General features: G+C 43.8%; 2 protein-coding genes across 5 annotated transcripts; both read left to right on the top strand.

Annotated features, from left to right (window-relative positions):
* The first annotated feature begins 31,391 nt into the window (after nucleotides 1–31,391).
* On the top strand, nucleotides 31,392–39,126 carry LOC127349348 (mitogen-activated protein kinase kinase 3). 4 transcript variants are annotated; one of them, XM_051375082.2, is made up of 10 exons: nucleotides 31,397–31,897; nucleotides 32,289–32,505; nucleotides 34,517–34,735; nucleotides 34,837–34,974; nucleotides 35,124–35,291; nucleotides 35,714–35,827; nucleotides 36,846–36,953; nucleotides 37,371–37,462; nucleotides 37,934–38,318; nucleotides 38,710–39,126. In XM_051375082.2, exons 2-9 carry the CDS (start codon nucleotides 32,395–32,397, stop codon nucleotides 38,295–38,297), a joined length of 1,314 nt encoding a protein of 437 aa, XP_051231042.1. In that variant the 5' UTR covers nucleotides 31,397–31,897; nucleotides 32,289–32,394; the 3' UTR covers nucleotides 38,298–38,318; nucleotides 38,710–39,126. The 4 variants fall into 4 exon arrangements, with proteins under 4 accessions (XP_051231043.1, XP_051231041.1, XP_051231042.1 ...); XM_051375080.2 differs by having other exon boundaries at nucleotides 31,407–31,897; nucleotides 32,254–32,505; XM_051375083.2 differs by lacking the exon at nucleotides 38,710–39,126 and having other exon boundaries at nucleotides 31,392–31,897; nucleotides 32,254–32,505; nucleotides 37,411–37,462; nucleotides 37,934–38,069.
* A 541-nt stretch (nucleotides 39,127–39,667) lies between these two features.
* Nucleotides 39,668–41,555, top strand: LOC127349347 (serine/threonine-protein phosphatase PP1 isozyme 2). The gene is made up of 3 exons (XM_051375079.2): nucleotides 39,668–39,786; nucleotides 40,083–40,307; nucleotides 40,381–41,555. The coding sequence occupies exons 2-3, from the start codon at nucleotides 40,121–40,123 to the stop codon at nucleotides 41,181–41,183; spliced, it is 990 nt and encodes a 329-aa protein (XP_051231039.1). The 5' UTR covers nucleotides 39,668–39,786; nucleotides 40,083–40,120; the 3' UTR covers nucleotides 41,184–41,555.
* Nucleotides 41,556–72,089: the final 30,534 nt, after the last annotated feature.

Raw genomic sequence — 72,089 nt, 5'->3', positions numbered from 1 at the left:
GAGGGAAAGGATCTTTTGGGCAAGCTTTGTTTAGGTTGGTGTAGTCGATGCACATGCGCCACACCTTTGGAGCTTTTGCTTCCAAGTTCTCCTCTTTTTTCTTCTCGACCATCACCGGATTAGCCAGCCACTCAGTATGCGTTACTTCCACGATGAAACCGGCAACCAACAGCTTTGTTACTTCTTCTCCAATCATCTTTCTCCTATCTTCAGCGAACCGGCGCAAAGGTTGTCGCACCGGCTTAGCATCCTTCCGGACATTCAGAGAGTGCTCAGCCAGCTCCCTCGAAACACCCACCAAGTCATCAGTAGACCAGGCAAAGATATTCCGATTCTCACAGAGGAAGCTGACGAGCGCGCTTTCCTATGCCTGATTCAGGCCGGCACCGATACGAACGGTGCGCTCTGGGTAAGCCGGATCCAGCACGATGTCCTTTGTTTCATTTGTCGGCTTGAATGCCGGTGCGCCCAAGTTTCCACTCATTGCCGCTAAGCTCAACTGTGAGGACTGAGCCAGCGCAACCGCAGTTTGCATCCTTCTTTTTTCCTCTGCAATTACCAGCGATTCTGCCAGGTTGGATCTGGCGGAAGCAGTTTCCAGTGAGACCTTGTAGTTGCCCACCACAGTTATGGGTCCACGAGGTGCCGGCATCTTCATCTTGAGGTAAGCCGTATGAGTTGAGGCCATGAAAGCTGCTAATTCCGGTCTCCCTAGCAGTGCATGGTAAGGACTGTCTAAGTCCACAACTTCAAACATAATGTTTTCAACTCGGCAGTTGTCACGTCCTCCGAATGACACATCCACCCGGACCTTTCCTACCGGTGCACAAGACAAGCCCGGAACGATCCCATGGAATGTTGTGTGAGTTGGCTGTAGCATGTTTTCTGTTATCCCCATCGTGTGCATTGTATGCTTGTACATGATATTTATGCTGCTTCCATTGTCTATCAGCACTTTGCTGAACTTGACTCGCGTCGTTGGCCCATGCATGATTGGGTCTACCACAAGAGCATACCCACCCGGATTAGGCATTATCTTGGGGTGATCCCGGAATGACCAGGAGATTTCTTGATCTGACCACAGCATGTATTTTGGTACTGCCGGCATCACAGCGTTCACTTCCATGGAACGGCGACGCAGGCTTTGCCTGTCGGTTGGCTCAGTGATGAACACAACGCAGCACATGTCCGGATCCTAGTAGACGTTCCGGCCTAAAGGTGCCGGTGGAGGTGGTTGGCCATTGCCTTCTCCCACCTGATGAACTTGCTGCTGCTACTGCAGGTTCGGCTGAGGCTGTACCGGTAGAGCGCTCGCTCCGGTAAGCGGTGGTGGTGGTGGTAGTGGGTGCTGATGCAACATGTCATGCGAGGGTGGCAGTATTGTGGAACATCCTTGTGCTTGCGCATCTTTCGCCGCACCTCTCAACATCAAGTGCTTGATCCAAGAACAATCTTTTGTCAAATCGTTTGCCGGCCTCGTCGGATTCGGAGTGTGAAACCGGCATGGTTGCTCCATTGATGCTTCCATGGTGTATCTCAAATGCTCTTGCCAATCTTTTTTCTGTCCCCACTTTTCTTTTTCAACCCATTTCTTCTTAGGACCCGCCCACGGCTGCGATCCGGTTTTTTGCCTTTGGCTCCCGCTAGGGCCGGAATTATCCTGCACCGCAGCTACTTGTTGTGGACCATACCTTCGATCCGGAAACTCTTCTCTTCTTTTGTTGTGCCGGTTATCCCGGTATTGATCTTGGCGCGGTTGGCTCGTTTGCGCCGGATCAGCTTGCACCGCCGGTTGCATTGGGTCTCCCAATGCGTAGCTATCTGCTACACGTATCATTTCCGCCAGAGTTACCGGCATGTTCCGCTGCAGCCTTTGCCACAACGGTGAACCTCTGCGACACCCATTGCAAAACCAAGTAATGGCTTGCGCCCCTATCACCCCTTCGCAGGAGTTTCTCGTGGAGTTCCATCGGGTCAGATAATCCCGGTCTGTTTCATTTGGGCGCTGCACGCACAAGGCGAGCTGCTGCGGCCTGTTGGGCCTCCGGTATGTGCTGCTGAAATTACTCGCAAAAGCTTCCTCAAAGTCCAACCAGCCATTTATGCTTCCTGCCGGCAAGTTGTTTAGCCAGATTCGTGCCGGTCCTACGAGGAAAGATGGTACAATTCTCACGGCCCAACGCCGGTTTCTTCCACCAGTTACGGTTCCTCCGCCGCCAGCGACGTACACCGCGGTCACATAATCCGCGAGCCAATCTTCCGGCTTAGTGGTGCCATCATATGTTTTTGTGTCACGAGGCAACTGGAAGTTGCGAACCGGTGGTTCCTCTTTCATGATCCTTGAACCAAAGCACTTTGGGCCCGGAGGACCTTCTGCCTCGATCATTTCAGATAAATACACTCTATCCAGACGGTGCCTCACATCCCGTTCTGGCAGGTGTCTTTCTCCCACGCGTTCCCCCAACGGGTTCCGGTATGCCGTGAGTCTTTCTGCTGTCGAATCAGCTTCATCGTAATGTTCCGGTACCGCGGCCCTTGCCTGCCGGTACCTTGGGTGAGGCATTTCCTCCTCTTCATACGCTGCCCTTGCAGCTCGATAATTTTGCCTGGTTTCATATCTACCGGCATGATTGTTTCCGGCATAGCCTCTTCTGGCGTAGCCTCGATCTGCCCCTTGGCTTTTTCTACCGGCATCGTGTTGCCCGGCTTGTTGTTTTCCGGCAAGGATCGGATCGTACACAGTCATCTGCTGCGCATTCATCTCTTTTTCATTTCTTATGTCCGGATGGGGGGACGATGCCTGCCCATGGGACTTGCTACCGGCATTCTTTGTCGAACGCACAGATTTTGATGCCGCAGCTTTGTTCGCTCTAGCAAGCTCAGCATTTTGTTCCTGAATCTCATCAAGCAGTTCTCTAACAAGATCTTGCTGTTTTGCTAAATCATCTCCGCTAAGAGATTCACACATCTCCATAGCAGCCCTAGCAGCTTTTATAGTTTTATCCGGGCTACTGTACTTAGGTTTCTCTACGATGCTCAAAGATACAGAGGCACTCTTGCCGGCTAGAACTTCCTTACGCAGATCCTGATCTAGATTGCGAGCCTTAAGCCGGTTTTCCGGCATCCTAGCAGCCTGAGCGCTAACTGAAGCAAAGCCATGGGCATCGTTATACTCACGTAGGGTTAGGTTCAGCTCGCGCTGCGCCCGGATGATGTCCTCGCCCCCGGAAAGCAGCTTCTTGCGCGTCGCCTCCAGCTCCGCTTGAGCCGCTGCCGGGTCGATGTTTTGCGCGATGGGCGTCGCCAGCACGTTCATCGCCGCTTGAAGTGGTGTCTCCGGTGGTGCGGAAGATGTTCCCGCAGCGCCTGCGTCGCGCTCCAGCGGAGGTTTGGCCGGACGGGTCGATGCGGCACGCCCTGCACCTTCTTCTATAGCTTCTTTGCCAGCACCAACCGCGCCAGCCATCATGACCTCCACGCTGCCGGTGGCGCGGCCAGCACATAGCCACCTTGGCGGGTCCGGTGACACCAGCACCGGCGAGAGGCGCTGGCGCACAGGGACGGTGCCGAAGTAGATGCGGTGGCTGCCGAACTCGATGATGCGGCCGTTCTTGGGGAAGATGCCGCCGTTGGCGAAGCAGCCCGCGTTGTCGTTGATGAAGTCCATGGAGTAGATGCGCTGCACGAGCGCAGACACCGTCCGCTCGCCGGCGATGTCGAGGAGACCCGCCCGAATATGAACTCCAGCAAGCGCCGCTTCATGCCCCATGGTGGGCGCCAACTGTCGTCGTGGTGAACAGACAGATGCCATAGGATGGCTTAAGTTGGGGCCGAATGGGCGCTAGAGGATTCGGGGGAGGGTTTTTGATTAGATTGGATGAACTTCCGGGTGCTTTCCTCAAGAAATTGGCCTAGGCCAGAGGTAGAAGAAGAGAGACACAAGGAAGAACTCTGCTCTAGATCTCTTTCTTCATTGATCTCAACAGGTTACAGGTTTGTGCATACAAGGTTCGTACATACACGCATATCTCATCATGCCCGCGATGGGGAGTGCCCCCTCTCCATATATAGGGGAGAGGGTGGCTTACAGGGGAAGAAACCCTAACGGCATCTTTGAACAGACAAACTACTTTACAAAGTTACTTTAATCATAGGTGACGCAGGTATCTTCTTTAATCAGGGAGGTTGACGTCCTCCGGTTGCTTTTGGCGTCACCTTCCTCTTTGGCGTCAGGGCTTTGTTTAAAGCTACTTTGCTTAGGTCATCCTTGTCCTCTAGCTCTTGAGAGAATCTTTGACCAGTCCTGCCGACGTGCTACAGTGCACTTCTTACCGGCAGTCCGGTGTCTTCTTAGCTCATACCGGTATGCCTCTCTTTGGGATACTGGTAAGATTTACTTAACCCAAAAGCTTATCCGGAATGAACTTCAAACTGGTATCTTGATGGCTCAAACCATCCGGTTTGGCATGCCTTTGGCATACCGTGGGTCATCCCCCCAACAGGTCCACAGTTCACTAGTGGTGTCTCTCCCATAAGATAAATAGCATGTTGGGTGAACAAATTACAGTTGGGCAATTGACAAATAAAGAAGGAATAACAATGCACATACATATATCATGATGAGTACTATGAGATTTAATCAGGGCATTACGACAAAGTACATAGACCGCTATCCAGCATGCATCTATGCCTAAAAAGTCCACCTTCAGGTTATCATCCGAACCCCTTCCAGTACTAAGTTGCAAACAACAGACAATTGTATTAAGTATGGTGCGTAATGTAATCAACACAAATATCCTTAGACAAAGCATTGATGTTTTATCCCTAGTGGCAACATCACATCCACAACCTTAGAACTTTCTGTCACTGTCCCAGATTCAATGGAGGCATGAACCCACTATCGAGCATAAATACTCCCTCTTGGAGTTACAAGTATCAACTTGGCCAGAGCCTCTACTAGCAACGGAGAGCATGCAAGAACATAAACAACATATATGATAGATTGATAATCAACTTGACATAGTATTCAATATTCATCGGATCCCAACAAACACAACATGTAGCATTACAAATAGATGATCTTGATCATGATAGACAGCTCACAAGATCTAACATGATAGCACAATGAGGAGAAGACAACCATCTAGCTACTGCTATGGACCCATAGTCCAGGGGTGAACTACTCACACATCGATCCGGAGGCGATCATGGCGATGAAGAGACCTCTGGGAGATGATTCCCCTCTCCGGCAGGGTGCCGGAGGCGATCTCCTGAATCCCCCGAGATGGGATTGGCGGCGGCGGTGTCTCTGGAAGGTTTTCCGTATCGTGGCTCTCGGTACTGGGGGTTTCGCGACGAAGGCTTTAAGTAAGCGGAAGGGTAGGTTTAGGGGCGACACGAGGGCCCCACACAACAGGGCGGCGCGGGCCCAGCCCTGGCGTGGCGGTGCCTCGTCGCCCCACTTCGTAATCCTTTCGGTCTTCTGGAAGCTTCGTGGAAAAATAAGACCCTGGGCGTTGATTTCGTCCAATTCCGAGAATATTTCCTTTGTAGGATTTCTGAAACCAAAAACAGCAGAAAACAAAGAATCGGCTCTTCGGCATCTCGTCAATAGGTTAGTGCCAGAAAATGCATAATAATGACATATAATGTGTATAAAACATGTGAGTATCATCATAAAAGTAGCATGGAACATAAGAAATTATAGATACGTTTGAGACGTATCAAGCATCCCCAAGCTTAGTTCCTACTCGCCCTCGAGTAGGTAAACGATAACAAAGATAATTTCTGAAGTGACATGCTATCATAATCTTGATCAATACTATTGTAAAGCATATGAGATGAATGCAGCGATTCGAAGCAATGGTGAAGACAATGAGTAAACACATGAATCATATAGCAAAGACTTCTCATGAATAATACTTTCAAGACAAGCATCAATAAGACTTGCATAAGAGTTACTCATAAAGCAATGAATTCTTAGTAGAAAGCTTTGAAACAACACAAAGGAAGATATAAGTTTCAGCAGTTGCTTTCAACTTCAACATATATATCTCATGGATAATTGTCAACATAAAGTAATATAACAAGTGCAATAGGTAAACATGTAAGAATCAATGCACACAGTTTACACATGTGTTTGCTTCTGAGATAGAAAGAATAGGCAAACTGACTCAACAATAAAGTAAAAGATAGGCCCTTCGCAGAGGGAAGCATGGATTACTATATTTGTGCTAGAGCTTTTCATTTTGAAAACATAGAAACAATTTTGTCAACAGTAGTAATAAATTTATCATAGATGTTTTGGGGCTTACATCGATGCTTTTCTGATATGTTTGCTTAGTTATGCCGCCCCTCAATATCTAGCTGCCTTTACACTTATCTTGGGTGTAAGGGTAGCATCTTGCTTCATCTTTATTTAGTAGATCTGATCTGTTATGGTTGTTCCTTGTTATTCAAGGTTTAGTTTGATATCTGCATAGTTAGGCCTTGCAAACGGGTTGAATGATCCAGTAGTGCGTAAGGTATGGTCTGCCGATCCAAGAGGGGATGTTCCGGGAATCGACTCTGTGTTGGTTTTTAGGCCTCTTCTAGGAACAGTTTTCTGTTATCTTTCGTATCTGCCAGGCTCAACTACATGTAGGACGTTCCGGTTATGCGGTGAAAGCCCTAAACTATCGTAGATCGATTTAACTTGGTTTTGATAAAGCAGGATCTCCATGTTATCATAGATCCAATATGAACCATGGGTTAATCGGCTCTTTGAGCCGATTCACAGGGTAACCTGAGAGCCGATCGAGGCTCATTTAATGTTTACGTGTCTGCCATGCAGGAAACTAATCGAAGCAATCCAACACCTTCCTGACCAGGTATAGGTCAGGTGGCACACCCTTGCATTTAGCCAGGACACGTGCCGGAGCATTGCGGGCCGTCGCCCGAGGGACCAGGGCCCACCAGCAGTCCTGGGAGCCTCCTGGCTCTCCGTGTTGCTCGTCGCTGCTCGCCGGTGGGTTTTGGCAGGCAACACATATATGTTGTTTATGTTCTTGCATGCTCTCCGTTGCTAGTAGAGGCTCTGGCCAAGTTGATACTTGTAACTCCAAGAGGGAGTATTTATGCTCGATAGTGGGTTCATGCCTACATTGAATCTGGGACAAAGGATGAAAGTTCTAAGGTTGTGGATGTGTTGTTGCCACTAGGGATAAAACATCAATGCTTTGTCTAAGGATATTTGTGTTGATTACATTACGCACCATACTTAATGCAATTGTCTGTTGTTTGCAACTTAATACCAGAAGGGGTTCGGATGATAACCTGAAAGTGGACTTTTTAGGCATAGATGCATGCTGGATAGTGGTCTATGTACTTTGTCGTAATGCCCTGATTAAATCTCATAGTACTCATCATGATATATGTATGTGCATTGTTATGCCTTCTTTATTTGTCAATTGCCCAACTGTAATTTGTTCACCCAACATGCTATTTATCTTATGGGAGAGACACCACTAGTGAACTGTGGACCCCGGTCCATTCTTTACATCTGAAATACAATCTACTGCAATTGTTCTTTACTGTTCTTTGCAAACAAACATCATCTTCCACACTATACGGTTAATCCTTTGTTTACAGCAAGCCGGTGAGATTGACAACCTCACTGTTACGTTGGGGCAAAGTACTTTGATTGTGTTGTGCAGGTTCCACGTTGGCGCCGGAATCCCTGGTGTTGCGCCGCACTACACTCCGTCACCAACGACCTTCACGTGATCCTTGACTCCTACTGGTTCGATAAACCTTGGTTTCTTACTGAGGGAAACTTGCTGCTACACGCATCACACCTTCCACTTGGGGTTCCCAACGGGCATGTGCTTTACGCGTATCAACCACCAGATCTGAATCGCCGTAACAAATGATCGGGTGGACGCCGATTTCTTTTGCGACCTTGAGCCCATGGACCAAAGCTTCATACTCAGCGACATTGTCGGATGCCCTGAAGTGTATCTGCAACATGTATCTCAAGTGATCTCCTTTTGGTGAGGTGAGAACCACTCCTGCATCGAGACCCTCTTTGAGTTTGGATCCGTCAAAGTGCATCTTCCAATAATCCACTTCCGGTTTAGGCGGCTTATATTGCATTTCCGCCCAATCAACCAGGAAATCCGCCAAAGCTTGTGATTTTATAGCGTCTCGTCTCTCGTACGCCGGTACGTACGTGATAACCCACAAGTATAGGGGATCGCAACAGTCTTCGAGGGAAGTAAAACCCAAATTTATTGATTCGACACAAGGGGAGGTAAAGAATACTTATAAGCCTTAACAACTGAGTTGTCAATTCAGCTGCACCTGGAAAAGCACTAGTAACAGGGGTGATGTGAAAGCAACAGTAATATGAGAGCAAAGAGTAACAAGAACAATAAAGCAGTAATATGAGAGCAATGGCACCAGAAAATAGTTGATACTACTTCCAATGTCATGTAGAATGAGTATATGATGATGAAAGATGGACCGGGGTTCCCAGCTATCTACACTAGTGGTAACTCTCCAATAACAAGTGTTGGGTGAACAAATTACAGTTGGGCAATTGATAGGATTGAAATAGCATTAAGACAGAACATCAAGATTATTAATCATGTAGGCATGTTTCCCATATATAGTCATACGTGCTCGCAATGAGAAACTTGTGCAACATCTTTTGTCCTACCAGCCGGTGGCAGCCGGGCCTCTAGGGAATCTACTGGAAATTAAGGCACTCCTTTTAATAGAGCACCGGAGCAAAGCATTAACACTCCGTGAAAACATGTGATCCTCATATCTAAGCCTTCCCCTCCAGTTGTCCCAATTTCTGTCACTTTGGGGCCTTTGGTTCCGGACATAGACATGTGCATACAACTTGTAGATACAATCTAAGCAATAAGTATAGAGCTTAAATCTAAGATCATGCCACTCGGGCCCTAGTGACAAGCATTAAACACAACAAGATTGCAGCAACAATAACTTCATAAACTTTGTAGATAGACAATCATAACGTAACAATCCATCGGATCCCAACAAACACAACACCGATTACATCAGATGAATCTCAATCATGTAAGGCAGCTCATGAGATCATTGTATTGAAGTACATGGGAGAGACGATACCAACTAGCTACAGCTAGAACCCGTAGTCCATGGGGGAACTACTCACGGAACATGATGGAGGCGGTGGCGTCGATGGAGATGGCTTCCGGGGGCACTTCCCCGTCCCGGCAGGGTGCCGGAACAGAGACTTCTGTCCCCCGAATTGGAGTTTCGCGATGGTGGTGGCGCCCCTGGAGTCTTTCTGGAGTTTCGTCAATTGGTATCGCGTTTTTAGGTCGAAAGGGCTTATATAGGCGAAGAGGCGGCGCAGGAGGGGCAACAGGGTGCCCTCCCCATAGGCCGGCGCGGCCAGGGGCTGGCCCGTGCGGCCTTATGGTGTGGGGGCCCCAGGCCTCCCCTCTGACTCCCCTTCGGTGTTCTGGAGCCTCCCGGGAAAAATAAGATCTTTGGCGTTGATTTCGTCCAATTCCAAGAATATTGCCCGAACAGCCTTTCTGGAACCAAAAACAGCAGAAAACAGGAACTGACACTGTGGCATCTTGTTAATAGGTTAGTTCCGGAAAACGCATAAAACATTATAAAGTGCGAGCAAAACATGTAAGTATTGTCATAAAACAAGCATGGAACATCAGAAATTATGGATACGTTGGAGACGTATCAGCATCCCCAAGCTTAGTTCCTACTCGTCCTCGAGTAGGTAAACGATAAAAAGAATAATTTCTGTAGTGACATGTTACTTACATAACCTTGACCATACTATTACAAAGCATATGAAATGAATTAAGTGACTCAAGGCAATGATTTATAGTTGCTAACAAATAGATAACATATAGCAAAACTTTTCATGAAGAGTACTTTCAAGACAAGTATCAAAAGTCTTGCATAAGAGTTAACTCATAAAGCAATAAATTCAAAGTAAAGGCATTGAAGCAACACAGAGGAAGATTTAAGTTTCAGCAGTTGCTTTCAACTTTCAACATGCATATCTCATGGATAATTGTCAACACAAAGTAATATGATGAATGCAAATATGCAAGTATGTAAGAATCAATGTACAGTTGACACAAGTGTTTGCTTCTAAGATGGAAGGAAGTAGGTAAACGGACTCAACATAAAGTAAAAGAATGGCCCTTCGCAGAGGGAAGCAGGGATTAAATCATGTGCTAGAGCTTTTTAAGTTTTGAAATCATATAGAGAGTATAAAAGTAAAATTTTGAGAGGTGTTTGTTGTTGTCAACGAATGATAGTGGGCACTCTAACTACCTCATCAACCAGACTTTCAAGAGCGGCTCCCATGAAGGACGTTATCTCTACCAGCAAGGTAGATCATCCCTCTTCTCTTTTGTTTACACATGTATTTTAGTTTTATTTATGGTTGACACTCCTCCCAACCTTTTGCTTTCACAAGCCATGGCTAACCGAATCCTCGGGTGCCTTCCAACATTCACATACCATGAAGGAGTGTCTACTTGCACAATTAAGTTGCTTACTGATGAATCAGAGCAAAACATGTGAAGAGAATTATTAATGAAAGTTGATTAATTGGGGGCTGGGAACCCCGCGCCAGCTCTTTTTGCAAAATTATTGGATAAGCGGATGAAGCCACTAGTCCATTGGTGAAAGTCTGTCAAAAGTAAATGACAAGATCGAAAGATAAAACACCACATACTTCCTCATGAGCTATAAAACATCAACACAAATTGAGAAGCATTTTGAAGGTTTAAAGGTAGCACATGAAGTATTTACTTGGAATGGCAGGAAATACCACATAGTAGGTAGATATGGTGGACACAAATGGCATAGGTTTTGGCTCAAGGTTTTGGATGCACGAGAAGCATTTCCTCTCAGTACAAGGCTTTGGCTAGCAAGGTTGTTTGAAGCAAACACAAGTATGAACCGGTACAGCAAAACTTACATAAGAACATATTGCAAGCATTATAAAACTCTACACTGTCTTCCTTGTTGCTCAAACACTTTTACCAGAAAATATCTAGACCTTAAGAGAGACCAATCATGCAAACCAATTTCAACAAGCTCTACAGTAGTTCTCCACTAATAGGTTTAAACTACATGATGCAAGAGCTTAATCATGATCTAATTGAGAGCTCAAAACAATTGCCAAGTATCAAATTATTCAAGACATTATGAAGCACTTTCTGTTTCCAACCAAATATCAATAAGTGCAGCGGTTTTCAACTCCGCCATGAACATTAAAATAAAGCTAAGAACACAGTGTTCATATGAAAAAGTGGAGCGTGTCTCTCTCCCAAACAAGGATTGCTAGGATCCGAATTTATTCAAACACAAACAAAAATAAAAACAAACAGACGCTCCAAGCAAAGCACATATGATGTGACCGAATAAAAATATAGTTTCAATAGAAGAAACCTGATAAGTTGATGAAGAAGGGGATGCCTTGGGCATCCCCAAGCTTAGACGCTTGAGTCTTCTTGAAATATGCAGGGATGAACCACGGGGGGCATCCCCAAGCTTAGACTTTTCACTCTTCTTGATCATATATCATCCTCCTCTCTTGACCCTTGAAAACTTCCTTCACACCAAACTTCTCATAAACTTCATTAGAGGGGTTAGTACTCAAAAAAAAACTTGAATCCACCTTGGTCCTGTAGTGACACATTGCAAGAACTCAATAAAACATTAGCTACAGCTCTCCACGTCTAGAAAGTCTTGCTTAAAGTCCACAAGAGACAATGCAAAAAAAACAGAGACAGAATCTGCCAAAACAGAACAGCCAGTAAAGACGAATTTTAAACAGGTACTTCCGTTGCTCAAATCAGAAAACTCAAAACTAACGAAAGTTGCGTACATATCTGAGAAACACGCACGTAAATTGGCATATTTTTCTGAGTTACCTACAGAGAAAACAGCCCAGATTCGTGACAGATATAAATCTGTTTCTGCGCAGAAATCCAAATCTAGCATCAACCTTCGATTAGAGGCGTCACTTGGCACAACATTACAATAAAATAAAGATAAGGAGAGGTTGCTACAGTAGTAACAATTTCCAAGACACAACAAAACAGTAGCAAAATAAACACATGGGTTATCTCCCAAGAAGTGCTTTCTTTATAGCCATTAAGATGGGCTCAGCAATTTTGATGATGCACTCGCAAGAAATAAGAGTTGAAGCAAAAGAGAGCATAAAGAAGCAAATTCAAAACACATTTAAGTCTAACCCACTTCCTATGCATAGGAATCTTATTCACAAATAAATTCATGAAGAACAAAGTGACAAGCATAAGAAGATAAAACAAGAGTAACTTCACGAGTTTCAGCATATAGAGAGGTGTTCTAGTACCATGCAAATTTCTACAACCATATTTTCCTCTCTCATAATAATTTTCAGTAGCTTCATGAACAAACTCAACAATATAACTATCACATGCAGCATAATTTTCATGATTCATAAACACATAATTTTTATCAAGTTCAAGAATAGTGGAATTAAAACTTTCAAACCCACTTTTATCAATAATATAACAAGATGATTGATCAATCTCAAAAGATATGGGACTCATAGATAAAGTCAAGAACTCTCCAATCCCATTTTCATTAGTAGTACAATTAATATTATCAAGTAACATAGGACCATCATCCAGAACTTTATCATAAACATTTGCTAAGCAAAACTCTTTAGTACCATGCATTTCGACATCAGGCACAAACAAAGCATTATCATAAGATTTATCAAAGTAGCATGGATTATCATAAATAACAGTAGCATAATTATTCTCACAAGTTTTACTCATAGGGAATATTTCAAGAGAATCCACAGGAACATAACATTCAACCTCTTTCGGTAAGCATGGAGGACAATCAAATAGTGTAAGAGATAAAGAGTTACTCTCATTAGAAGGTTGGCATGGGTAGCTAATCCATTCTTCCTCCTTTTGTTCATCACTCTCCTCTTCTTTTTCATTGTTGCGGTCAGAAACCCACCGGCGAGCAGCAACGGGCAACACAGTAGAGCCGGGAGGCTCCCAGGACTGCGGCTGGCCCTGGTCCCTCCGAGCGACGGCCCGCAAAGACTCGGCACGCACGTCCGATGCTGGTGCAAGGGCGTGCCACCTGACCTATACCTGGTCAGGAAGGTGATGGATGTGCCTCGCTTAGTTTCCTGCATGGCATACACGTAAACATTAAATACGAGCCTCGATCGGCTCTCAGGTTGTCCTGTGAATCGGCTCAAAGAGCCGATCCACCCATGATCCGTACGAGGTGCACGAATATATGGTGTGGTCCTGCTTGATCGATATAAAGCTAAAACGACCTACTACGATTTAGGATTTTCACCACATAATCGGAACATCCTACTCGTGATTGAGCCTGGCGGCCACGCACGGTGATCGTAAACCGACCCTAGACAAGGCCTAAAAACCAACACGAAGTTGATCCCCGGAACATCCTGTCTAGGGCTAGCAAACTACACCCTACGCGCCACTGGATCCTTCAACCCGTTTGTAAGGCCTAACTATGCAGATATTAAACTAATCCTTGAAGAACAAGGAGCAATCATAACGGATCGGATCTACTAAATAATGATCAAGCGGGGTGCCGCCCTTACACCTAAGATAGGTGTAAGGGCGGCTAGATGTCTAAGGGTTGCACGACGACAGCATATGATACGATGAACAATGCTAACCCTAACACATCTAAGATAACTACGTTGCTTGCCATCAAAAAGGCTTCAGTACGAGCAACGCATGAACAGCGAATAAACGTGTACTGCCTAGATCGCAAGATGCGATCTAGGCAGCATGATGCTTACCCGGAAGAAACCCTCGAGACAAGGGAGTTGGCGATGCGCCTAGATTGGTTTGTGGTGAACGTGATTGTTGTTTATTTCATAAACCCTAGATACATATTTATAGTCCGTAGACTTTCTAACGTGGGAATAATCCCAACCGGGCACGAGCCAAACTCTATCTAATCAACACGTATCCTACTATATTACAGATACACGGGCAAACTAGCCCAAACTTTGCATATAAGGCCGATTCATGTATTCCTTCCATGTATATTCTTCAAGCCCATCTTTAATCGCGGCCCACCTCTGATCCGGTCAAATTCTGGTGATAACACATGCCCCCCTGGTTTTGGAAATGACAATTCCAAAATCATTCTGCTTTTCCTTCGTCGGGTCATGTCGTGGCAGAGCAGAACCGTCGCAGTATCCTCCATCATGATGCCGTGCCTCCTCAACTTCTTTGCAAGATTTGATAGCTTTAACATCACTCCCTCGGAAACCGTAATGGCATTAAATCTCCACTATACCCCCTTTATTTAACTGTGCCGAACGGTTCGCCACTTCATCCCCTTGCTCTGTTCCGGCCATCGGCACCTAAAAAACCCTCTTTCCCTGTAGCAATGTCTTCCTCTTCCTCCATCTCCTCAGGCCTCTCTTTCCAATCTTCCTCCTCGAGCGAGCAGGAGTGGAACTTTGATCACTTGCCAGATGGCCCACCCGAAGCACTCGTCGGGTCAGATGGTGACTTACCCCTGACCGATGGGGAGGACGACCTCGAGTTCCTCATCGAAGGGGAGCTGAAGAGCGAGAGCGAAGACGACCTCCACTCCTGGGCGAACTCCACCTCCTCCGACGAGGAGGAGGAGGAAGAAGAAGAAGCAGAGGAAGAAGAAGAAGAGGAGGAGGTTGATTCCTCCTCCTCCGCTGGGTATCCGCCGGCGAAGCGCTTCCACGCTTGGGCGGACAGCGAGGACGATGATGATGACGAGGAAGAAGAGGCTCCGGCCGAGGGCTGGGGCAGCAGCGACGAGGAACTCTCTGGAAGCAGCGCCGACGGCAGTCACGATGCCGACGACGAGGCCAGCGAGGATTAGTAATGTAGGACTAGTAGTTCCTGAGCAATCGGCTCTTCTTTTGTTCTTCCTTTCTTGAGCAATCGGTTCTTCATTGTAAAAAAACCCCTCTTATTAATGAAGAAGAAATCTCTCAGCTGATTCTGTCCTTTTACCAAATTTGCCGATTGCTAAAATAAGTCAACAAATTAAGAGCCGATGGCAGCGCATCGGACCTTGCCATGAAACGCGAGCAAAGCCAACTCTATTGTCTATCCAAATGGTAATCTGTGACTTGTCCGTAAGAGCAAAACCCAAATCCCCAAAACACCGCCTGAACAGATCCAACCCACGGCCATATGAACCTCAGATGTCAATCGCGCAGGTTCGCAACTGCAATGGATCCATGGGCAACACCATCCAATGCCCACACTATGGTTTCCAGCCTGAAGGTGATCCTTAACTGCCCCTTGCTGTCCGAACATAGCGCCTTGCTCTATCTTTTCGCAGCAACAGAAACGGCCCTGACCCTGTAGATGATGACGGCTTCCCTTTCAGGCTCCTTTCCGCAGCTCTAGTAGTCTTCTTCTGCAACAACTCACCACTTTCGAAGAAGGTTATGATACAGGGTCAGCCGATGACACTCCAATCGGCTTCCAAAAACAGAGTGTCTACCAAATCAGCTGCCCCCCGAGCCTCAGTTAAGGCGAGAACAGTGGCGAGGACACACAGTTCAGTCCAAGGGCCTTGAACTCAGGCAATTGAGACAGCCACCATGCAGAGGTCCTAGCCATTCCTACGAGCGTAGCTGAGAAGGTGGCCAACTTAGCCAAGCCGACGGTAGATACACCGGAGCCGATCACCTTTTTTTTCATTGAAAGCCGATATCACAGACGAAACACCAATGGCCTAATGAGCAAAGGGTTGGAGGTTGGCCTTGAGGCTGAACTGAAGACCGACTTGGTCGAAATCCGTGTCTTGAACACGCAGCTGGTAGATCGTGAGAATTTTTTTTACTGGCCGATTTTTCTATCGGCCCCCAATATTTCACTGCACATGTCTCGCACATGTTCGTCTGATTAGGTGCCCCCCCAAGCCGAATCTGCCAGGTAACTACGGATATCGGCTCTGTAGTTAGCCTAGGCACTGTATTTGAACGTCGGCTCCGTTAGGACCAATGTTGACTTTTTTAGCTCATCAGCCGTCGTAAAACCGCTGCCCATTAGATCGACGTTGAACACAGGCAGAACGTATGGTGAGGATAATTTTGGCCGATTGCTAGAATCGGCCTCCATGTTGATTGAATCGCTCAATGAAGGTTTTGCAATGTTCCTCCATAGATCTTTGGGGCCGATCCCAAGGATCGGCCTCGCCACGTTTGTCCACAGATTTGTTCTTACTATACAGTCAGGCCGGTGGATAAGACCAGCCTAACCCCGTCCTTCGTCACGTCGATGCGCTCGCAGTCGTCCAAATTGATGCCTGAGAGTGGCTCTTGGCCTGTTGTTTCCCAAACGTTCATGCCAGCCGTTGAAATCTCGGCTGAGTCATCTGCATGAACGACCTCTACTTCATCTCCATCCCACTGTATTAAGCATTGGTGCATCGTGGATGGAATGCAAAAGTTGGCGTGGATCCAATCTCTTCCTAGCAGGACATCATAGGTGCTCTTGCTATCGACAATAAAGAACGTCGTAGGGATTGTTTTCCTTCCTACGGTCAGATCCACGTTCAGAACACCTTGTGCGTCAGACGCTTGGCCGTTGAAATCGCTCAGTGTCACGTTGGTCTTGATCAGATCCGAGCTAGAGCGTCCCAACTGACGTAGCATGGAGTATGGCATAATGTTGACTGCCGCTCCGGTGTCCACCAGCATCTTGTTGACAGGCTGCCCATTGATATAACCTCGCAAGTACAGGGCCTTCAGGTGTCTGTAGCTTCTTTCTCGTGGCTTCTCAAAGATAACTGGCCGTGGGCCGCAGTCAAGTTGTGCCACAGGTGCTTCGTCTAATCCTGGAGCACTAAACTCCGTCGGAAGGATGAACACCATGTTTGTACCAGCTGATGTTTCATCATCGGCTTTCTTTCGTCTGGGGCGCCACTCTTTCTTTTGTGGCCGACCTTCTTCGTCCAGGGTTCGCTGAATTTTAGCGGCCAGATCAGGCCGCGCCTTCCTCAACGTGTGCAGGTATAACCTTTCGGCTTCCTCCAAACCACGTAGTCGCTGAACCCTACGCTTTTGGGAACGGCTGAGTCCATTAGGGCACCACCTTGTCCGGTGGTACTTATCTTCTTCTTCTTCATCATCGTCTTCCAATTCCTCGAGATCTTCCACCCGAGAGGATTCAGCGTGCTTGTTCCGAGGCGGGAGAGGCCCTAGACGTTTGAACACGGACACGTTAGCTGCATCCTTCTTCTTCTGTCTACATTCTGGGCAGTTGCCGATTGTAGGCAATCGGCTCATTCCTGAATCCCAGCAGTGTCTGAAGAAGGGACAGTCCCAGTGCCTATCCTCGTCGTCTTGCTCTCTTGACTTTTCCTTGGCGTGGCGCTCATATCTCTCCTCGTCGCGATCATGCCGACGATGTCTCCTGGCGTCCCTACCCAGACGATCTCTTTCATCATCGTCGTTGGGTCGTCGGCGTTGGTCATATTGACTCACATACTTGTTGAGGAGGTGATCAGAGAGAGGTCGCTGATATCTCACATTCCTCACTTCTCCCTCTGTGATGTAGCGCTTGCCATCGTGACGGAGCCGATCGCGTGGAACGGCCTCCTCTGTGTCCTTGCTATGAGAGCAGCTGCCCTCGTCTCCGTCCTTACCAGAGTGGTGTCCAGGTCCTACCATGTTGATGTTGAACGAGAATCCTGGCTGGCACCCTCCAGGGTAAGTGCACTCCACCATGTTAACGGCGGGGAAGGGGTGTGTGTCGACTTTCATGGCGTACTGGCTGAAAATTAGACGCCCTTGTTCTATCGCCATTTGGACCTGCTGCCGCCACACCCTGCATTCGTTGGTGGCATGGGTGAACGTGTTATGCCACTTGCAGTATGGCTTTCCGTTCAGCTCCTGCGCCGTGGGGATCTTGTGTCCTTCGGGTACCTTTAGCTGCTTCTCCTTAAGTAAGAGGTCGAAAATCTGCTCAGCTTTGGTAACGTCGAAGTCAAACCCTCTTGGAGGACCTTGTGGCTTAACCCACTTGCAGGACATGGGGCTTGCCCCCCGAGTCCATTCAGCCACTGCTACCTCTTGATCTCCCGCAGAGCCTTCGTCTTCACCTGCCTCAACCAGGACCACCGCACGCTTGAATTTATCCTGGTATACATCTGGGTGGCGTTGTTCATATACTGACAGCTTCTGCACCATGTACGCCAGTGAAGGGTAGTCTGCTTGGGAGGCCACGTCCTTGATCGGTGATGCGAGACCCACCACCGCCAACTCGACTGCTTCTTTTTCAGTCACACGAGCCGAATAGCATCGGTTCCTAAAGGTCCTGAAGCGCTGGACGTATTCTGACACTGTTTCTCCGTGCTTCTGTCGTACTTGTGCTAAATCGGCAATGCCAGCCTCGGAAGCCTCTGAGTGATATTGCATGTGGAACTGCTCTTCCAACTGCTTCCAAGTCCGGATTGAGTCTGGTGGCAGCGATGTGTACCACCCGAAAGCCGATCCTGTGAGGGACTGTGCGAAGAACCTCACACGCAGCTCATCTGACACTGAGATTGTGCCCAGCTGTGCCAAATATCGGCTCACATGCTCGATGGAGCTGGAACCATCTGATCCATTAAACTTGGAGAAATCAGGGAGCCGATATTTGGGTGGTAGCGGGATCAACTCGTACTCGTTGGGGTACGGCTTGGAATAGCCGATTGTCCTCCTTTTCGGCACCATGCCGAACTGGTCTCTCAGTATTGTACTAATCTGATCCGCGGTGCTGGCTGCAGGAGTCGAACTCTGAAGATTCGCCGGAGTGGCAGACTTAGCCAGCCATGCTTGCATTTCCCGCTCGGAGCCAACTGCAGGAGCTGAGCTCTGGAGGTTTGTCGGAGTGGCATACTTAGCTAGCCACGTCTCGCTTCTCAAGATCTGTTCCCGAAGTTCCTCCCCGCTGTTCCAAGTCCCGCCTGTTGCGATGGGTTTGTGAGTGCCCGATTCTTTGCGATGCGGCATGTATGTGCACGTGTATCCATGAGGGATCTCCTTAGGCGCCTCATGCAAGAACTGGTAGTCACTAGGGTCACCACCGATCTTGTAGACGACGTATGCCGGTGAATTCGGCACTTCTGGTGCTGCCAACGTGAATGGCAGCGGTGGACGGGACTGGAGTGGCATCTCTCCTAGGTAAGTCCCTAGAGCTGGTCCTGACGGAGAGTACTGATGCCTCATGATTTCCTGGATCACCCGAAGAGCGACACGCTCCAAAGTGTTCACCAGGCTCTCAGAATGGCGGTGTAGCGAATGAGCTACCATGAAGTTAATCTCCTGACACAGAGACCTGGTGCGTTCTTCTGACGGGGCGGACAGGTCCACTCCATCGAGCGCGCCTTCAGGTGAGAACCCTTTCCACCTGATGCCATGTGAGCGGGTTCTGTGAAAAGAGCCGATGAGATCGGCTTCGAGGATTGCTTTGACCTCGTCATACTTCTTCTTGAGCTCCTTGGTCAGATCCTCGTACGTGGCTGGAGTGCCTTCTGCCATCTCAGATGTAGATGGCGATGCGGTTGATGTCGAAGACCGTCCCACCGGGCGTGCCAGAATGTGTTGCGGTCAGAAACCCACCGGCGAGCAGCGACGGGCAACACAGTAGAGCTGGGAGGCTCCCAGGACTGCGGCTGGCCCTGGTCCCTCCGAGCGACGGCCCGCAAAGACTCGGCACGCACGTCCGATGCTGGTGCAAGGGCGTGCCACCTGACCTATACCTGGTCAGGAAGGTGATGGATGTGCCTCGCTTAGTTTCCTGCATGGCATACACGTAAACATTAAATACGAGCCTCGATCGGCTCTCAGGTTGTCCTGTGAATCGGCTCAAAGAGCCGATCCACCCATGATCCGTACGAGGTGCACGAATATATGGTGGTCCTGCTTGATCGATATAAAGCTAAAACGACCTACTACGATTTAGGGTTTTCACCACATAATCGGAACATCCTACTCGTGATTGAGCCTGGTGGCCACGCACGGTGATCGTAAACCGACCCTAGACAAGGCCTAAAAACCAACACGAAGTTGATCCCCGGAACATCCTGTCTAGGGCTAGCAAACTACACCCTACGCGCCACTGGATCCTTCAACCCGTTTGTAAGGCCTAACTATGCAGATATTAAACTAATCCTTGAAGAACAAGGAGCAATCATAACGGATCGGATCTACTAAATAATGATCAAGCGGGGTGCCGCCCTTACACCTAAGATAGGTGTAAGGGTGGCTAGATGTCTAAGGGTTGCACGACGACAGCATATGATACGATGAACAATGCTAACCCTAACACATCTAAGATAACTACGTTGCTCGCCATCAAAAAGGCTTCAGTACGAGCAACGCATAAACAGCGAATAAACGTGTACTGCCTAGATCGCAAGATGCGATCTAGGCAGCATGATGCTTACCCGGAAGAAACCCTCGAGACAAGGGAGTTGGCGATGCGCCTAGATTGGTTTGTGGTGAACGTGATTGTTGTTTATTTCATAAACCCTAGATACATATTTATAGTCCGTAGACTTTCTAACGTGGGAATAATCCCAACCGGGCACGAGCCAAACTCTATCTAATCGACACGTATCCTACTATATTACAGATACACGGGCAAACTAGCCCAAACTTTGCATATAAGGCCGATTCATGTATTCCTTCCATGTATATTCTTCAAGCCCATCTTTAATCGCGGCCCACCTCTGATCCGGTCAAATTCTGGTGATAACATTCATCCAATGAGCTTTCAGGTTCATCAATTTCCTCCTCTTTCTCATCCAATGAGCTTTCAGGTTCATCAATTTCTTCTTCCACAGGTCCCTGCAAATTGTGAGTGCATTCTTGTGCATTAATGAGTCTCTCTTTATAATCAATGATATAAGGATTATCAGTGTAACTTTCATTGCAAAAATTAAGGATAGAAGAGACATAATCTTAAAGTCCTTACAAACAACACAAGTTTCATAATTTTTAACCATGAAGGATTCTATCTCAGAGGCTCCCATAAATATGACAAATTGTTCTACCTCTTCAAACCCAAAATGAATATAGCTATTCCGATTATAGTTCTTAATTAAAAATTCCTCACTAAAGCCACATTGAAATTTAAGATGTTTAGTGTCCTGTTGAGAGCAACAGTTTATATCATGGCGTTTAAGCAAGATTTTAGCAATTGTATTCAATTTTTCTATCACAACACTCATAACTTTACCCGTCCTTGATTCTCTATAATTATTATAATATTCTATAAGCTCCAAATAGGTTGTGGGTTCTCCCATAATAACAGTTTTTAATTTTTCGGTTTTTCAAATTTTTATGGATTTTCGGGTATATAGGGAAAATAAAACAAGACAAATATAAACTAGACAAAAGTAAACTAAGCAAAGTAATACTAGACAGAAATAAACTAAGCACAAATAAACTAGACAAAATTAAACTAAGCAAAACAAAATAAAACAAAATAAAAATAGAGAGAGAGGTAGAGTGTACTCCCCAGGTGAACTTATGAGTAGAGCTATGCCTCCCCGGCAACGGCGCCAGAAAATAGGCTTGATAACCCACAAGTATAGGGGATCGCAACAGTCTTCGAGGGAAGTAAAACCCAAATTTATTGATTCGACACAAGGGGAGGTAAAGAATACTTATAAGCCTTAACAACTGAGTTGTCAATTCAGCTGCACCTGGTAAAGCACTAGTAACAGGGGTGATGTGAAAGCAACAATAATATGAGAGCAGTAGTAACAGTAACACAGCAGCAGTAATATGAGAGCAATGGCACCAGAAAATAGTTGATACTACTTCCAATGTCATGTAGAACGAGTATATGATGATGAAAGATGGACCGGGGTTCCCAGCTATCTACACTAGTGGTAACTCTCCAATAACAAGTGTTGGGTGAACAAATTACAGTTGGGCAATTGATAGGATTGAAATAGCATTAAGACAGAACATCAAGATTATTAATCATGTAGGCATGTTTCCCATATATAGTCATACGTGCTTGCAATGAGAAACTTGTACAACATCTTTTGTCCTTCCAGCCGGTGGCAGCCGGGCCTCTAGGGAATCTACTGGAAATTAAGGCACTCCTTTTAATAGAGCACCGGAGCAAAGCATTAACACTCCGTGAAAACATGTGATCCTCATATCTAAGCCTTCCCCTCCAGTTGTCCCAATTTCTGTCACTTTGGGGCCTTTGGTTCCGGACATAGACATGTGCATACAACTTGTAGATACAATCTAAGCAATAAGTATAGAGCTTAAATCTAAGATCATGCCACTCGGGCCCTAGTGACAAGCATTAAACACAACAAGATTGCAGCAACAATAACTTCATAAACTTTGTAGATAGACAATCATAACGTAACAATCCATCGGATCCCAACAAACACAACACCGATTACATCAGATGAATCTCAATCATGTAAGGCAGCTCATGAGATCATTGTATTGAAGTACATGGGAGAGATGATACCAACTAGCTACAGCTAGAACCCGTAGTCCATGGGGGAACTCGGAACATGATGGAGGCGGTGGCATCGATGGAGATGGCTTCCGGGGGCACTTCCCCGTCCCGGCAGGGTGCCGGAACAGAGACTTCTGTCCCCCGAATTGGAGTTTCGCGATGGTGGCGGCGCCCCTGGAGTCTTTCTGGAGTTTCGTCAATTGGTATCGCGTTTTTAGGTCGAAATGGCTTATATAGGCGAAGAGGCGGCGCAGGAGGGGCAACAGGGTGCCCTCCCCATAGGCCGGCGCGGCCAGGGGCTGGCCCGCGCGGCCCTATGGTGTGGGGGCCCCAGGCCTCCCCTCTGACTCCCCTTCGGTGTTCTGGAGCCTCCCGGGAAAAATAAGATCTTTGGCGTTGATTTCGTCCAATTCCGAGAATATTGCCCGAACAGCCTTTCTGGAACCAAAAACAGCAGAAAACAGGAACTGGCACTGTGGCATCTTGTTAATAGGTTCGTTCCGGAAAACACATAAAAACATTATAAAGTGCGAGCAAAACATGTAAGTATTGTCATAAAACAAGCATGGAACATCAAAAATTATGGATACGTTGGAGATGTATCAGTACGGTGACAGCTGAATTGCCCATTTGGCAATCCGGCCGCTGGCATCTTTGTTGCCAATGATTACCAAGATAGGTGCCTCGCTTACCACCTTCATCAGATGCTCCTCGAAATAGTGTTTGAGCTTAGTGGTGGCCATAAACACGCCGTAGGTCATTTTTTGGAAGTGCGGGTAGTTTTGCTTTGAGAGGGAGAGCACCTCGCTCAGGTAGTATACCGACCCCTGCATGGTTTTTCCTTCCTCCTCTCTTTCTACCACAACCACAACACTCACAACCCGGTTTGTCGCTGCTATGTAAAGCAACATGGGCTCCCTTTCCAAAGGTGAAGACAATAATGGATCCGTGGCTAGCATTTTATTTAGCTCCTTGAACGATGTGTCTGCCTGCGGGGTCCAGACAAAAGTATCCAATTTTCTCATTAAGGCATACAACGGTAAATCTTTCTCCCCCAACCGGCTTATGAACCGGCTTAGCGATGCCAAGCTTCTGGTAAACTTTTGCACATCTTTACGGTCTTGAGGTATGCTCATTCTTTCAATGGCTCGAATTTTACCGGGTTAACCTCTATACCGCGGCCCGATACCAGGAAACCGAGTAGTTTTCCGGCAGGAACGCCGAAGGTACATTTCGCCGGATTAAGTTTCATCCGGAACCTTCGCAAGTTGTCAAATGTTTGCCTGAGATCATCGATTAAGGTGTCTTTTACCTTTGTTTTTATCATGATGTCGTCTACATAAAATTGCACGTTTTTACCGATTTGATCGAATAAGCATTTTTGCATACAGCGCTGGTATGTTGTGCCGGCATTTCTCAAACCAAAAGGCATAGTGACATAGCAATAAGCCCCGTGCGGGGTAATGAACGCAGTCTTTATTTGATCTTCCTTTTTCAGGGGAATCTGGTGGAAACCGGAATAAGCATCCAGAAAAGACAATAGTTCACAACCAGCAGTGGAATGGATCACCTGATCAATCCGGGGTAACAGGAATGGATCTTTTGGGCACGCCTTGTTCAGGTTGGTGTAGTCAATGCACATGCGCCACACCTTTGGAGCCTTGTGGTCTTCCTCTTTTTTCTTCTCGACCAGCACCGGATTGGCCAGCCACTCTGTGTGTAGTACTTCCATGATGAAACCGGAAACCAGCAACTTGGTCACTTCTTCTCCAATGATTTTCCTCCTATCTTCAGCAAACCGACGCAAAGGTTGTCTCACCGGCTTCGCGTCCTTCCGGACGTTCAGAGAGTGCTCAACCAACTCCCTCGGCACACCCACCAAGTCATCGGTAGACCAGGCGAAAATGTTCCGATTCTCACGGAGGAAGTTGACGAGTGCGCTTTCCTATGCCTCACTCAGGCCGGCACCGATGCGGACGGTGCGCTCTGGGTAAGCCGGATCAAGCATAATTTCTTTTGTTTCCTTAGTTGGCTTGAAAGCCGGTGTGCCCAGGTTGCCACTCATTACCGCTAAGTTTAGCTGGGAGCATTGAGCCAACGCGACTGCGGTTTGAATTCTTCTTTTTTCCTCTGCTATCACCAACGATTCAGCCATATTTGATTTGGCGGACGCGGTTTCCAGCGACACTTTGTAGTTTCCCACCACAGTTAAGGGTCCATTGGGTGCCGGCATCTTCATCTTGAGGTATGCGGTATGAGTTGAGGCCATGAACCTTTCCAATGCCAGCCTTCCCAGTAGTGCATGGTAAGGGTTGTCGAGATCAACCACTTCGAACAGAATGTTTTCAATGCCACAATTGTCACGCCCTCCGAACAGCACATCAACCCGGACTTTGCCCATTAGCGAACAGGACAATCCCGGAACGATGCCGTGGAAGGTCGTGTGAGTTGGCTCCAACATGTTTGGTGTTATGCCCAGCGTGTGCATGGTGTGCCGGTACATGATGTTTATGCTGCTACCATTGCCCACCAACACTTTGCTAAACCGGACTCGTGTCGATGGCCCATGCATGATTGGATCCAATATCAAAGCATATCTGCCCGAATTCGGCAACACTTTTGGATGATCCTTAAACGACCAGGTGATTTCCTGATCTGACCACAGCATGTACTTCCGTACTGCCGGTGTCACCGCGTTCACTTCCATGGAACGGCGATGCACACTTTGCCGGTCCCTTAGCTCTGTTACGAACACAACACAGCACAAGTCCGGATCCTGGTAAACATTCCTGCCCAAAGGTGCCGGTGGTGGTGCTTGGTTGTTGCTATGTGCCACCTGGTGAACTTCTTGCTACTGCTGCGGCCGGTTTGGCTGAGTGAAGACAGGTTGCGTTTTGCCCCGGTTAGCGGTGGCGGTGGCGGAAATTTTTCGAAACCTTGGTCTATGTCATCTTTCATCATGCCTCTCTCCATCAACCTCTTGGTACAGGAGCAATCTTTTGTCAGGTGATTCGCCGGCCTGGCCGGATTCGGTGTGTACCACCGGCATGGCTGATCCATTGCGGACTCCACGGTGTACTTTTCTTGATCTTGCCACGGTTTCTTCTCAACCCATTGATTTTTCGGACCAGCCCATTGCTGTGTTCCGGTTTTCTATCGTTGGCTTCTGCCGGTGCCGGAATTATCCTGCACCGCGGCCACTTTGCATCCCGTAACTCTTGTCCGGAAAATCTTCCCTTCTTTTGTTATGGTGGTTGTTCCGGTACTGATCCGGGCGTGGTACATTTTTTGACGATGGGTCACCGGCGATTGCCGGTTGCATTGGATCTGCCAACGCGTAGCTATCAGCCACCCGAATCATCTCGGCCAAAGTGGTTGGCATGCTTCTCTGTAGCTTTTGCCACAACGGTGAACCTCTCCGGCACCCATTACAGAACCAAGCAATTGCTTGCGCTTCTATCACGCCTTCGCAAGAGTTTCGTGTGGAGTTCCATCGGGTTAGATAATCCCGGTCTGTTTCATTCTCGCGCTGCTGGCACATGGTGAGCTGCTGCGGTCTGTTTGTTCTCTGGCACGATACCTAAAAGGTGGAATAGGGAGCTACTCTAGCAGGGTTTGCGCTAACAGAAGAAAAGCCATGGGCAGCGTTATACTCACGCAGAGTCAGGTTGAGCTCTTGCTGGGCCTTGACGATGTTAGCCGCACCGGAGAGCAGCTTTTGCCGCTGCGCCTCCAGTTCGACCTGGGTGGCCGCGGCGTCAGCATTGTGCGCGATGGGCGTAGCCAACACGCTCATGGCCGCTTGCAGCGGGGTTGCTTTCGGTGGCGCGGTAGAAGTTCCGGCGATGACCTCGTCGCGCTCGGTTGGAGGCTTGGCCGTGCGCCTGGACTTGGTTAGCCCAGCGCCCTCCCCTACAGCTTCCTTGCCGGTGTCTCCTGCACCAGGCATCGTTACCTCAACGCTACCGGCGGCGCGGTTGAAGCGCGGCCCGTGAGCAGCTGGTGATCTTGGCGGATCAGGCGCCACCAGCACCAGCGATGGGTACTGGCGTTCCGGCACGGTGCCGAAGTAGACGCGGTGGGAGCCAAACTCCATGATGTGGCTGTTCTTGGGGAAGCGACCGCCGTTGGTGAAGCAGCCCGCGTTATCGTCGATAAAATCCAATGAGCCGACGAACTGGACGAGGCCAGACACCACACGCTCGCCGGAGATGGTGAGGATGCCCGCCCAAATATGAACTCCAGCAAGCGCAGCTGCTGGCCCCACGGTGGGCGCCAACTATCGTCATGGTGGAACGACAGATGCCATAGGGTGGCTTAAATTGATGGAAAAGAAACCAGATTGTATTAATGAACTTAGCCAATGGCCAGAGGTTGAAGATAGTACGGTACAAGACCTCAGCTACTTGCTACTAAACTGCCTAACTTCTCCCTGGATTGATCTCCCCGCGCATGGGTGTGCCCCCTCTCCTTATATAGGGGAGAGGGTGGCTTACAAGGGAAGAAACCCTAATGGAATCTTGGATGAGCTAAGCTACTTTATAAAGCTACTTTGGCCCAACTGACACCAGTTCTGTCTTTAATCAGGGACTGGTGATCTCGTCCGGTATCTTTTACGTCATCTTCTCCTTTGGCGTCAGGGCTTCGATTAAAGTTGAAGTGCTTCGCTCATCCTTATCCTTTTGTCCTTGGTGGAATCTTTGACTGAAGTGCCGACAGGCTACAGTAATTAGATACCGGTTTGCCGGTACCTTTACCTCCGAGTTCCGGTACCTTGGTATCTGGTGGTACAAACTCCTTATCACCAATACTCCGGTATACCCCTCCCAGGATACCGGTTCGTACCAGCTCCGCTTAGCTTAACTTAAGTTTAGAATCCGAATCACTTTGTGATCCGGTTTACCACTACCATACTATGGCTTATTTTCCATAGTCTTGGCCTACTGGGGGCCATCCCCCGACAGTTTTTGTTGCCCTTTTCTTATGATATGATATGATATGAGGTGCTATGAAGTTTTATTTTGGGAAAAAGAGAGATTTTACTCGATTAAGTTGGAATTTTAGAGCCAGACTCCACTCCACTCCTCTCTTCTTTCCCCCTCCCTCGCTACCGTGCCCGTCTCTTCTCTGCTCTGCCACCAACCACCGCCAGATGCCACCGTGGTACACACCGCTGACGCCTCGATCCGACAACTGCACACAGCCCATTTCATCTTCCTCCCCCGCGTGCCCTACAGCTTCCACCGTGTCGTACCTTCACGCGGCACCCAATCGCCGTACCCCATCCCCAATACACACGCCTCGACCCCCCCGCCTCCCACGCGCATCGCTGCCATCGCTGCTCCCATCCTTCCACGCTGGCTTACCATCTCAGATCCGCCCGCGGGTGAGCGCCCATGGCAGAGCTGGAGGAGCCGAGGAAGAAGTTGCAACCCTTGTTGTTCAACAATGCGGCGGACAAGGACGGTGTCAGCACCAGGGCTCCCTTCCCGGAGGACACCTGCGAATCCTATGTGGTAAGCATGCTCGGCCTTGCTGTAATTATCAGACACCTACATAGTTTGGCCTCGCCGTTTGCAAATGAAGCTGGTATGTTGTGACAAAAAAATTCAGAATTTTTCTTTATAATAGGCTGAATTGTTGGGCTAGGCCCATGAGAAGCATCCAACTGGAGTGGGCTGATTTTAATCCACAACTATTTGCTTTGGTCATAGATCTACCACATCAGATCTGACGTGGACAAGACAGATTGCATGTGACCAGAATATTGGTCATAGAATCCATGACCATCGATTTTGGTCATACTCTTCTATGACCAATCAAAACAAAAGGTCGTTGTGATCCGTTAGTGACACTCAACTATGGACCAACAGTTTTTGGTCACAACAAGGTCATTAATGGTGGACAATGACCATCTAGTGACCAATATGGAGGGCCGCACATTAGCATATTTCTTGTAGTGGCAGCAACACCTCATCGCCAGCAGTGATGACCCTGAGGACTGCCCAGGGTTGCACGCCGCGTTCTTGGCGTCCATGAACGACAAGGATGCCTGGAAGGGCGATGTCGACACGGCCATCGCCATGTCCATCCACGATGCGGGCATGCCTCTCGTCGACCTCACCAATGACGACGAAGCTAGGCCAGTGGCACGGTGAAGGATGAGCCTGCTGACGAGCTCGACGAGCGCGTCAAGCAAGACGACATCCACGACGACATGTACAACTTCCACCAGTACTACCACTCCTCTGGGCGCCGCACTAGATTAGGGTTTAGGTTTAAATTTCATCGAATTTCGTTCAAATCCATGTAATATATAGCAAGTTCGAATGAATTTTACTGTTTTCAATTAAAATTACAAAATCTAATTTTATGTTTGGGGGACGCAGTTGGGGAGCGACGTCCCCCAAACGCGGCACGAAGAAAACACGTCCCCCAAACGCTCGATCCGGCGCCTTTTGAGGGTCGCTTTAGGGGACGCGGTTGGAGATGCTCTTAAGCAGCCATGTTTACGCTAAGGACGATATGTGTACTTTGGCACTCTTGTGTGTTTAGACTGATTGTCACACATTTGGGTGAAATTTTTTCGATAGCAGGAGAAAGCATGCTTCCCTCCATGGATTCCACCAGATACGAGTTTCCGGGTATGATCCTTGCGATCCGTACATGCCCTTCCTAGTTAGGTAACCACTTGCCGAATTTCTGGCTTATAGAACCGATCGACAATATAGTTTTCCAGACCAAGTATATATCCGACTTGGAACTCTTTGATCCGGACTTTCTAGTTGTACGTCTTAGCTACCCACAACTTTTCATTCTCAATGGCATGCAAAGCCACCAATCGTTTATCGGCCACTTCATCAACATTGTCCATCATGAGATCGTGATAGTCCTTAGCTGATAAATCATTCAGGTGAGCAAACCTCAAGGCGGCCAGCTAGATTCACCTCTATGGGTAACGGTCCCTTGTTTATAAACTAACACGAAGGGAGTAACCTTGACCGCTCCATGCCTTGAGATTCTATGAGGCCACAATGCTTCCAATAAAAATCTCATGCCACCGCTTTGGATGATTCTCAACTTTCTTTTTGATGATCTTGATCAAAACTTTGTTGGTAGATTCGGCTTGTCCATTGGCTTGTGCATAGTAAGGAGATGAACTGAACATTTTGATCCCATGTGATTTGACGAACTGTTTAACCCCCTTATTTAGTACTACCTTTTATTCACATGCATAGATGATTAACTTTAAATTATTTTATTTAATAAAATAAACAAGCAAAGATTTGTGCATCCAAATCCCTTTAACGAAGTTATTCCAGCAGTGTTCACGATATCTATCTATGTAGCAAATGTTATTTCAAGTATAATGTATACATTATGCCTTTGAACATTTCACAATTATCTCTTTCTACGTGATTTAAAGCTCATGTGAAAGTAAGATGTGGGGACAAAATCCAATGTGAACTTAATTATGTGAGTTATGTGTTCAACAATTTATGAGTTGATTGTTAGTAGAACCATGCTGTTACGCGGAACACTTTCAATATTGTACTATATTTGTTGATGTCATGTATTCTTTCGGCTGTGGATACCCATCGATGTTGAAATAAAAAGATATAATCAAGCTATTTTGATTATGCATATGTGTTTTGAGGGAACATTGAACCTCTAACGTAAGCCATGCTAAGCATCACGGTGAAAGTTTTCATCATGGACATACAATAAAGCATTTTAAATAAAAATCTATGCAAATAGTAAATAAAAAGAAGTGTTGATGGATTCATTTGTCTGTTTATGTTGTCATTTGAGTATGGATAGCCCCAAAAGACTCTTTGTACAATTGGGCAATAGGTACCTTAGTGCCACCTTATTTGGAACCGTATGCATATTATGATGAATAACTTGTGGCCAAGGTGAGCAATCATGTAGACTGAGTACTTGTGGTCAATGCGCATGAGACATTCAATTTGTAAGGGGTCAAACGTATAAACCATACTTGTATTCACTTTAGTAATACTCATTCTTATGATTACCGTCAACATGAATTGCATACCTAAAATTTTAATTTATTCTTGTTAAACGACAAGTTACTCAATAAACTGAACTTAAATAACACACTATACAAATAATTACTTGGTATAGCAGTATAGTGAAACACACCGTGATAAGACTGATCAACTCCATACAAGACAACAGAAACTCAATTCGGCTCCCGGGTGCGTATGATCCCTCTACCATAAAAACATATTTTCAAGTGTTAAAAAATTTTGACAAAAAAGTTTACATGTACATCTCCATAATATATGTGTATTCGTCAAGTTTCACGAAAAAATAATATTTTTTGTAGTCTAAGCGAAAAAGAGAAAATTTATCTTGTGACAAGTCTTTGTTTCAGCACCGAATTTTGTCTTTTTTACACACGCCACATGACATGTCGATTTTTCATGAAACGACTTTGTGAGCGCATAGCATACGAAGATGTACGTGCGGAATTTTTGTTTCAATTTTTTGACATTTTAAAATATATCTAACATGTATTTCAAAATAAAGGGAGCATATGCTCCCATGTGCCAAAACATCACTCCCGACAACACAAAGCTTTCTAAGCTAGCACTTCACGTGAGTGGGTACTAGCCGAGATAGATACTGACGGTGATATCAAGAATAAAAGTTTGTTCTTTAAGGTTGCCACAGTAGAAGGAATGAAATATCAAACTGACGTCATATGTTGAGTGATGAAATATCATAGTATTTGTGTTTATACATTTACAGTATTGTTTAGTTATTGTTGCCCTTTTGTTATGATGATAGTATATTGTAGTATATGAGATGGCGTCAAGTTTTGTTTTGGGAAAAGAGAGATTTTACTCGATTTGGTTGGAATTTCAGAGCCAGACTCCACTCCTCTCTTCTTTCCCCTCCCTCGCTACCCTGCTCTGCCACCGGCCACCGCCAGCTGCCACCGTCGTACTCACCGCCGACGCCTCGATCCGGTACCGGCGCACGGCCCATTTCATCTTCCTCCCGACCCACCCCGCGCGCGCCCTACAGCTTCCGCCGTTCCGCGCGGTACCGCCGACGCCCCAATCGCCGTACCCCATCCCCAATACACACGCCCCGGCCTCCCGCCTCCCGCCTCCCACGCGCGTCGCCGCCACCGCCACCGCCGTTCCCCTCCTTCCGCGCCGGCTTACCATCTCAGATCCGCTCGCGGGCGAGCCCCCATGGCGGGGCTGGAGGAGCTGAGGAAGAAGCTGCAACCGTTGCTGTTCAACAACGCGGCGGACAAGGACGGGGTCAGCACCAGGGCCCCCTTCCCGGAGGACACCTGCGACTCCTATGTGGTAAGCATGCTCGGCTCGGCCTTGCCCTACTATGTGGTTTACCAATTTATCCTCACATAGAGTGATAGGTTAAGCAGTGTCATGTGTGCCATGAGACTGGATTATTAGTCGTCCTCACAGAATTGATGAGGATATGTTTTTCCCAACCAGAGCGCTGTTTTTTTCCCCATTCTTGCATTGCAATGCAGATTTACGTAACTGCGGAGAGGATAAAGATGCATGGTGGATAGTCTAGTAGTATCTGCCTCATTCTAGCATTTTGCATATTGAAGCTTTCTGCTTAATTTTGTTACTTGGCCGTATCTCTGACACGAAGCGTGTTTAGATCTGTAAGTGTTACCGTTTCTTCCGTGAAGGTATCTGATGGTGGAACGATAAATTTGCTGAGTAGATCGTTTGGTGAGTATAACATCAATGAGCATGGCTTTCATAAGCGAAGCAGCGGGCCCGATGAGTCGATTGAGGGTGAGAAGGCGTACCGCTGTGCCTCAGAAGATATGCACATATTTGGTCCCATTGGGAATGGCGCCAGCAGTGTTGTGCAGAGAGCTATTTTCATACCTGTCCATCGGATTCTGGCCTTGAAGAAGATAAACGTATTCGAGAAGGTATGCATCTTTATTCTGCAATTCTGCTTTCTGGGTTCCATGAAAATTCAAAAGGATGTTTTTTTTTTCAATCCCCTAATTGTTGGTCGTTCTTCTTTGTTGGACTGAACATATATAGAAGATTGTGGGAACTTGAATTTCTGAATATTTGTACCTACACTCCTGGAACTTATGGACATAATAACTAGTCTAAACCTCATTGGTTTCTGTAGCAAAACAAATGCTATCTTCATCTGTACAGTACTGTTTACTTGCATGGTGAAGCACCCTTCCTTTTCTTGGACTCAACATATATACACGGTCCCTCCGTTCCTAAAAGAGCTTTGCAACTTTTTCTAGATACGGATGAATCTATAGCTAAAAAAATGTCTATATACATTTGTATCTAGACAAAGTTGAGAAGCCTTTTCAGGAACGGAGCGAGTACAAGATTACGAGAACTTGACTTTCTGAATATTTGTACCTAGACTCGTGAAACTCGTGCTGCCAACTAGTCTAAACCTCATTCATGTTCGGAACAAAGCAAATCATGTATCCATCTATACACGGTCTACTTGCATGATGGAGCATCGTTCCCTTTCTATAGGACTCACGTGCACAATAATGGTTGCCGCACTATCGACACCGATGTTGATTGTGACCTCTCCACTGGCTGGCTGTGCTTTTTTTGAAGCAGCCTTTGGCTGCACCATTGTTGGCATTGCTGGGGAAAAAGAATGATGATATCTTCATACAACCTACTCCTCCATGCCACTTGCCAAGTCCACGCGTTGTACAATATGGAGCATGATGAGTGATTTTGACATGATTAAGATGTTATCAGTCATCACATCTCTCACCACAGCCAGACTCTATGGTGGAAAGATATTTCATCTGCCTTGATCCAATTTTCCGAACCATGTTACTAGTCTGTGGATAAAATGCTTTGTGCCATTGCTGTCAACAGTCGGAAAGGTCTTTGCTGATCCCAAGTCATTTCATATGTTGATCATGGTTTTTGAGTCGTTGATTAGTCGTTGACTAATTTTGGAGTTGGTTTGTAGAAATTAGGGCGACTAGGGACTAACAAGCAACTTATGGCTACTAGTCGCCTACTTGGACCAACTAATCACCGAGCCAGGCGACTCGACTTGACTTGGCGACTCAAAAACCTTGATTGTGGGGCTTACAAGGGCTTCGGCGATGGATCACCATAGCTTGAGGATGAGCTGTTTTGCAAGGAGAGGGAAGAAATTGGCATGTGTGGTAGGAGTACATAGGTGGCCGTAGACTAGCTACCTTGAAGGCCTTGGCTGACGTGGTGGCAATAAGGCTTTTGCAGGGAAGAACATCACAAGCAAAGGGTCTTGGATATGTATAAACAAATCAGGCGGTGTGTATTTTTTCTCTGGGAAGTAACTCCTTATTAGAGTCATTGTACCGGTTGCACTTAACTTGCAGAAAAATACTCTTAATCATATAAACTCTATCCTATCCAGTTAGGACATTCCCGACTCATTGGAAATGGCATCCTACTAACAGACGAGCTCACATCATGATTTGATTAAACAAATAAAGAGAACAACAAGTTCATCCTCATTTCTAGTCGCATATCACCCCAAAGCGAGCTGTCGCCGTTCTCTCGACACATTTGCACCATATTTTACTAGCGTGGGTTAAAATATGCCATGTTCATTTTCCTCTAACCACTCTCAAGGTGACAAAAAATTCTTCTAAATAGTATTTTTCATGCAATTGAGTGAAACAAGCTGAACTTGAGTATATCCATATGAAGGGATTCTGGCTTATTTGCAATGACAAGTTAAGTAGCAGTGACAGTTCAAAGCAGATATGCGAAAGAACACAAATGCTCTAGTTCATATAGTATTGTGGCGGAACATGTTTAGTATTGCACAAAATAATTTGGTGCTTTATGTCTGTATACTAATTTGATTGCTATTATTAATTCATTATATTTCAGTTGATAAACTGATTTACCAAGTTTCTTTTCATCTTTTTCATACTTCTACAGGAGAAAAGGCAACAAATTCTTAATGAGATGAGAACATTATGTGAAGCATGCTGCTATCCTGGTTTAGTTGAATTCCAGGGTGCATTTTACATGCCGGATTCTGGACAAATAAGCATTGCCCTTGAATACATGGATGGTGGCTCTCTAGCAGACGTTATAAGAGTAAAGAAATCAATACCCGAGCCAGTTCTTGCACATATGCTAAAGAAAGTACTACTTGTATGAATCTTCCACATACTTTTCCTTTCATGTTTGTGTTGATCAAAATGATGCTTTGTCTATTTTTGAAGTTATAAATTGTTCTTTGTACTATTCTGTAGGGCCTGAAGTACTTGCATGAAGTAAGACATCTAGTTCATAGAGATATTAAGCCAGCAAATATGCTGGTAAATCTCAAGGGTGATGCAAAAATTACAGACTTTGGTGTAAGTGCCGGTTTGGACAATACAATGGCTATGGTATGCTACTTCTTGGTGACAATAATTTTTTTTTATATATTGCATGATGCATAAAATCTTAGCTAATTATCGTATAATAGTACATCAATGCCATAATATCATTTGGAGTGAGTGAGCAATTTATGTTCTGCTAAATAAATATGTTCCAGTGTGCTACCTTTGTAGGCACCGTGACATATATGTCACCTGAGAGAATTCGAAATGAGAACTACTCTTATGCTGCTGATATTTGGAGTCTTGGACTAACGATATTGGAGTGTGCTACTGGTAAATTTCCATACAATGTCAATGCAGGCGCAGCCACTTTAATGCTGCAGGTAATTGGCTACTCAGTTTTTTTCTTCTTAACTTTTATCTATTTTCGTTCATTATGTATGTCAGTATTATCCCTTTTACAGACTGATGCAAAGTGCGGATACTATTTGGATTTTTAGATGACAAAGAATGTTCCATTCGCAAGTCTGTTCGTTAGTTATGTTAGTTTCTATTATTTTTCTCTTTTCCCTTACTGGTTTAACTTGCATTCTTATTTGAAATTTTAATTTATAGATTATCTGACAATGTAATAAATGTGCACCCTTAAATATATTTGGTCTAATGAATGTTGTCATCATTTTGTTTGTCTCCTGGAATGTTCTTTTCTTTTACTTTCTCTTACCCAGTCTTGAAATCTCGTGTTTCAGCTGTATTCTTTGAGTTCATTGCTGTCCTCTCTTGATCCTAAAATTTTCTATTTCAGATCCTTGATGATCCATCACCAACACCATCAGAGGATGTCTATACACCAGAGTTTTGTTCCTTCATCAATGATTGCTTGCAGAAAGATGCTGATGCCAGGCCTACATGTGAGCAGGTAAATGTTAACGTCCAAGTAATCTGAGTTCAGTAGGTTAGGAATTTCTGATTATGTTTTGCGGACCATTTGAGTGTTGTTATATATTACATAGTTAGGGAGAAGGAAAGGATGTGGTGGAGCAACTAGAAGGATTTCTTCTAACTCTTTGCTAAAATGATTTAACTTGTGTCTCCCTTAATTATATATTGAGGGATCGCTTTTCATGTGCTGGATCCTAGTCCTGATATAACACGAACTGGACTTGGCAACATGTTCACCATAATAGGAACACTACCTAAATTAAGATCCAGGTCATAAGTATTACTAGAACTCCTAATTCTCCTTAATCTTGAGGATTCCTAAGTAGATACAGCTTCCTCCTAGACAGTAGTTGGACTTCGCCAAGGTGGAGGCTTCTTTCGATCTTCGTTAGTTTCTGCTCCCAATCAGCTCCACTACACACCTCCGTGTTATGTGATACTATCGGGTGACCATCACTCTTGCCTTTTCTTGTCTTGATTAGGCTCTAGCGGTACTTCAATACTACATGGGCTAGTGATCATTCTGATCACCAGCCTCTTTCGGCCTACTTTGTTTTCCTTGCCTCTGAAGATCAAAATTTTGATTGCAGTTTCTCATTCCAATGCGTAGACTCAGTTGCTGAGTCATGGAATCCTTTATCCAGTGAAGCATCTTAAACTATGTATTGGCTGCTCTAGGTTCAGTGAACCACGATCTTTCCAAGTCCAAGCACATTAGAGTTGATGCTTTGTGTATGAGATTGCAGATGCAACAGTAGGTTGTTGCGCTCTAGTATGTGTCATTGGAACTCTAGTTTTGTCAAAGTATTCTGTAGTTGTGTGGTTAATTTCATGTATTGGATGTTATTGGAAGTGCATTTCACAATAAAGAAAAAAATGCAGTGATTGGTTCTTGGTCTAATAACTGACTGTTAATTATCTCACTGATGCTTTTTTTAAATTTCCCCTCTTGTTTTGGTTTTCTTAAAGTTGTTAAGCCTGTTCAACATTTACAGCTTTTATCACATCCATTTATCAAGAGGTACGAGGAAGCTGGTGTTGATTTAGCAGCATACGTCAAGGGTGTTGTTAATCCAACAGAAAGATTAAAGCAAATAGCAGAGGTGAATTCTTTAGAGCATTTTCAGATTTTTATTCTTTTCATACTTTCGTAGACATGCCCCCTACTTCAAAAACTGAAGCTAGACAGGGGGAGGGGGGTAGAGGGGAGCAGGTGCTGAGAGAGTGAGAGTAAGTCGCTTGATGATGCTACTGCGTCTCGCCTTCTCTGGCCTCTGCAGCTACTCATCGTCGTTGGTCTACGCCACCACCGCTGGTGGTCACCATGGTCGCTGTTCCTATTTGTTCCGTCCGCATCTGCCTAGGCAGGAGAAAAAGGGAGAGAGAGAGGAGAGAGAGGATGTGATGAGTTATGTTGTCCCTTTTTCTTTAGTTCATTGTTTCTTTTCTGATGACCCTGTAGCGAAGATAGCAGTTTGCCATTGTAGATACTAAGCAGATTTTTTGCCCCTCAATCCCAGATGCTTGCTGTTCACTATTACCTCCTGTTTAATGGCTCAGATGGGCCTTGGAATCATATGAAGACATTCTACATGGAAGAATCAACTTTCAGGTACCTGAGGCGATGTTACATTTGTGTACATGATCATAAAACTTACTTTTATAATTGCATGTAGCATCTTATTGCTGTTTATGCAGTTAACATGTACGTAGTGACTCCAATTAAGTCAAGTTGGTACAAATAATAGCAAGAATGTGTTCTGCCAACGATAATGTGAAAACTTGCTAAATGCTAGCTTGAGTTACCAACAAGTTAATTGAGCTAGCTGAATTCACCGTTGTAGTTTATATAATTCATGCTTTCCTGTTAATCTGGGCAAAGCAATGCGTTGCTTACTGCCATTTTTTCGCGTCTCTTGTTCTACTTGGTAGTAACCGGCTGGCTACTAAAAGTTTTTCCAACTTATTATAGTTCAGATTTATCCCATCAGTATTGTTGCTTCTCTTGGGCCACTATTATATACTAGTTCAGATGGTACTGCGAGCTGTTTCTGATGGTGTGTTACCTATCCTGTTTTGGCAGTTATAAAGGCACCGCATATGTTGGACAAAGCGACATATTTGGCAAATTATCAACTATACGGAGGAAGTTGAAAGGCGACCGGCCTCGCGAAAAAATCGTCCATGTCGTCGAGAAGCTCCATTGTCGTGCGAACGGGGAGACAGAGATCGATATCCGTGTGTCTGGGTCATTCATTACGGGCAACCAATTTCTAGTATTTGGTGAAGGGTTGCAAGCCGAAGGGATGCCCAGATTGGACGAGCTCGCGATTGACATCCCAAGCAAGCGGGTAGGTACATTTCGAGAGGCGTTCACCATGCGGCCAGGGAGTTCCATGGGGTGCTATTACATTGCGAAGCAAGATCTCTACATCATCCCATCGTGAAAACATGTATAAATTTGTAAGGTCAGTCTTCTAATCTCATGTATACGAGTTGATGTAGTAAAATAGCAATCTTAATATCGCCATAAGAAAGATCATATGATCTTGGAAAACTTGATAAGGTTATTTCCGTGTAGTAAAATAGCAATCTCATGTATACGAGTTGATGTAGTAAAATAGCAATCTTAATATCGCCATAAGAAAGATCATATGATATTCGAAAACTTGATAAGTTGATTTCCGTGATGTTTTTTTTCCTGTCTGAAGCAATTTAGCTTTCGCATACCATTTTCTCCATTTGATTCAGATTAAATTATTTGATATGGTGTATAGAGAGGTAGTTAGTCTCTGCTCGCAACCATGTGTTCAGTTTGATGGATTGCTATGGCTGACGTCAATCATGTATTTGCTCTAGGAATTGCCCAGTCTTGAAATTATGTTCTGCTTATACCTCGTGGTGGGAACCTGATTCGACAGCACTGTACTGATGAAAGGCTATATCATGGTATCCACGCCACTTTCAAAGGCTTCAGATCACCATGCGGTCCTGCCATTCCATTTCTTCTGGACCTAAGCAAATTTGTAGCTAAAACATTTCCTCTTATTGCATGTAAGGAAATGAAGCAATTCTTACGATTGTTGTGCATAGACACTCCTGACACATGACACGAATTTAGTCGAGGTTGCTCAATTTCTGCTGTAAAAGAGAAGATTGGTGCATATTTGTTTCAGTCCATCCTTTTAACTGTTACCGAGCTGTTTGATAACTTGTAACCTTGCTGATCAGTGATGTAACGTTAGCAAGCTTATAAAAAAATACCTTTCATTGTAAGATATCTGGATGGACATCAGCTGATGATAATATTCCAGTTAGCATTGGAAAGGCCCCACATGTCACTGACTCTGGGTTGCTAAAGTCAGCCAATCCGTGGCCCACTGGGTCTGGAGCATAGTTCTATAAACCGCACCGGTGAGTGAACCGGTCACAAGTCTGGTTCACCAAATACAACGTATTAAGTTGGTAATGTACGATCTAGGAATAACCTCTGTGGGGCACCGAATAAAACGTGGATGTTACTCTTTTCCATGTTCATCCATGGCTTGCGAAGGAACAAAATAACAAGCTAGTGCAGAGCAGAGTAGAACTGGATAGATGGACACATTTTGGCAGCAGCAACATTCGCCTTCCCTCCACTTTAAATTTGTGCCGACCTCGCTCGCTCCGTCCCTTTCTGCAGCATCTTCCTTTCCAGTTTCCTGGTTCCCCTTCTCCTCAGCTCTCCTACTTTCTTCATGGCAATTTGTGATCTTTTCTTCTTCTACTACTTAATAATCCAAGTCAGCCCTTCGTTTGGCACTGTGGCGTGGCCGTCCAGTGTCGATCAATGACAAGGAAAAGCCAATGAAAAAGGGCAGAGCCTTAGAACTAAATCACTTGCTTACATAAAAGCAGAATCTTGCACTCGTGGTGGTGGTGAGTCGAAGGGGAAAGGTAGCGCTTTTGCTGGCTTAATTTGGGTGGTGTGGCTGCTTCTCCTTTTGATCAGCATAGGTGCTCTTTATCAGCCAGCAGCAAAGTTCCATATATCTCTAGCTAGCTTTTTGATGCAGTGTCCCTCTCTAGCCCTGGACCGCCTCGATCGATCACTTTGATTTGATGCAAAGTTGCAGGCTAGCTAGCCGTGCTTGCAGATTAACTAAGCTTCTAGTTCTAGCTAGGCCTGTTTGTCGTTCTACTTAAAAGCATCTACCTGCAATTCCCAAGTTGATCAGTCGTCCAAAATACAGACTCTAGCTCGATCATCAGTTGCGTGAGGAGAAGATCGATGAACCGCACGGCCCTGGACGACGTGATCCGGCGTCTCCTTGAGGCACGGCGGCCGCGTCAAGGGAAGCAAGCGCAGCAGGTGCAGCTCACGGAGGGGGAGATCCGGCAGCTCTGCGCCGCCTCCAAGGACGTCTTCATGCGCCAGCCCAACCTCCTGGAGCTCGATGCCCCCATCAAGATCGCCGGTAATAATACATGCACAATTTACTTTTGTTCTACATATCAAGATCACCCTAGCTAAAGTTTCTCTTGATGAAGGTGACATCCATGGGCAGTACCCCGACCTGCTCCGCCTCTTCGACCTCTGCGGCTACCCGCCGCGGCACAGCTACCTGTTCATGGGCGACTACGTGGATCGCGGCAAGCAGAGCATCGAGACAATCTGCCTCCTGCTCGCCTACAAGATCCGGTACCCGGAGCACTTGTTCCTCCTCCGGGGCAACCACGAGTGCGCCTCCATCAACCGCGTCTACGGCTTCTACGACGAGTGCAAGCGCCGCTACTCCGTCCGCCTCTGGCGCAACTTCTCCGACTGCTTCACCTGCCTCCCCGCCGCCGCCGTCGTCGACGCGCGCATCCTCTGCATGCACGGCGGCCTCTCCCCGGACCTCCGCCACCTCCAGGACATCGCCCGCCTGCCCAGGCCCGTGGACGTGCCCGACTCCGGCCTCCTGTGCGACCTGCTCTGGTCCGATCCTTCCTCCTCCGGCCACGGTGGGTGGGGGCCCAACGACCGGGGCGTGTCCTACACCTTCGGGGCGGACGTGGTCGAGGCGTTCGTGGAGAGGCACGACCTGGACCTCGTGTGCCGGGCGCACCAGGTGGTGGAGGATGGCTACGAGTTCTTCTCCGGGAGGAGGATGGTCACCGTCTTCTCCGCGCCCAACTACTGCGGCGAGTTCGACAACGCCGGCGCCGTCATGTGCGTCGACGACGACCTCACATGCTCCTTTCAGATACTCAAGCCCACGGATACCAAGAACCGCCGCTTCTCCTTCGGCTTCGGATCATCAACAACCGCCCCCTCCAATAACCGAGGGATCCGATCACCGTGGTGCTAATTAACATGCTTAACAATATATGACCCAAACAAATAGTGTACTACGGAGTACAATAAAACCCTCTTTGATTTTTGTCAGTTTTGTATGAATTTCTTGGATGGTGTTATTATTAGCCCTTTTTAAAAGGAAAATGCTGTGTTACAGCTTTCAGCCTTTAACAATAGGAAAAGGAAAAAAGTGTGTAGAAGTATCGTCTTTTCTTAGGGGCATGAGTCGTTCTTTTCTACGGTTTTGCTTGATCTCAGCTAGTGGAGAAACTATTCAGTTGAGTCCTCCGTCATCAAATTTGTATTGTGATTCACGCATTTGAGTTGCAAGTTTTGCAACCGAGATCTTTTCAGTTGTAAGTTGAGTTTCAACTGATTTTTTCAATTGCTAGTGAAGTTGCAGCTAGAAAAAAATACCTTCAAACCATTACGCATGTACAATAGGGTAACACCAGCTTTCCCTTATAGCTGCCACATATGATATTTGCTGAGTTGAAGGAGAGAGAATAGAGAAAGAGAAGGTTGTCTTTCCTTAGCTAAAAAATGTTCCCTTAGATAATAAGAGAAGATAATTTCCTTCATTGTACCACATGCATTCCCTTAGAAATAATTTACTACTAAAATTTAGTTAATTCTCATTATTTGCAAGGGATAACAATAAAAAATATTTATACATTATACATGTTATAGTTATTGTCTTCTCTAGATAACGTGGAGTGCTAAAAGAAGGTGTGCCTTCTCTTCCAGTTGCTTGGTGATTTATGCAAATGGTAAGTTTCAAGAAATTTAGCCACACACACTTTTCATGACCAGGACACTCTAGGATTTTTTTCAGAACTACTAGAACAGTCCAACTAGTATGGTTGTCTCACTAGGAGCTCCTATGCTCCACCTTTTGCGGGACGGAATCCCTCCCGCCTGCAGCCTTCCTTCATGGGCCACAGCCCAATACTAGGTAGGATTTCTCTTTTCTCTTCTCTTTGTTTTTGAATTTTTTTTTTCAAGAATATATTCTGGAAGACGTATCAATCACATAGAAGAAGAGGCCGATGACCAATACAACGTCATAAGGGTACACCTCCACACACCCAAGTTGATACATAGCCAGACGGCTTACAACACATCCTCTAGAAATGACCTAATAAAAACGACTCACCCTCAACCTCCATCCAAAAGAGGTGAGAAGATGGAGCACAAAGCCTCTGAACCGCGTCACGAACCAAGCGAGACACCACATTGACTCGACCGTGACTCCAAAGCAGCCTGGACTAACGTACCTCCCCTCATGAGCCTATAGGAGCCGACGAGCAGAAGGCATGATCCTTCGGACTTGGGGAAGCCATCGACTAGGTTGCATCCACCACGTCGTACATAGCACCTCAGAGACCCATGCCCTGGCCAACAATCAACACCAGCAGTGTATCGCATTGCCCCAGCCTCCAGTTACCACATCGGCCTCTCCCTAGGTAGCCTCGACAACATCATCAAGAAGTAAACGCCGCCGTGGCTCCGCCGCCGCCTTGTCCTGTGCACCGGACATAGGGAAAGGCACGGTTGGGACCAAAGACCACACCTTCAAGAAGAAAGCGGCGCCCGCAAGCGTTGCCGTGGTCCGCACTAGAAGACACCGAGCAGGGCTTTCACCTTGGTCGTTCACCGCACCCCCAATGTTGCCGGGATCCGGCTTGTTTTAAAAAAGTTTAAGTCTAACAAAGTTCAAACTTTAAAAACATGTATACTTCCGTGCGGCCATGTGTCCTATCTAATCCTCATCTCAAGTATGTGTGCAATGAAAGCATACGTCGGGAAAACTCGAAACTTTTGCAAGTAGTACGAGAGATCTGTGATGTTTATATATCACGTACATGAACATGTATGGGCCTAATAAATAGACTGTCCTACCTCTGTTTTCAAATAGAATAAATCATGGGATTTGCTAGTTCTCAACTAGATGAGCACTACACTATTTAATTTGCATCGTGATTAGTATACAGATTGTCTTTAAAAAAAATCACCAGGGTTTGTCTTCACTGAATTTTTCTCCAGGGAAGTCTACGCCATCACTAGACGAGCGTCCGAAGATCACGCGGCGTGAGTTGATTGTCCGTGGCGGCGCCGGAGTCGTGGGAGTCGCTGATGCAATAACCAGAAGAAGAGGAGGAGGAGGAGCTGCTCAAGCTCATGCAGATGTGGTCGGAGTTGGTCCTGCTCATGGCCACGTGGCCGCCGCCGGATTCTTCGTCTTCGGTCGGGGCAAAAGAGATATGTCCGGAGTAGCCATTGCTTCCAGCGGAGGGGACGTGTCTGGGGTCGTCTGCGTCACGAACGCCGCCGCGACCGCTCTGATTGTCGTCGTGCTCATCACGGCGGCGTCCCCACATGATTTTCCAGACCCAGCATATCAGCAGCCCGGCGGCGCCCGCCGCGAAGATCACGGCGCCGAGCGAGTTCTCGCCCCTGTCACCCATGTATCAATTAATCAATCTTTTAGTAGAAGAGAGAAGGATGCACGGCCGTAACGTATATATGTGCATGCAAGGATGCAGACGACCTCGATCGATCTTGGGACTTTTCCCTTTCCTAAGTTGACTGAATATGACATCGCATATGGGATGAATTTAGAACGAAATTACAATACGGGGAGAGAGATAAATTAGCAAGAAATTCCGATATGTGGAGAATTGACTCATCCATGGAAAGAAATCGCGCACAAAAGGCAAGGGCGGATGGCGTATTTTTCTCCTTATCAAATCAAATTCAGCGATGGTACCTACTTGTAAGATGTCACCGTGCGTGGAAAGGCTCGTTGACCACTACACATACATGAAGCTTGTATATATTTCCCCTTTTTTCATTTCGTTTTTGCATATTCTTTTTTCTTTTTTCTTCTATTATTCGTACTTTGTTTTTTATTGTTCTACTTTTCTTTTCTGTCTTTTCATTTGCTTTTTTACCTTAGCCTTTTTTCCCTTCTTTTGGTTTTTGAAAATGTCCATTTTGTAAAAAAAAACGTTCTTCAAGTTTAATTTTTTTGAAACTTACGAACATTTTAATGGATTGATGAACTTTTATTAATCATAGGAATTTGTTTTTTAAATCCTATGAACAAAATTTGAACCCTGGAGGAGATTTTTTAATCATTGTGAACATCTTTTACGTGTAAACTATTTTTGTACTGATAAAGATTTTTTTAACATGTGTTTTTTCCAAACATCCTGAACATTTAATTGAACCATGTATAAACTAATAAAAAATATAAGTTTTTTAAAACAAAAACTTAATATTAAAATCAAGAACACTTTTAAAAAATACATGATTCAATATTAGAGGAAAAAGGGGAAGATGGAAAGAAAATAGGAAAGAAATGAGCTGGAAAACAAAAAACAAAAAACCTAAAAAAGAAAACAGTAACGAAATGTACAAAATCTTTGCCTCATGGTCGAGCAAGTCAGGTTAATGAGGTACGAAACGTCTAGCGCTAGGTTTAAGTTTTTTTTTCACGCGGGGCAATATTATCTGGCCGCTGTGCCGAGAGAGACCAGCTTCATAACTTGAACAATCGTACACGGCGAGGTTAAGAAAAAAAAGAAACTAGCCATATATAAGTTGAACGGTAGTAAATGGCGAGGGAGTACCTGAAAATTACAGGGTCCACGTTGCTAGAATGAGGATCGTCATGTTAACGGGGGAAATGCACTTTGCCTCATAGGAGCTGTCAACACCCGGATTTTTAAGTCCAGATGCCTGTTATATCATACATCGCAATCCCAGGAATATTGTTGTTGCGAGACATAACAGTTGAATATCATAAGTCATCATTTATTACATATCATAGTCGTCTTACAAATAAATCACATGATCCAATATTGTTGAACTATTGTTTCAACACACATCACAAATACATAGCGGAAGCGTAAGTAGAAGGGGACTCTATAGTCCACAGGCCAACGCTTGACGTCAGGAGTAGTCCTAGTTGTCGTAGACGTCCAGCTGTCCATCCTCTTCATACTGCTGTTCCTCTTCATAGTCTGGCCATTTGAATAGCCAGGGACAAAGCCGTGGTACTTTAAAGTACTCGCAAACTAATACTAATGTAAGTACTAACATTTCTGGTAAGGGGGTGCTAAGCTCTAGTTTCTTTTGCATAAAGCCAATTTTAGTTCACAAGTATTTGAAATAAAAACTCTTCATGTGCTAACTAACTCAAGTGGGAACATTAGTGTCATTCCCACAACTCAGTTGTGTTTTCAAGTCAAAGTCACGATTTCAAGTTCAAATCACAAGTCACCCTTCACATGTCATATTTTTGAAAATGGTCTGATGACGGAACAGTATGGCCTTTCCAACCGTCCATAACCGTGGACGCGGCTATTCGAATAGTTCTACACTCTGCAGAGGTCGTACACTTGTGCCACAACATTTGCAATAATCCGTCAGGGTTAGCTGGCCCTGATTTATCACACTCCGTGTGCGGACTACCAACCATAACCTTCACTTACATACCCTAGTATAGGCATCTCTCCCCATGAGCTTGACCTCCCAGTGAAGACAAACTGTCAGCCTGGGAACTGCACAGGGCTTGGGCCGGACATTCACCTCTTATTCACGTCATATCACATCATTTCGTATTTCTTTGGAGGTAGCCCTTGGCATAACCCCGATGACGCTTGTTTAGAGGGAACCCATACTAAGATACATAAACTTCTAGTTAAGCCCTACCCATATCAGGTATTGTGGGGGTACTTGTAAACTTGGAATGGTATCGCATCCGAACCCAACCATCAGTTTTTGTAAAGTTCACCATGTCATTCACCAGTCATATTCACCTTCAAACTCTTTCAATAGAATGACTCATCATTCCAAGGTTTTCAAAGTCATTTCATTTCACAAGTTCCCATCTAGAGTAGTCAATTTTAAGTTAGCACTAGCATCTAAGTATGAGGGGTGCTAAGTCATTTGTTTTGCTTCTAGGCTAACATTGCTACTCTTGTACTAATCCAATACTCACCAAGTGAATCATGAATCAAAAAGTATTTTGATAAAACAAAGGTAAGTAAAACTTGTAAAGTAAAACTGGGAAATAGGATCATAAACATAAAGTAAATGGGTAATGCCTTGCTCATGGTGAGCTTTGCACTTTGCAAGAGTATTATCTTGCAACAATAGAACTTGCAATGGTGTTAGCTTGCAAGAGTATAGCTTGCCTTGGTTGTTGAGGTGGTCAAAGTGGTCTTCTCCTCCTTGAAAGTAGACCTCCTCCTCCTCTTGATACTCCTCGGTACTAGCGTCTAAAATACGAATACGGGGTACAATCACCAAGCAATTCATTGGCTATTCTAAACATCACATGTATTCACACAAATTATTCTATTCCCACAATTAATACAATTTGGTGCATTGGTGGTCTTGCTTGAGGAAAAATAATTTCCTCTCATTTCATATGTAAATGATAGTTTCCATATAGTTCTTGAGGAATAATTTCCTCTCATTGAATCTTCTTTAAGATTTAATTTCTCAAACAATCAATCATGAATTCAGGTTGTCCTAAGTCAACCATTCATCATCATCATTTGAGAAAATGATTTAAATGAGGCAGAGATACCTCATACTATTTAACACTTCTACAAATGATTTAAAATCTCCAAGTATTTCATATGAGAGCATTTGACCAGGGGTCCAAACTTCATATGAAAGTACTTGGGACAAGATTTAAATGAAGTGAAACACCTCATATAATTTACACAAATTAAACTAGCATCACACATTACTATTAAGTGGGTAGATGTGTTGTTTTCTTATTTAAGAAAAATAATTTCCTCTCATACTAATTAAGGTGTTACTTTTAATTACTTAGAGAAATAATTTCCTCTCATTATCTTATTAAGATTTAATTTCTCTTATGAATAGTATATGACCTAGGTTGACTAAGTCAACCTCTTCATACTCGTCATTTAAGAAAATGATTTAAATGAGGTGAAGCACCTCATACAATTTAATCCTAATATGGTAGAGATTTAATATCCTCAAACAATTCATATGAGACCTAAATGACCAGAGTCTCTACCTCATTTTGAAATGTTTGTGACAAGATTTAAGTGAGAGAAAAACTCCCATGTGATTTATTAATAGTTTTGGACAATATCTTTGACTAGAAATAGCCATATAGTCCTTTATTTAATTTGGGCCATGATCACTCAAGGTAACCATACCATATTTTTGTATAAACAATTGGTGCAAGTGAAATGTGAATTATAGCAATTGGACTTACTTCAAAATTCAAATTGGTTGATTTTTAAGATTTATTTGAATACTGAAAAGTCTCTGACTTGTTATTTTTGTCATTCAAATTCTACACCAGCTATGAGGTTGAAACCAGTGGGGTTGGATGGAGCATTTCATGGGCTTTCTAATAATATCAAGTTTGTCCAAAATGGCTCAGTAGATTTGAAACTATTTAAATTCTAGCAAAGGCCAGTATTGAAATTTACTGAATTCAATTAATTCGAAAATAAGCTAAAAGGTTAGGCGGGAAAGTGAACGGGCCGAATTGGTTTGAAAATGGGGAAAACCCAGCCCAACAGCGTTTCCACGCCGCGGGCCATCTGACGAGGTAGGGCCCAGGCGTCAGCGAGTTAACTCACCCGAAGCGGTAAGTTTGATCGCGAGCCGTAGGATTAGAGGGGGATCCTATGGTTGGGGTTCGTCATCTCCGTCGAGGGGAAGGGGTCGCTGCCGCGGCGGAGGTAGGGGGTCGGCGGCGCTGCTGGACTCCGGCGAGGGGTGGCGATGGTGCGAGGCGACGTTGTCGACGAAGGGGAGCCGCCTGGTACCGGTGGCGAGGCTGGAGGTGGCCTGAATCGACGCCGGCGAGATTAGGTACTGGCGGGCTCCGGCGGCTAAATTGGGGAGCTACAGTGGTGAATCGAGAAGGGAGAGTGGTCGAGGCGATCGAGGGAAGTGAGGCAACGATGATGGTGTGAAGAAATCAGTGGGAGGGGGCCTCCTTTTATAGATGCCAGAGGTGCTGTGAGGCGCGGGCGAGGTCAACTGCGAGGTCGTCGGTCCACCGCGGCGAAGGAGCAAGGAAGGGGCGCAGGAGGTAGGCGACGTCATGGCTGTACGGTGAGCATTATTGGCGCGGTACGGCGAGGTGTACGATGGTCGGGCAAGGGCGCGTACTGGTGCGGATGCGGCGGGATTGTGACATCGTCACCGGCGGCGGCGGTCACGGGTCGCGGTCAAGAGCGTGTCTGGCGGCTTTGGGCATGTGCGGCGATGATCCACGCGTCGAGAGGAGGTCCAGGGCGTGAGCGAGGTGGTGGCGCGGCGCGTGTCCAGTGCGCGTCCCTGGGCGTCCTTGGACGTACCCGTGCGACGTCATCGGCATGGCGTGGCCGTCCTTGGGCGCGCGCGTTCCGGCGGCTGTCGGCCTCCTCCTCGACAGTGGCGGTGCTAGGTGGTGCTAGGGAGGTACGGTGGCGTCCTGGGACAGCAGGGATGGTACTGAGGAGGAAGGAGGGGAGAGGAGGTGCGGCATGGCCGGCATGGTCATGCACATGCATGCTATGCTTGCCCTCCTTAGGTTTTTATGTGGTGGTGTGAGGCAGAGAGGGGCAGGGGAGCAAGGTGTAGTGAAATGGGGCAAGCTATGGTTGAGTAGGACACTTTTGAGTTAGTGTTGAATTGTTCCATATTTGTAAATTGCAAATTTTGCCCAAATTCAAATGGGTTCAAAAGGATGCAAGATTTGGAAAAGTTGTATTTGGTTGAGTTGTAAATGACCAGAGAGAATGAGAGGTGGTGGTGGAATTTAGAAAATCAAAGAATTGCAAATTAGCTAAGTGTGAGATTGTTCCTCATATTAAAAAGTCCTAACTTTACATGAGCATAGATTTTGATCCAAAGTGAATTTGGCATGGTTGTCTTTACAAAAGTTGTTCATCTTGATGTCCTCTTGGATGACATGCAAAGAATTGAGAAAGTTTAGTTTGAAAAACTTGAGATAGAGGGGCTCAAAGTAGTGACCAGATTATAAAAGACAGATTTGACCATTATTCTATGTGTTCTCAAATTGAGTTTAAATTTGATTTGATTTATGTTTCTTTGATTCCAAAAGTTGTAATAAATGTTTAGTAACATAAAACAACTAATGGTGAAGGCCAAAATGGTCTAGGTCAAAGATTTGTAAAAATGGCATAAACCATATGTGAGGGTTTTGTGATTTCCTACTTCTTATTCTTTTATTTTTCTTTGCTTCATTTTGACAAAGTGAGGTTTATTTGGTGTTAGATTGAGTTGGGTAAAAGGTTCAAACCATTTTGGGACAATGTGAGTGCCTAGGTCAAGATTTAATATTTTGGCTAAGTGCCACATATACCTCTATGCATATGTTTGATTTTATTTTAATTCTCACTTGAATTGGTTGGTAAGTACTTGGTTGAGTGTGTTGAGGTATTCCCAATCATCTACACAAGGTAAGCAAACAAAGTTTTAGTATTTACACAAAGTAGCCATAGGCTTGCATATGCCCTTTTTCTTATTTAAGATCACCTCTTTTTATTTTGTTTTTCAAAGATTTGTGACAAGATGAATGAGGTTTAGGGTTTAGTGGGGTTCCCATGGTTCACCACTATTTAGCAAGACTAATAAGGGTAGGGTTCAAGATTTACCTATTAGGGCTATATGCCCACATATGTCTTTTCTTTTATTTTGGTTTCTCAAAATAGATCCACTTGGTTTTGAGAAGGTCAAGGTTTAGGGTTTTTCTTATTTGATTTCTTTCTCTTTTATTTTATTTGGTTTGTGATCTTCACTTGTTCACTTTAGGGTTTTAGGGTTTATCACCTAAGCATAAGAACACTCATCATGGCAAAACACAAATACTAGGTATGAGCACTTATGCATAGCACCCAATACAAGAAAAGTTTTTGTTGGTTCTCATTTTTGGAAAAAGGAAATTCATTTTCTTTTTGTTTTAAAATTTGGGATGTTACAAACCCTTCCCCCTTAAACAAATCTCGTCCCGAGATTTTAAGAAAGGTTAGGTTCCTAAGAGAGATTGGGCGATATGATTTAACAGGAAAACATACTTGGCATGGCCTGAGGTGCTTCCTGTGCTTCTGCTACAGTCATGTTGTAGAGGCGGCCATTGCGGTTGTTCTGGTTCCTTCGGGCTGCGAAGCGGCGCTGGTTCTGAGCAGGGGCAGCGGTATTGGCGGCAATCTTGGCAAGCTTCTTGGGGCACTCATTGGAGTAGTGACCCACAATTCCACACTCATAGCAGTTGATGGTGGACTTGTCCTTGGGGTTGACGGGAACAGTGTTGCTTCCAGTCATTTGGGCAGTATTGGGGTTGTTGTTGTTGCCATTGGGGTGGTTGTTGTTGTTGTTGGTGTGGTTGCCGTTGTTATTGTTGTTGTTGGTGTTGTGGTTGTTGTTGTTGTTGTTGCTTGGGCGGTAAGTCTGAGCAGGGGGCTTGTTGTAACTTGGAGTAAATCCTCCAGATGAGTTGTTGCGGTACTTCTGGGTATTGCTGGGTCCATTCTGGGGCATCATACGGAGCTTGCGGTTCTCATTGGCTTGGTGCAGTTTCCCTTCCATCTGGATGGCTGAGTCCACCAGTGCTTCGAGGTCGGCAAAGGGAATGTTGACTAGCACCGTCTGCATCTCATCGTGCAGTCCGTTCAGAAATCTCTCCTTCCTCTTCTCATTGGTGTCGGTTTCGTCGGGGGCATACCTTGACAAGGTGAGGAACCTGTCGCGGTATTCTACCACCGACATTCTGCCTTGCTTGAGTTCACGGAACTCGTCTCTCATCTTCTTGATCAGTCCTTGGGGCACGTGATACTTGCTAAACTTTAGCTTGAAGTCTTCCCAGTGCATCATCTGTCCCGCATTCATTGCGCGGGCGCTTGTCCACCAGGCTCGTGCAGGTCCTGACAGGTAGTGGGTGGCGAACAGTACTTTCTCGGTGGCTTCAACTCCCGCAACTTCCAGATTGTTCTCCATTGTCTGGAGCCAGTCATCGGCATCTAGGGGCTCTTCTGTCTTGCTAAACATTGGAGGGTTGGTGTTTTGAAAGTTCTTCAGTTTTGACCCAGGGTGGTCGTGGTTTCCATGGCCGTTGTTGTTCTGAGCAATCTGTTGCAGTGCAGCAATGTTGGCTTGGCGTTCAGCTCTCTCGGCTTCATGGTCTGCCATCATCATCTCTAGCATCTGCATCATTGCGTCTTGGGTGGTGCTGCGGGTTGGTGGGGCCATCTGAGTATTGTGGTAGATGATAAGATAAGAGGGAAATTTTTAGGGTTTGTTTGAGTTAAAGTTCAAAAGTTCAAAACTTGAAAACTTGAGTAGTGTTGAGGGGGTAGAAACCAACAAAACTTTTTCATTCATACCAAACATCACACATTTCAAATCTAACACACCGTTGGTTTGAAGAACCATTCATTCGCTCTACGATACAAGGGGATCCTGATACAACTCACACCTACTTAAGTGCTGGAGTGATACTACTCTTCCGGGTGGATTCTTCGTCTTCACGGGTGATGTGCTTGGCGAGAGGCGAGGGCGTTGTCCAAATCACTGCGGGTTTTGTACAGCCTGAAGTCCTGGTGTGCTACATGGTGGTTCATCTCCGTGGGTGGTGGCATGGTCATCGATCTTCCCATGGAGTCATGTCTTGGGTAGTAGATGAAGCGAGTGTTCCGGATCTTGTTCTAATTTTGTCCACACAGACGGGCAATGGCTTCTTGCATAGCTCTGACTAGTCCTTCCTTCCAGTTGCTTCCCGTTACAGAAAACCATATGGTTTTGTGGTGAGCCGGCATACCACTGCATGGTGTAGTATGCAAGTCTGATATAACACCAATGAAACACCGTTCCACTAGTATTATATCGCTCAGAGTGGTACAACAGAAACATATGCGGGTCCGAGGTATGTCTATAGAATTACAACACCGACTCTGTTACATAAGATCATCACAACCTCCTACTTTACAATGAGGTAAAACTACAAATAACTCGAGAAGAACGACTCGTAGTCTAATCTTAACACGAACTCTATTTGTAGAGTATTTAACTAGCTACAGAGGCTAAGAATAGATTCTAGCTAATTAGGAGCTAGGTTTATGAAGCTGGTTCCCTTCTATGGCTAAACTAGGTTTCCTCCTTGATGGATGTGGTATCTGACTCCTCTGACAGGGTCCTGTATCTTGAAGTAGTTGTTGACTCCTCGTTCTTCGAGTTGCACTGTAGATCCTCCTTCGATGCCTCCATATCTAAGCAGGGGATTTAAGAGTGGGATGAGTACGAGCGTACTCAACAAGTTCATTATAGGAAAGAGGTGTTTGATGCACTAGCTACGGCATTAGATCAGAAAGTCTAATACCAATGCAGGTTTTCATAATCGTTTCTTCAAAGGGTTGCTTTTATTCAGAAGAACTATGTCCGTCAGCCTTCACCGGTTTACTAGAACTTCATGGAGCTCCTTTCCAGCAGCATTCGCAGTTCCATATCCCGGAACAGGGAGTGACATGTCACGATTCGTTACACTCTGCAGAGGTGTGTTGCTTTACCCATAAGAGATCTTAACCTTGGTGCCAACCAAGCTGCAGGCTTGTCCACACTTCCTATGGTGTGAGGCCCGGTATAAGGTCATAGCCAATCATATTCCTCCGCTACCTCATACACCCACCCTTTGCTGCAAACTCCGACCCTGGGTCCTTGCCGGTGCTCTTATACCAATTAAGGACGGCCCCCGACCACGACAACAGTTCAGGTCTCTACCATGAACTCCTTCGCCGGCAGCTGCAACCCATCATAGACCGCAATTACCGTGGGGACTTCATCGGGACCCCCACCCTACCACTTGTCCTCTCTTGGATCAAGGGTACCACTTGTCCTCTCTTGGATCAAGGGTCTACGGTAAAGCGCATCCGTTGATGTACAAGAGGTGGAAATACAATTGACTATCCCGTCCCACTCCAGATCTTATGGTTAACACGGGTATTACGGCACAAGAATCACTGGCAACATTTGTTGTTTAATCCTAGATGGATATAAACCCTTGCAATGGAACCTCCACCATATCAACACAATCCATGGTTCCATTGCCCACCACATAGTCATATTCATAGTTATGAAAATAGTGGTTTTGGTTTTTATGCAATAGTGATAATCATAGTACTTTGCAAGTAATTTGATAAAGATACTCAAATGACATGAGCAAGTGATGAACTTGCCTTTCTTGACTGCAAGATTATGCAGGCAAGGTCTTCGATACGCAATAACTCCAAATTATGAAATAGCATCATCGTCCGGTAAGGACGATGTTTAAAAGATTGGCAAGGATGCAATAATGCATAAGAATGAGATGCAATCGCTCTAAGCGTGACCTAACCCCGATGAATTAGGATTAGTGAGTGGTAATGATTAGTTCAGGGTGTGTTGCACTTTTAGAGTGATTCACAAACAAGGTTCTTATTCAGGTGTGGTTACATGGTATCATAAACAGGTGCTACAAAATGCATATTAATAATCATACACATCAAGGAATAGTGGTTGTATAATAAGTAAATAGCAGTTGTCAATTTTAAGTCCTATAGTGCATGGTTGATGATCACTTATTATATAATTCAAAAGAATAAGTTTTGAAGAACATGTTCTTTAATAATGAACAAGTATGATAATTAGATTGGTGGGGTTCTATGGTTGACTATGGTTTCATCTAGTTTCTGAAGTAGTTATTAGATGGATCACAACCTAGTTGGATTCATCAGCTACTAGGGCTTGTATGGTTGAATTAAGTCTAAACATCTTAATTACCAATAGTTGTTATCAAGATGGTATATCTTATTGGTGACAGTGGGCTAGGGTTTATAGATTCTTATAAGCAGGGTTGGTGATGATTCCTTATTTTCTTCAAAGGAATAACTTTTGAAGAACATACTTCTTAGGTAATAAGAAGTATATCAATTAGGTTGAGGTTGTTTAGGTTTGCTATTTATTTCCCTAAGTAAAATAGTTGGTTTCTAAATAGGATGGTTCAAAGGTATCCAACACTAGTAGGGTTTAGTGGAACAAGGATATGTAGTGTAAAATAATAGGTATGGTTACTATTAGGGTTCATCACCATGGTGTGATGTTAAGCATGGATAATTAAGGAGGATTGTTTTTGGTAATAGGATCTAGGGTTTATACTTGGTTAACCCTACTTGATTATCTAGGTCTGGTGAAGATGAACACATGGGATGCTAAGTAGTAGTGATAGGGTTCCCATATTTTATATGGATTTGAACTAGTATTTAGTTGCTAAATATGAATCTATGTTTATTGGTGAAGTAACATGATCACATGTTACTTAGGTTTTTAAGTTTAGGAACAATTTAGGGTTCATAAGAAGTAATGGATCTAGGTTCTAAATGGCATTAGGGTTTTAGGATTACACATGAAATGATGAGGTTATCACTATGTTTCAATGGAACTAGGGTTTCCTAATTACCCTATAATTCTTGGATTAATAACTTCATTAACAAGTTGAAGTTATTAATGAGTTTGAAATAAAAATAATATTGGATTTGGCATTTTATTATTTTTAAACAATAAATAATTAGGTAATAATTAATCAGGGTTTTAAATCCTATTAATAAAGATTTAATAAGTTCCAAATAAAGAAAAGTAGTTTTAATGTTTTCTATATTTACTTTACTGGTTTTTATTTATTTTATATCTTTTTCGTAATTATTGAATTTTAATTGAATTTAGAATTAAAATTAAAGACTTAAATTAATAGGGTTAAATAATTAAATTTTTATTTAAAATAAAAATTTCATATTATATTTTTATTGAATAGAGTTTATTTTTCTGAACATTTTAATATCTCATTTGAATTTTTTTTGAGTTAAGATGAATTTTATAAATTCATGCAAAGTTTCAGATTATTTCTGGAATTTGAATTTAAACGAAATTACTAAACACACCCGGTCCTGTGCTACTCACAGACACAGACAGGTGGGCCTTGGCCACGTCAACTGCCACATTGGTGGTTGACTGGGTCAAAATCGCCAGGAGCCCCACTGCCACATCACCTCACCGGAGAGGACGCCGGCGATGCTCCGGTGAGCGACGGCAGTGACGGTAGAGACCACTAGAGAGTACAAAAATTAGTGCGTTCGAATCCCCTCTTCACCCTGAGCAGTACGGTATCATCGCCACCACCTATTGGTCACCGGAGTTACTCCGGTGAGCTAATCTGCGGCGGCGCACTCCGGCCCGATTTCGAAAGTGAGCTACAGGCAAACCTAGGATGCAATAAAGGGTGCTAACGAAGCGGATTCATACCCTGAAGCGAACGGTGTGGTCGGCGACGGCGATTGATGGCGGAGACGGCGAGAAATTCGCCGATTCCGGTGAGGTGCTGAGGGAGGAATTGTTGAAATTAGGCCGATTCCAAGCTCCCCAGGATGCTAGCTTCCGCACACATGCTCTACGCGTCGAGGCGCATCTCCAGGTCCACTTATTAGACGCCGGGGTGGCCTCCATCGACGGCGGTAATGGTGAAGTGGTGCGGCATGGTTTCGGCATGGTAGTGGAACGGAGCAGAAGAAGAGGAAACCGAATTAGGGTTCATTCGGGAGCTTTTATAGGGCGACAGGGCGCGCCTCGTCACGACGTCGAGCCAGGGGATGCTGCCAGCGCGAGGGAGAAGAGAGACACGGCGTCGTGCTGTCCTCCGCGCGAGGAAGAAGATGAGGACATCTCCTCCTTCGTAGATATTTCACGAAGAGGTACTGGGCTGTGCTTGCTCTGGCTGCTGGGTTGGGCTTGGCTGCTGATGGGCTGTGATGGTGGACCGCTGCGACTAGGTGAGGTCCAGGTAAGTCCTTTCTTCTTTTCTCTCTTTTTCTTTTCTAGTTTTATTTTCTGTTTTCAATTTTCTATTTTGAATTCTGTTTTAATTCAAATCTGTTTTTGTAGGATTTTGAATGTGTGGTTCCTTTTTAAGTTTATGGAGATACTGACATAGCTTAACACAATATCTTAGAAATATTTTACATGTGTAATGACACCCTTGTTTATTAAATGTTACTAGGGTTTGGTAATGGGCATCTATATAGTCAAAACTCCCCATATTAATTTAAAGTGGTACAAACTATTTGTCAAGAGGCTCTTCAAAGTACCTATTGATAGTTAAGTTTTTGGTTGCGTTGCATGAAACAATTTACGAGGCATGGCTTATTATTTAGTTTCTTGTTTGAGAATATGATCTCCTGGCATTATTTCATGTGATCTTGGTTGTTAAGGATTTGGAGAATTGTGTAGGCTATTTTCAAGTATTAATTTCATCTTCTAAACATTTTCTTCTAAAATGGTTAAGATGGATCTTATTCCTTTCATTAGACTTCTATTTAGTTGAAAACAGTAATTAGTAGCACCTATATAGCATGGCTTGAAAGTTAGTTTAAGTTGATATCTTGATTCATTTTAGGGTTGGCTAAACAATCCCCTTACTACTATTGTAGCTTAGGCATAGTTTTAGGTTTATACTGGTGATCCCCAAGTGATGCACAAACTAGGGTTGAGATATAATTATAGGTTGTGGGTATGATAGGACACTAAATTATATTTGCTAGGGTTTAATTCCCCCTATCTAAAATAAGATGGTTACTTGCTTATTTATTATTCTCATTTAGTTATTAAGGACCTGAGAACTGTTTCTATTTGGTACCAATGGACTTTCTTTATATACTAAATCTATTATTTAAGTAACTAAATTGGCTATGGTTCTTTTTATAATTAACTTTGGTTCTAATGATGAATGGTTCCTCACCATATAAATTATAGGCTTTAATTCTAAGCTCTTCTTATGTGCTTTTATCCTCTACTTCAAGTTCTTAGGTTGATGATCACTTCACAATTTATAATGATCAAGATTTGACTTCCTAAGGTATCTCTCATTAAATGAGGTTCTCACTTCCATTATCAAGCACTGCCTTGATCAACTAGGGTATAGCACTTTTTATATAATTTTTAGGATGGGCTTACTATGGTTGCCTCAAAAGTTTATATCCCAGAGAGCTCGAGATATTCACTTAGAGTTCTTCTCAATGAATGATGATTTAATCATCTGGGTATATGGCTAGTTCTCTCCCTCAAGACCAAGTGTTGCCTCAACTAGTCTTGAGTGTATCACCATAGGTTGAGCTATCTTTCATAGGCATAGTTATTCTAATGTTTATGGGTTACTCCTAATATTTATTTAGGTAGTTAAGCTGAAGATTCAATGGTCTAACTTAGTTGGATTAGTCTTATCCTTATTTCACTAATCCATGTTTATAGTCTTATTGATATTTGGTTATCTCACCACTTCAAGATGAAATGGCTAATCTCTTAATGCTTTAGTTCAAAGGTTGTCCTTCATTCTTAAATAAGTTAAACTAGAATTGGTATGAATGGTCTCTTTCATTTGAGAAAGATTTTAGTACTAACTTAAGTTAGGCTCCATAGAGATTAATGTGCTCATTAATATCTGTGTTGCACATAATTGGTTTCTCTCTCTAGGTAATGTATTAAATGATATCCTAGGGTTCTTCTCAAAGATGATGTTTTAATCATAAGAATATATACCCAAGGTTTAGCTGAAAGTTTGTTATTGCTTCTTTAATAATTAATATAGAACTCTCACCTCTCTAGGTTTGATGTATAATAATATGGAATAGAGAAATATATATATTTCTAGAGTTGATCTCCTTGTCATGCTTCCAAGATTAAAGTAGAATGAATACCATGAGGTTCATGGTAGGATCATAGATTAGTTTGAGACATGGAGAAGATTAGTCAAGAATGGCTTCTCTATTTTATTGTTACTTGATTTGCAATTGAATTGGTGTTCATATGTTATGACAGGGAATATCATGTTGTTATCTTTTAATAAGATCAAGTAGTTGGTACTTCATTAATAAGTTTTTGTGTTGGTTGTCATTTGATACGTCTCCGACGTATCGATAATTTCTTATGTTCCATGCCACATTATTGATGTTATCTACATGTTTTATGCACACTTTATGTCATATTCGTGCATTTTCTGGAACTAACCTATTAACAAGATGCCGAAGTGCCAGTTGCTGTTTTCTGCTGTTTTTGGTTTCAGAAATCCTAGTAAAGAAATATTCTCGGAATTGGACAAAATCAACGCCCAGGTTCCTATTTTGCCCGAAACCATCCAGAACACCCGAGAGCCGCCAGAGGGAAGCCCTGGGGGCCCCACACCACACCCCGGCGCGGCCAAGGGGGGGGGGGGCGCCCCCCTATAGTGTGGGCCCCCCAGAAGCCCTCCTGCGCCGCCTCTTCGCCTATTTAAAGCCTCCGTCGCGAAAACCCTGATACGTTCGACGAAACCCACAGAAACCTTCCAGAGCCGCCGCCATCGCGAGGCCAAGATCTGGGGGACAGGAGTCTCTGTTCCGGCACGCCGCCGGAACGGGGAAGTGCCCCCGGAAGGCTTCTTCATCGACACCGCTGCCATCTCCACCGCCATCTTCATCATCGCTGCTGCTCCCATGAGGAGGGAGTAGTTCTCCATCGAGGCTCGGGGCTGTACCGGTAGCTATGTGGTTCATCTCTCTCCTATGTGCTTCAATACAATAATCTCATGAGCTGCTTTACATGATTGAGATTCATATGATGATGCTTGTAATCTAGATGTCGTTATGCTAGTCAAGTGAATTTTACTTATGTGATCTCCGGAGACTCCTTGTCCCACGTGTGTAAAGGTGACAGTGTGTGCACCGTGTGGGTCTCTTAGGCTATATTTCACAGAATACTTATTCACTGTTGAATGGCATAGTGAGGTGCTTATTTATATCTCTTTATGATTGCAATGTATTTTGTATCACAATTTATCTATGTGCTACTCTAGCAATGTTATTAAAGTAGTTTTATTCCTCCTGCACGATGTAATGGTGACAATGTGTGCATCCGTGTTAGTACTTGGCGTAAGCTATGATTATGATCTCTTGTAGATTATGAAGTTAACTATGATAGTATTGATGTGATCTATTCCTCCTACATAAGCATGAAGGTGACAGTGTGCATGCTATGTTAGTACTTGGTTTAGTCTTTTGATCTATCTTGCACTCTAAGGTTACTTAAATATGAACATTGAATTGTGGAGCTTGTTAACTCCGGCATTGAGGGTTCGTGTAATCCTACGCAATGTGTTCATCATCCAACAAGAGTGTAGAGTATGCATTTATCTATTCTGTTATGTGATCAATGTTGAGAGTGTCCACTAGTGAAAGTCTAATCCCTAGGCCTTGTTCCTAAATACTGCTATCGCTGCTTGTTTCTTGTTTCTTGTGTTACTACTGCTGCAATACTACCACCATCAACTACACGCCAGCAAGCTATTTTCTGGCACCGTTGCTACTGCTTTATACCACCTGTATTTCACTATCTCTTCGCCGAACTAGTGCACCTATTAGGTGTGTTGGGGACACAAGAGACTTCTTGCTTTGTGGTTGCAGGGTTGCATGAGAGGGATATCTTTGACCTCTTCCTCCCTGAGTTCGATAAACCTTGGGTGATCCACTTAAGGGAAAACTTGCTGCTGTTCTACAAACCTCTGCTCTTGGAGGCCCAACACTGTCTACAGGAAAAGGAGGGGGAAGTAGACATCAAGCTATTTTCTGGCGCCGTTGCCGGGGAGGAAAGGTAAAAGGTACTCACACTCCGGATCTCGGCTACTAAGCTATTTCCCGGCACTGTAAGTACTCGAAGCTATTTCCTTTAGATCCTGCAATTGCATCTTTTTGTTTCTTGTTTACACTAGTTTGGCATAATGGACAAGAATGATCTTCTTACTCTATTTCCTGATTTAAAACATGGATTGTTTGATGCGAAAATTAAAAAACCTATGGAATCTTATTTGCATGCTGGTAGTAATATTAGTATGAACGCTTTGAACACCATTGTTGATAATAATATAGAAAGTTCTAAGCTTGGGGAAGCTGGTTTTCATGATCTTTTTAGTCCCCCAAGCATTGAGGAGAAAATTTTCTTTGATGATATTTTGCCTCCTATTTATGATGATTATAATGATAGTGGTCTTTTGGTGCCACCTACTATGGAGAGTAAATTTTGTTGTGATTATACTATGCCTCCTACACTTGATGAGAATAATAATGATAGCTACTTTGTTGAATTTGCTCCCACTATTACTAATAAAATTGATTATGCCTATGTGGAGAGTAATAATTTTATGCATGAGACTCATGATAAGAATGCTTTATGTGATGGTTATATTGTTGAGTTTGCTCATGTTGCTACTGAAAGTTATTATGAGAGAGGAAAATATGGTTGTAGAAATTTTCATGTTACTAAAATGCCTCTCTATGTGCTTAAATTTTTGAAGCTATACTTGTTTTATCTTCCTAATCTTGTCACTTTGCTCTTCATGAATTTATTTGTGTACAAGATTCCTCTTCATAGGAAGCATGTTAGACTTAAATGTGTTTTGTATTTGCCTCTTGATGCTCTCTTTTGCTTCAAATACTATTTCTTGCGAGTGCATCATTAAAACTGCTGAGCCCATCTTAATGGCTATAAAGAAAGAACTTCTTGGGAGATAACCCATGTGTTATTTTGCTACAGTACTTTGTTTTATATTTGTGTCTTGGAAGTTGTTTACTACTGTAGCAACCTCTCCTTATCTTAGTTTTGTGTTTTGTTGTGCCAAGTGAAGCCTCTAATCGAAGGTTGATACTAGATTTGGATTTCTGCGCAGAAACAGATTTCTATCTGTCACGAATCTGGGCTGTTTTCTCTGTAGAAAAATCAGAAAAATATGCCAATTTACGTGCGTGTTCCTCAGATATGTAAGCAACTTTCATTAGTTTTGAGTTTTCTGATCTGAGCAACGGAAGTGTTTATTAAAAATTCGTCTTTACGGACTGTTCTGTTTTGACAGATTCTGCCTTTTATTTCGCATTGCTTCTTTCACTGTGTTGGGTAGATTTCTTTGTTCCATTACCTTCCAGTAGCTTTGAGCAATGTCCAGAAGTGTTAAGAATGATTGTGTCACCTCTGAACATGTGAGTTTTTGATTATGTACTAACCCCTCTAATGAAGTTTATGAGAAGTTTGGTGTGAAGGAAGTTTTCAAGGGTCAAGAGAGGAGGATGATATACTATGATCAAGAAGAGTGAAAGCTCTAAGCTTGGGGATGCCCCGGTGGTTCACCCCTGCATATATTAAGAAGACTCAAGCGTTTAAGCTTGGGGATGCCCAAGGCATCCCCTTCTTCATCGACAAATTATCAGGTTCCTTCTCTTGAAACTATATTTTTATTCGGTCACATCTTATGTGCTTTACTTGGAGCGTCTGTATGCTTTTATTTTTGTTTGTGTTTGAATAAATTAGATTACATCATGCTTGTGTGGGAGAGAGACACGCTCCGCTGTTGCATATGAACACATGTGTTCTTAGCTTTTAGTATTCATGGCGAAGTTTCTTCTTCGTTAAATTGTTATATGGTTGGAATTGGAAAATGATACATGTAGTAATTGCTATAAATGTCTTGGATAATGTGATACTTGGCAATTGTTGTGCTCATGTTTAAGCTGTTGCATCATATGCTTTGCACCCATTAATGAAGAAATAGATAGAGCATGCTAAAATTTGGTTTGCATATTTGGTTTCTCTAAGGTCTAGATAATATCTAGTATTGAGTTTTGAACAACAAGGAAGACGGTGTAGATTCTTATAATGTTTACAATATGTCTTTTATGTGAGTTTTGCTGCACCGGTTCATCCTTGTGTTTGTTTCAAATAAGCCTTGCTAGCCTAAACCTTGTATCGAGAGGGAATGCTTCTCATGCATCCAAAATACTTGAGCCAACCACTATGCCATTTGTGTCCACCATACCTACCTATTACATGGTATTTTTCCGCCATTCCAAAGTAAATTGCTTGAGTGCTACCTTTAAAATTCCATCATTCACCTTTGCAATATATAGCTCATGGAACAAATAGCTTAAAAACTATTGTGGTATTGAATATGTACTTATGCACTTTATCTCTTATTAAGTTGCTTGTTGTGCGATAACCATGTTCACTGGGGACGCCATCAACTACTCTTTGTTGAATTTCATGTGAGTTGCTATGCATGTTCGTCTTGTCTGAAGTAAGAGCGATCTACCACCTTATGGTTAAGCATGCATATTGTTAGAGAAGAACATTGGGCCGCTAACTAAAGCCATGATCCATGGTGGAAGTTTCAGTTTTGGACATATATCCTCAATCTCATATGAGAAAATTATTAATTGTTGTTACATGCTTATGCATAAAAGAGGAGTCCATTATCTGTTGTCTATGTTGTCCCGGTATGGATGTCTAAGTTGAGAATAATCAATAGCGAGAAATCCAATGCGAGCTTTCTCCTTAGACCTTTGTACAGGCGGCATAGAGGTACCCCTTTGTGACACTTGGTTAAAACATGTGCATTGCGATGATCCGGTAGTCCAAGCTAATTAGGACAAGGTGCGGGCACTATTAGTACACTATGCATGAGGCTTGCAACTTGTAAGATATAATTTACATGATACATATGCTTTATTACTACCGTTGACAAAATTGTTTCATGTTTTCAAAATCAAAGCTCTAGCACAAATATAGCAATCGATGCTTTTCCTCTATGGAGGAGAATTCTTTTACTTTCAATGTTGAGTCAGTTCACCTATTTCTCTCCACCTCAAGAAGCAAACACTTGTGTGAACTGTGCATTGATTCCTACATATTTGCATATTGCACTTGTTATATTACTCTATGTTGACAATATCCATGAGATATACATGTTACAAGTTGAAAGCAACCGCTGAAACTTAATCTTCCTTTGTGTTGCTTCAATGCCTTTACTTTGAATTATTGCTTTATGAGTTAACTCTTATGCAAGACTTATTGATGCTTGTCTTGAAGTACTATCCATGAAAAGTCTTTGCTTTATGATTCACTTGTTTACTCATGTCATATACATTGTTTTGATCGCTGCATTCACTACATATGCTTTACAAATAGTATGATCAAGGTTATGATGGCATGTCACTCCAGAAATTATCTTTGTTATCGTTTTACCTGCTCGGGACGAGCAGAACTAAGCTTGGGGATGCTGATACGTCTCCGACGTATTGATAATTTCTTATGTTCCATGCCACATTATTGATGTTATCTACATGTTTTATGCACACTTTATGTCATATTCGTGCATTTTCTGGAACTAACCTATTAACAAGATGCCGAAGTGCCAGTTGCTGTTTTCTGCTGTTTTTGGTTTCAGAAATCCTAGTAAAGAAATATTTTCGGAATTGGACGAAATCAACGCCCAGGTTCCTATTTTGCCCGGAACCATCCAGAACACCCAAGAGCCGCCAGAGGGAAGCCCTGGGGGCCCCACACCACACCCCGGCGCGGCCAAGGGGGGGCCGCGCCCCCCTATAGTGTGGGCCCCCCAGAAGCCCTCCTGCGCCGCCTCTTCGCCTATTTAAAGCCTCCGTCGCGAAAACCCTGATACGTTCGACGAAACCCACAGAAACCTTCCAGAGCCGCCGCCATCGCGAGGCCAAGATCTGGGGGACAGGAGTCTCTGTTCCGGCACGCCGCCGGAACGGGGAAGTGCCCCCGGAAGGCTTCTTCATCGACACCGCTACCATCTCCACCGCCATCTTCATCATCGCTGCTGCTCCCATGAGGAGGGAGTAGTTCTCCATCGAGGCTCGGGGCTGTACCGGTAGCTATGTGGTTCATCTCTCTCCTATGTGCTTCAATACAATAATCTCATGAGCTGCTTTACATGATTGAGATTCATATGATGATCCTTGTAATCTAGATGTCGTTATGCTAGTCAAGTGAATTTTACTTATGTGATCTCCGGAGACTCCTTGTCCCACGTGTGTAAAGGTGACAGTGTGTGCACCGTGTGGGTCTCTTAGGCTATATTTCACAGAATACTTATTCACTGTTGAATGGCATAGTGAGGTGCTTATTTATATCTCTTTATGATTGCAATGTATTTTGTATCACAATTTATCTATGTGCTACTCTAGCAATGTTATTAAAGTAGTTTTATTCCTCCTGCACGATGTAATGGTGACAGTGTGTGCATCCGTATTAGTACTTGGCGTAAGCTATGATTATGATCTCTTGTAGATTATGAAGTTAACTATTGCTATGATAGTATTGATGTGATCTATTCCTCCTACATAAGCATGAAGGTGACAGTGTGCATGCTATGTTAGTACTTGGTTTAGTCTTTTGATCTATCTTGCACTCTAAGGTTACTTAAATATGAACATTGAATTGTGGAGCTTGTTAACTCCGGCATTGAGGGTTCGTGTAATCCTACGCAATGTGTTCATCATCCAACAAGAGTGTAGAGTATGCATTTATCTATTCTGTTATGTGATCAATGTTGAGAGTGTCCACTAGTGAAAGTCTAATCCCTAGGCCTTGTTCCTAAATACTGCTATCGCTGCTTGTTTACTGTTTTACTGTGTTACTACTGCTGCAATACTACCACCATCAACTACACGCCAGCAAGCTATTTTCTGGCACCGTTGCTACTGCTTTATACCACCTGTATCTCACTATCTCTTCGCCGAACTAGTGCACCTATTAGGTGTGTTGGGGACACAAGAGACTTCTTGCTTTGTGGTTGTAGGGTTGCATGAGAGGGATATCTTTGACCTCTTCCTCCCTGAGTTCGATAAACCTTGGGTGATCCACTTAAGGGAAAACTTGCTGCTGTTCTACAAACCTCTGCTCTTGGAGGCCCAACACTGTCTACAGGAAAAGGAGGGGGAAGTAGACATCATCATTCCATTTGATCAATCCCTTGAGATCAAATCATCCCTACCCAAAACAAGGTTTTAGCAAAGTCACATTGAGGTTTATAACGCTTGACTTGATGAGCTACTTCAATTCCACCAAGGTCAAGTGAAACTTCAGCTACTGTGACTGTTTTACTTTAAAGCGCGAAAATTCCCCAGATTTTCTATGCATGAATGCAATGCACACATCTGTTTCCTCTATATTTGTAACCCCATTACCTGGGATATTACAGTCTCTACCCCTTAAACTAAACTTCATCCTCGAAGTTTGAACTCTCTCATGTTTTCGGAGTGTGGATCTGACTTGTGCAGACTACTTCTTTTCTCGAGTTCCGTGGTGATCTCACGGGATATAATTGAATATATCCCTTGTACAGATTCTTCCTGGAATCCATTAGTGTTTGACATCAAACAACTATTTCTTCCTTTACTTCCATGATTTCCTCCAATATTATAAGCTTGTTTCCTTTCTCATTGAATATTAAATGATTGGGACTTCTTCTTGTCCTGACAGTCTTAATTAAGGACTAATTGGATAACATTCTCCTATTTGATAAAATAGGTCTTTGTTTTTCCCTTACTACCAAAACTGCAATAATGGTACTAAGTAAGGTACTTAACATGGGATGGTTGTGATGGTTTTATTTTCCTAAAAATAGATTAGACTCATTTAGTCCATCCAATCATGGTTTATAGTTGATACCTATAACTATTTTGGTTTATTTAGGTTCCATGAAAGGAATCATTCAACTAGACTTTAGTTTTGGTATGGTCAATCTACTTCCGTCTTTGGCCTCCTTGAGTTGTATTTGGTCTATGGTATTTTCTTCCTCCAATTTCTTTATGCTTTACTTACTTGAGTTCTCGTACTTCTGAGTAAATATTACTCACTTTCTCAAGTTATAGTCCACTTCTTACTTCCTCGAGGTATAACCTCGGCTTCTGGTCTGACATCCTTCTGAAAGTAGTGTTCAACAATCTTATGAAAATAAGATCGAACTTCCTCTCAGTTCAGACCTTCTTCATCTATCTTACTCAAAATATTGAGTTATTATACATCCAACTCAATATTTACTCTACCCCTTAGAGTTTTCTTATAATCTTCAACTCCATTTCTTCCAACCATTGGGCTTATGGTTAGAATATTGGTCTGGGTCTAGCTTATGGGTTGTACTTTTATAATAGTCTCATGAAGAATGTTTGTGGTGTATCCACTCAATTGTGGACATCCAATGTGAATCCTTCGACTAAATGATTATAGGTCATTGTTATTTGGCTAACAAAATTTTATTTGTTCACAACTTCTTGGTACAATTAATCCAATGGTGGACTACTTGATACCAATTGTGGCTATTTGTTATCTAAAAATGGATATTATTATAGGTTCTGATCAACTGAACGAGACATCTTCTACTTTATCTCGCAGTTTTGATCCTATACCACAACAGTGGTCTTCTGATACCAACTATGATCTTCTTATCTATGCTATGGTCTCATAGGTCATCTTCCTTCTGTCAGGGTTTATTTTGCAAGAGAACCACTAACTGACACTATGAATATAGTATCCGAAGTGATTTCCCATGCATTCCCTCTTCCATAATGACTATGGTTCTACTTCTACTTCTCCATAATCATCATATTTCTCACCTTCATGCTTCTTATGTACTAAGGTACTCCTCTGTTGAGGAAAAGCATGAGTTTCTGATTGTACTTCCTTCAGAGTATTGTGGTTACTTCCCACAACTTTACTTCCTTTTTCTGATGAACCTTCATCTTGTCCTTAAGATCTTCAGAGTTCGTCACTTCCTCACACGTTTACCATTACCCTCTAGATCTATAGCACCAAGTAAAAAACTTGATATTGCAACATGCATTTACATATCGAAGTCAAACTTCATGTATGGATCTAGTCAAACAATGAAAATCCAATAAAATCCAAGAAGATTCAGCTTTGTGCATATAATACACACCATCTTAAGCCTGAATATAATAGTTGAGTAAGACATCTCTAAACATCAGGCTGAGATGTGTAGTATATAACACCACATAAGATAGGTTTATATCGTGATACTTAGCACGAATATATGGGATTCTACTATTTGTCTTCACTTTTACCTTAATTGCACATTTGCAATGAGTTAAACTTGAAACAAAGTGGTCTAGGATAGTTGAGGTTAACCTAATTTTGTTTGGAAGTACTAACAAAGTATTATACCATATATAAGTGCTATTGAGGACTATTTTGTATGATACCACTAGTTATAATATGGTTACTCTAAATACATATTTATTAGGATATAGTTCCTATACTTCTAAGTGTTTCTACCATAAACATATGGTCTTGATGTGCTTGGCACACTTCCCATTGTTTTGGAACACAATTCTTGCACTTATTGTTTTGCACTTGGCTTTTATTGTACTCCTCTTAATTAATTGTGAGGTTCTAATCCATCACATAATGATTCTCAGTTGAATCATATATGATTAGGTACTCTACCATGTAAGTAGACATATATTATTCCTATCACTCTTCCTTCTTTCCCATGATTGACTCATCATGGTCTATACTACTCATATCACTTGTTTGTATCACTTACTATCAGTTGTTTCACAAGTTTAGATAGATTTTACTTACCCTATTACTTGTCTGGGTCTGCATCTTTTATTAGGATATCTTAATTATCTTCATCATTTGATATTACTCCTATTGCAGGTCTGGATAACTTTTACTTAACCATAACATGTGTTGGTACACATCTTCCAATAGGATATCTTCCTTATGGTTGTATCCTCTCTTTGGACTACCATGTATTGTATACCAATTGTGATCTACTCATCTATGGTTTGAAGGACTTAATGGTATTCTACATGTTTGGGATTAGCTAACTTTACTTAATAAAGATAAGTAAGAAATGTTGACTCAAGTGTGTCAGGATTATTCTCAAGTGAATATCCATCTCAAGTCATAAGAAGTATTTGGTTTACCTAGGACAACTTCCTATAGACACTACCAATCCTATAGGTCTCATTTAAAGGGTTTTAATCCTAGGTCAAAGCATTTGCTCTGATACCAACTGTGGTGACCCGGCATACCACTGCATGGTGTAGTATGCAAGTCTGATATAACACCAATAAAACACCGTTCCACTAGTATTATATCGCTTAGAGTGGTACAACAGAAACATATGCGGGTCCAAGGTATGTCTATAGAATTACAACACCGACTCTGTTACATAAGATCATCACAACCTCCTACTTTACAATGAGGTAAAACTACAAATAACTCCAGAAGAACGACTCGTAGTCTAATCTTAACACGAACTCTATTTGTAGAGTATTTAACTAGCTACAGAGGCTAAGAATAGATTCTAGCTAATTAGGAGCTAGGTTTAGGAAGCTGGTTCCCTTCTATGGCTAAACTAGGTTTCCTCCTTGATGGATGTGGTATCTGACTCCTCTGACAGGGTCCTGTATCTTGAAGTAGTTGTTGACTCCTCGTTCTTCAAGTTGCACTGTAGATCCTCCTTCGATGCCTCCATATCTAAGCAGGGGATTTAAGAGTGGGATGAGTACAAGCGTACTCAACAAGTTCATTATAGGAAAGAGGTGTTTGATGCACTAGCTACGGCATTAGATCAGAAAGTCTAATACCAATGCAGGTTTTCATAATCGTTTCTTCAAAGGGTTGCTTTTATTCAGAAGAACTATGTCCGTCAGCCTTCACCGGTTTACTAGAACTTCATGGAGCTCCTTTCCGGCAGCGTTCGCAGTTCCATATCCCGGAACAGGGAGTGACAGGTCACGATTCGTTACACTCTGCAGAGGTGTGTTGCTTTACCCATAAGAGATCTTAACCTTGGTGCCAACCAAGCTGCAGGCTTGTCCACACTTCCTATGGTGTGAGGCCCGGTATAAGGTCATAGCCAATCATATTCCTCCGCTACCTCATACACCCACCCTTTGCTGCAAACTCCGACCCTGGGTCCTTGCCGGTGCTCTTATACCAATTAAGGACGGCCCCCGACCACGACAACAGTTCAGGTCTCTACCATGAACTCCTTCGCCAGTACCGCAACCCATCATAGACCGCAATTACCGTGGGGACTTCATCGGGACCCCCACCCTACCACTTGTCCTCTCTTGGATCAAGGGTACCACTTGTCCTCTCTTGGATCAAGGGTCTACGGTAAAGCGCATCCGTTGATGTACAAGAGGTGGAAATACAATTGACTATTCCGTCCCACTCCAGATCTTATGGTTAACACGGGTATTACGGCACAAGAATCACTGGCGACATTTGTTGTTTAATCCTAGATGGATATAAACCCTTGCAATGGAACCTCCACCATATCAACAGAATCCATGGTTCCATTGCCCACCACATAGTCATATTCATAGTTATGAAAATAGTGGTTTTGGTTTTTATGCAATAGTGATAATCATAGTACTTTGCAAGTAATTTGATAAAGATACTCAAATGACATGAGCAAGTGATGAACTTGCCTTTCTTGACTGCAAGATTATGCAGGCAAGGTCTTCGATACGCAATAACTCCAAATTCTGAAATAGCATCATCGTCCGGTAAGGACGATGTTTAAAAGATTGGCAAGGATGCAATAATGCATAAGAATGAGATGCAATCGCTCTAAGCGTGACCTAACCCCGATGAATTAGGATTAGTGAGTGGTAATGATTAGTTCAGGGTGTGTTGCACTTTTAGAGTGATTCACAAACAAGGTTCTTATTCAGGTGTGGTTACATGGTATCATAAACAGTCGTAAAATGCATATTAATAATCATACACATCAAGGAATAGTGGTTGTATAATAAGTAAATAGTAGTTGTCAATTTTAAGTCCTATAGTGCATGGTTGATGATCACTTATTATATAATTCAAAAGAATAACTTTTGAAGAACATGTTCTTTAATAATGAACAAGTATGATAATTAGATTGGTGGGGTTCTATGGTTGACTATGGTTTCATCTAGTTTCTGAAGTAGTTATTAGATGGATCACAACCTAGTTGGATTCATCAGCTACTAGGGCTTGTATGGTTGAATTAAGTCTAAACATCTTAATTACCAATAGTTGTTATCAAGATGGTATATCTTATTGGTGACAGTGGGCTAGGGTTTATAGATTCTTATAAGCAGGGTTGGTGATGATTCCTTATTTTCTTCAAAGGAATAACTTTTGAAGAACATACTTCTTAGGTAATAAGAAGTATATCAATTAGGTTGAGGTTGTTTAGGTTTGCTATTTATTTCCCTAAGTAAAATAGTTGGTTTCTAAATAGGATGGTTCAAAGGTATCCAACACTAGTAGGGTTTAGTGGAACAAGGATATGTAGTGTAAAATAATAGGTATGGTTACTATTAGGGTTCATCACCATGGTGTGATGTTAAGCATGGATAATTAAGGAGGATTGTTTTTGGTAATAGGATCTAGGGTTTATACTTGGTTAACCCTACTTGATTATCTAGGTCTGGTGAAGATGAACACATGGGATGCTAAGTAGTAGTGATAGGGTTCCCATATTTTATATGGATTTGAACTAGTATTTAGTTGCTAAATATGAATCTATGTTTATTGGTGAAGTAACATGATCACATGTTACTTAGGTTTTTAAGTTTAGGAACAATTTAGGGTTCATAAGAAGTAATGGATCTAGGTTCTAAATGGCATTAGGGTTTTAGGATTACACATGAAATGATGAGGTTATCACTATGTTTCAATGGAACTAGGGTTTCCTAATTACCCTATAATTCTTGGATTAATAACTTCATTAACAAGTTGAAGTTATTAATGAGTTTGAAATAAAAATAATATTGGATTTGGCATTTTATTATTTTTAAACAATAAATAATTAGGTAATAATTAATCAGGGTTTTAAATCCTATTAATAAAGATTTAATAAGTTCCAAATAAAGAAAAGTAGTTTTAATGTTTTCTATATTTACTTTACTGGTTTTTATTTATTTTATATCTTTTTCGTAATTATTGAATTTTAATTGAATTTAGAATTAAAATTAAAGACTTAAATTAATAGGGTTAAATAATTAAATTTTTATTTAAAATAAAAATTTCATATTATATTTTTATTGAATAGAGTTTATTTTTCTGAACATTTTAATATCTCATTTGAATTTTTTTTGAGTTAAGATGAATTTTATAAATTCATGCAAAGTTTCAGATTATTTCTAGAATTTGAATTTAAACGAAATTACTAAACACACCCGGTCCTGTGCTACTCACAGACACAGACAGGTGGGCCTTGGCCACGTCAACTACCACGTTGGTGGTTGACTGGGTCAAAATCGCCAGGAGCCCCACTGCCACATCACCTCACCGGAGAGGACGCCGGCGATGCTCCGGTGAGCGACGGCAGTGACGGTAGAGACCACTAGAGAGTACAAAAATTAGTGCGTTCGAATCCCCTCTTCACCCTGAGCAGTACGGTATCATCGCCACCACCTATTGGTCACCGGAGTTACTCCGGTGAGCTAATCTGCGGCGGCGCACTCCGGCCCGATTTTGAAAGTGAGCTACAGGCAAACCTAGGATGCAATAAAGGGTGCTAACGAAGCGGATTCATACCCTGAAGCGAACGGTGTGGTCGGCGACGGCGATTGATGACGGAGACGGCGAGAAATTCGCCGATTCCGGCGAGGTGCTGAGGGAGGAATTGTTGAAATTAGGCCGATTCCAAGCTCCCCAGGATGCTAGCTTCCGCACACATGCTCTACGCGTCGAGGCGCATCTCCAGGTCCACTTATTAGACGCCGGGGTGGCCTCCATCGACGGCGGTAATGGTGAAGTGGTGTGGCATGGTTTCGGCATGGTAGTGGAACAGAGCAGAAGAAGAGGAAACCGAATTAGGGTTCGTTCGGGAGCTTTTATAGGGCGAAAGGGCGCGCCTCGTCACGACGTCGAGCCAGGGGATGCTGCCAGCGCGAGGGAGAAGAGAGACACGGCGTCGTGCTGTCCTCCGCGCGAGGAAGAAGATGAGGACGTCTCCTCCTTCGTAGATATTTCACGAAGA

The sequence above is a fragment of the Lolium perenne genome, chromosome 4, assembly GCF_019359855.2.
Source record: "Lolium perenne isolate Kyuss_39 chromosome 4, Kyuss_2.0, whole genome shotgun sequence".
NCBI classification, from domain to species: domain Eukaryota; kingdom Viridiplantae; phylum Streptophyta; class Magnoliopsida; order Poales; family Poaceae; genus Lolium; species Lolium perenne.
Note: the sequence above shows the minus strand (reverse complement) of the source record. Positions and strands in the feature narration are given on the sequence as shown.

Coding starts and splice junctions, on each gene's coding strand:
- LOC127349347 (XM_051375079.2), top strand. CDS start 40,121: ATGAACCGCACGGCCCTGGACGACGTGATCCGGCGTCTCCTTGAGGCA. Junction 40,308..40,380: donor TGCCCCCATCAAGATCGCCG/GTAATAATACAT, acceptor CTCTTGATGAAG/GTGACATCCATGGGCAGTAC.
- LOC127349348 (XM_051375080.2), top strand. CDS start 31,778: ATGGCGGGGCTGGAGGAGCTGAGGAAGAAGCTGCAACCGTTGCTGTTC. Junction 34,975..35,123: donor TGGACAATACAATGGCTATG/GTATGCTACTTC, acceptor AATATGTTCCAG/TGTGCTACCTTTGTAGGCAC. Junction 35,828..36,845: donor CCAGGCCTACATGTGAGCAG/GTAAATGTTAAC, acceptor CAACATTTACAG/CTTTTATCACATCCATTTAT.